Here is a 71,813-nt window from a genome sequence, read left to right on the forward strand (position 1 = left end):
TGATCCTTGTTTTGAGAGAAGAAGGAACAATATATTACTAAGTCAAATGTTGTTACAGAGGGGGACGTATTACAAAAGTGCCCCTAGGGCAGTTTTTATATGTGTCCATTTGACTTCATCCCTGGATAACCTTCTGGTATTAGCAGCGGTCTGATATCTTCTGATGAATTGAGATCGAGCTTGGGTTTTCAGCTCTTGATCCAATTCGGCCTCGTTCTTTGTATACTTCTCAAGCAAACGCTGCTCATTGGTAATTTGATTATCCAGGGTAGACTGTTCTTTCCTTAGCTCCCGCAATTCTGCCTCCTTTTTCTCAATGAATTCATCAACTTGAGCCTTCGTGCTAAGGAGACCGCCCAGCCTTCCAGTAGTCTGCTGAAGGGATTCTCGGGTCTTAGCCAGAGAATTCTCCAGTGTTGTTTGATCGAAGACAGGCTGGGGGGTTTCGGCTGACAGGAGTCCAATAACTAACACTTCAGTCTTGAGCTCCGTAAGTCTTTCCATCAGCCGATGCAGAATGGGGACGGCTGGTGATTCCGTCGGAGTGTAAAAAAGAAGGCCACCAACCGTCTGAATGAGTTTGTCCAATAAGTCGGACCTTAATTCTGAAAGGGGATGGTTAACGGCCTCAGTGAATATAGTTTGGGCCTCCGCTAGAACCGGAACAGTCGATAGGATAGCTAAGTCCGAAGGCCCCTGCAAGTCGTACAGTTTCAATAAGTATTCCAAGGGAGGTGCAAAATTATTCAGATAAGATATGTGTCACCTCTGGGTGAACTGCTGTCAGTGAGGGGGGCAACAATGAGGTCGGTCGAGTAGGGCGGACAGCTGGTATAACAGCAGCCGACTCGTCGGCTGCTGCGAATGGTCGCTGAGGAGCCGACCTGGGTCCCTATGGAAAGTAGTATATAACACAGTTAGTGTTTTGTAGAAAGAAACATTGTGGCATGGATTGGTTTAATCTTACCAAATTTACAGAAGTCTCCGAATCGGACGAAGACACTTCTTCTATTTCTGGAGGTTGGGCTACCACAGGTGGTTCTTCTGCCTGCCACTCGATTGCTGGAGGGAGCGCCGCTGCTGGCTGGGCGGCTGCAGGTTGGGCAGCTGCGTCTAAAGCCACTGCAGCTGGTATCTCAGGAGCAACTGGGATAGCCGCAGCTGTGGCATTTTCGGTTTCCAGCGTGACTGCATCCGATTGGACGATTTCGGGATCAGCAGCATCAGGGATGTCGTCTTGAGGGTCAGCTTCAACAAGGGCAGCTGATTCTTCCTTCGAAATGGATGAGTCTGATGCCATGTATGGCGGTCGACCCATCTGGGAAGTAGTCCCCTCGCTGTCTGAAGAGACCCCTGCTGCTGATGCGATGGGTGAAGGTGTCTGTGAAAAATCATGGAAATGTTGTTGTTAAATATATCAAGGTTGATCATTAGAATCCTAAGTATTGCTGATGAGAGAACTTACTGGTTCTATAGGCACTGCTGGTAAAGATTGCCTCCTGGTCGGGTGCCTGGCCCGACCACTCCTCGGTACGGGAGGAAAAGTTTGCCTCCTCGTCGGGTCCTCCGCCCGACTGCTCATTGGCAAAGTGAGAAGTGGAGTAGGGGTTTGGAGAGGAAATGTCTCAGTCTGGACCAAAGGTACGTTTGAATGGTCGGCTGGGGGTGGCGTCGTTTGTGTGGTCGGTGTTACCAAGGTCGGTTCTGGTGAATGAAATGAGTGAAATCAAAGTTAAGATATAGTGAATTGGTTCACGGTTTTAAGAAAAATTACCTATTCGGGGTCGGGTCCTTGCTGATGTCTTAGTAGTTCCAAGGTCTGCTGGAGCTTGCTGGTCGGCCCCAGAGGTCGGGGGTGTTTGCAGCTGGGAAGCTTTCCTTTTTCGCATTGGAACACTAGATCCGATTCCTGGGGCGGCTGTTTGTTGTTGAGTACTAGTATGTCTAGCCGCCCCTAGAACCAATCCTTGGGGGGGAAGGAGTATGTTCAGCAACCGATCCTCATCAGGGGAAATCAGGGGCCATACAACCGACCACCATTCATTGAATGTATCTACAGTCTCAGGGTTGGAGCGGAAAGGAATATAAGAATTGGAAACTATATACGTGGTGAGCTGGGAGATATAAGAAGGAATTGAATTAGGTAGGACTCGTCGGTCAGGACTTTGAAAAATTATATGAGGACGAGCGACGGGTCCAGGGATACCTTGGCAACAGCCGAACTGACGCGCCATGAATTGAGGTTCATAATTAAAGGTGCAAAAAGTTTTTTGCCCTTTTTTATCAAGTTTTTTGCTGCTAAAAAGAGACCTGGGTTTGAGGGCAACGTCCCATGCAAAAGGATAAGTGGGATGAGGACAAGGCTCAGGAGTCGGAAGCGGATTTGGTGCCGGAAAAGGCCAAAAGTGGTCAGGAGCATAACCCGCATATTTTTTATACATAGAAAATCGAGAGTTACTGCGGGTATCTGTCAAAATTGTGGTTATTATTGGGTCGGAGGATTGGAGTTTATTGCGTCCTGAGCAGAGTCGGTTGAGGGCTAATCCCAAATGTTTTTCGGATGTTGACATAGTGGGCGGAGATCCTAAGTTGAACGCGTTGGGGAAGTAAAGACGGGACCAAAGTTCTAAAAACCAAAAAGGACCCGATGCGGCAGTGTCTAATTTTCTATTATCATTATCTGTTAAACGAAGGCTAACCCTGGTGAGTCCTTCAAACAGATTGGCTAAAAACAGGGTGCCAAGGGAAAAGAACCGACCTGACGCGATATGAATGGCCAGGTCGAGTTGAGAAGAAAGAACGCATTTAGAAGGGGAAACAATGACGTACCTACAAAGCCAAAAAAGAATAAAGGCAGTATGCTCCCGGTCGGTCACGGGGGTCCCTGGAGCCCCTTGCTGGTCGGTTGCGAACTTTGTCCAGCCCCATTCCTTCACGCCTTGTAAAGACCACCCTGGATGGTCTTCTGGTGGCTCCTGCCCATCTAGGGCTCCCATCACAGGGTCTTCACCCACGACTGGGAGATGCGCGATCATCGCCACATCCATGAGAGTCGGACCAAAGGGGCCCGACGGTAGAAGAAAAGTCCCATTTTCCGCATTCCAGAAGGCAGACATGGCTAGGAGCACCTTCTCGTGCAGATTGATCGGCATGGTGGACAATAGTATTGCTTGGTCGATTTTTTGAGATCGCCATTGGGTCTGGAAGTGTTCCGCTACTCGTCGATACCAAGAGCGGTAAGGATCTTTTGGGTCTGTGAGATGGGTTTTGATGCTGTCTCGAATGCGAACTGCTTGGTAGTTAGGGTTGTTGATAGCCAAGGAATTTCGGGATTCCAAAACTTCCCTCATCCGGTTTGAGTCTTCAGGAGTTGTGCAGTATGGGCGGATCGTCGGAGTTAGTACTTTCGAGGCTGAAAACGGGCCCTCTGGGAGGGTTCCGTCGAAGGGAAGGGCAGGAATGTATCGAGTCACCATGGTTAGAGTGGTTGAATTGTGATTCACAAAGGATCGTATTGCAGAGAAGGAAGTTAATCAGGAGTGTTGCAGTAACTGGTGCAGTTGCTAAGGAAATTTTTCAGAGGATAATGATTTATGAACTTCCAAACATCGATTGATAAATGGCGTTTGAAAGTCCCTCGGCGGCGGGCAAGTTGTTATGTATGAAATTTAGAATTAGGTTAAAAAGCCCAAGGTAAAAGAAAAATGGGCCTGACATTAGAGTTGGTTGAACTGGCTCAAGGAAAATAGGTTCATTTCTAAGGAAAGGCCTTCAGGACGGGAAGTCCGCAGGTCGGGAGGCCTTCGGGATGGGAAGTCCGCAGGTCGGGAAGTTCTACAGGTCGGGAGGCCTTCAGGACGGGAAGTCCGCAGGTCGGGAGGCCCTCAGGTTGGGAAGTTCTCAGGTCGGAACTCTGCGGCAGGACCAACAAATTGGATGGTTTGTTAGTCGGGATGTCTGTAGCTAATCCAAACAAGTCAGATGGTTTGCAAGTCGGGAGGATTGGCAGTCGGACCAATACGGTTGTAGATTGGCAGTCGGGCCTAAAGGGCGGAAGGTCTGTGGTCGGCTCAAAGAGTGAAATATAGGGATAATTTCGGTCTGCTGAGGACACGTGTCAGCAGGAGAAGGGTTGGAAGACGGTTGGGAAGGAGACGTTGTAACCGTTCGGGTGGCGGTTTTTCAGTACGGTTTCCCAGAGAATATTTAAGGATTTGGATCATCATTTGGCAAGGCATCTTCAATCAACTTCAACAAAGCAAAGTCAGATTTGGGGATCACCACTTTAAATTTCAGTCTTTTATTTTCCAGTTTATTTTCTGTACCATACAGTGTTTAGAGATTCCTAATATCAGGCACTAATTAATCAAGTTTAAGGATATTTTCTATATCTTTGAATTTTACTTTATTTTTGTTGAAAAATTACATCAACAATAATATATATGTATTACATAAAATAATATTTAATATACGATAACATCTAAATTGAATATATTTCATTCAAAATTCAAAAATTCCTCTAAAACTCAAAAAATCATTCAAGATCCCAAACAAACAACCATGATATATTTTAAACATTTTCATTTAATTTTAATCGATATACTTTAAACAACCATGAAATATTATGTAAAAAAGTATAAAATATACTTAGTACTAGTTTAAGATGAATATTTGATTTTTTCTTTTTCTTTTTTTACTTTTCTAATGATTATTTGATCTATTTTTTTTAATGAATATTTAAAATTTTTTGACTTTTTGACTTTTGTATAAAATATTTATTAATATTGTTTTTTAAGAATTATAATTCAAAATTGATGTTGAGAGAACAAAGTAAATTATTTTTTATAAAAAATAAATAAATTTTATAAAGTAAGAGAATAATGATTTTGATTGACATACAATTTGGTTAAATGATTCTTCTATGTACCATAGAAGCAATTGTAATTATTTCATCATGTGGAATGAAATAAAAAAAAAAAAAACTTTTAGTTTAACTTTTATTATCTTTAAATTTAATTTTTTATACTTTAAGGCTCGATTATTGTTTTATGACGAAATTACCCATTACACATTTGAAGTTTAAAAATTTAAATTTTTTCTTGTGGTTTGAAAATTATGTGATAATTTTTTATTTTTTTTATTTTACCGTTATAACACCATATCACTTTTTGAAAACATCGTAAAATCCTGTCTAGTTGGAGGGTACTAGGATTCCCGCATCATAATAATAATAATAATAATAAAAAAAAAACATCACTAGTCTTATACAAATTATTGGTTCCCAAATTCACAAAGATTTAGGTATGAAAATCCTCTAAAAATCTTGTAGAATTTTTCTCACCCCTAGTTTTTCTAAGGGTGTGTTTGTTTGGAGTTTTTTCTCAAACTTTACTTATTTATTTATATCATATCATGCAAATATAAATTATGAAAAAAATAATTATATCCGTTAATTCCATATTTGACTCCATAATTTACTCAATCAATCAACATAATTTTTTAAGAATCTTTATAATTTTATACAGAAATATATTCATATTTATTTTTAGCAATATCTCTAACACTTACGGAAAACACCCAAAATTCATTTGTCTAAACGGATTCTAATTATATAAATATAAATTTTTAATTTAGTAGGGTTGAGCCTGGTCAAATCCGATTTATTTAAGGTGTGTTTGTTTGAGAGTTTGAATTTTAGATTTAAATTTGAATAGTAAACCATTTGAATTTGAAAAATTGCATAATGTGATATAAATAAATATTAATTTTATATTTTAAATATAAAATTAATTTTTAGAAAGAAAAAATTTGATAAATAGTGAAAATATATATAAATCAATCAAACAAACACACCCTTATTATACTCATTCCACATTTAATCGGATATATACATAAACTGACATGGCCTGAAATAAACGGGCCGATCCGAGTCCAGTATCGGATCTAAATCCATTGGATCCCAATTTAGCCCAAATACCCTAAACCGGCCCATAATCGAATGGGTCGTAGCCCGTGGATATATTCTATGAACATAAAACCCTAATTTTTGAAACTCATATCTTCGCACCCCGCATATTTCTCACTGCTAAAATCATTTATAATTGTGGTTTTGGCTTTTCTATAGCGTAGGATTCGTTCTCCAATTGTATTGTTATTGTCGTTATAAAAACATTTTGAGTATTTGTTTTTGAAGAGTAGCGAACGAGGAAGGCAATGGCGTACGCACCGGTGAAGCCGATGAAGCCCGGGTTGGAGGAGTCCGCAGAGCAGCTTAACAAAATTCGCATCACACTGTCGTCGAAGAACGTCAAGAATCTGGAGAAAGGTATAGCCTCGTAAACTGAATGATTTAATGGTATTTTGTGTTTTATTATGGATAGAATCCACTTACAATGTCGCCGTCGATTCGTGTTTTTATCAATTTTTTTTTCCTGCTTATTTTTGTATCGTCTACCTTCGCTATTGTATTCGTGGATGAATTTCGATTAGATGCCTGAATCGATGGTTATATGCATTTAATTTATTCTCAAGGATTGAATTTGATGGGATGATGTTCTATTCCAATTATGTGAATTATTTTGTGCTGAAGCAATTTATAAGGCACAGGCTGAAACAGGTGAAATCAAAGTGATTTGCCATAGATTGATCAATTAAAGAGTACTGTATAATTGAAGACTGCAGCCTACAGTTGTTTAAGCTTTTCATCTCTGCGTTTTTGCCCCGGGAATTTTGATTTTTTGAACACACTTGATGCAGTTAATGAATCTAGATTCATCCAATTCCAATCTAATATAGTATCTATGGATACATAAGAAATACATTGATAAATCATATTGCAAATTCGAATTTGGAGTTCAAAAGGATCAAATGGTAAAGGATATTCTGAATTATAGAACTATAATGGAATACATTATCAACTTTTTGCGAATTTGTTCTGATCGTTGACGGTCAGTCACTGTTGTTGATGTTCTGTTTGTGCCATGACAGTGTGCTCCGACTTGGTGCGTGGTGCTAAGGACAAAAGGCTCAAAGTGAAGGGCCCGGTGAGGATGCCCACCAAAGTTCTGCACATCACTACCAGGAAGTCTCCGTGTGGTGAAGGTATGTTTTAACATTTTGTTCTATGTAATTGAAAAATTTTTGTTGTCGGTTATGTTGCTATAGGACTAGTTGTTGCTAAGTTATTAGCCGAATCTAGTTAGACCTTGTTTGGGTTAGAAATATTTCAAATGACTCGGTCAAATTCATTACTCACTAGCTTCGTTTGGCAATACTTATAATTTTAAATCTTGAAGATTGGTTGTAAATTTCAAATCCATTATTAATATTTCGAATACTCTTTAGACTGTTTCTTTCAACCATACCTTCGATTTTAGTTATGAAGTAAATCAAATCAAGTCATTTGAAATACACACTCGGATCCAAATGCATCCGACCAAACAAGACCTTAGTCTGTGTTCTTTGTGGATTTCTCACGAGATTTTTACTATTCACTTATTTTTTTTCTTCTGAAATATTAAATCAAATAACTATTTTTCATTTTTGATATTACTCTATATTTTGCATACATATCATTTAGAGTTATATTTCTCTCATTCTGTAAAGTAAGTTTCTTCTTTTTCTTTTAATGTCGTTGTGATTTAATTACGGACTTAATATATACCACATGTTAGGGAAAGTTGTTAATTACAAGCTGCTTGATTTTATATTATTCTAGCGTGTTCTTTTAAGGTTTAGATTTTGTTTTGAGGTTCGAGAATAGTAAAAAGTTGAATTGAAATAGCATTTGATACAATTGTTGAATGAGAAATATATGTTTAATTCTAATGAAACCGGACATTAATTGCTTCCATGAAATTTGAAATAAAATTTTTATTTATTTTTTCGTGTAGGAACAAACACGTGGGATAGGTTTGAGCTGAGGGTTCACAAGCGAGTGATCGATCTTTACAGCACTCCGGATGTTGTGAAGCAGATAACCTCAATCACCATCGAGCCCGGTGTGGAAGTTGAAGTTACAATTGCAGATTAGATTAGTAGACATCATCTGATCATTCTTCTCTAATTTTTATCATGTTTTTTTGACTTTTTTCGGCTATTTCTTGATTTTTAAGTGGCATTGAAGTTTGGACACAATGAACTCAAGTTTTTGACATTGAGATGGTTTATTTACACACATTTCTTTCGATCTCTGAATCAGTATGTTAGAAATTTCACGGCTTACTGAAAATTCTGGTATGGGAATTTGTTGTATTATTATTCCATATACTAAAAACAATTGTATATGTGCTCCTAGTACATATAATTGTACCTTGAATCTTGCTGATCTGCTCTTTCAGTTCAATGCACTGTTTTGAGGGTCCTGATTGGTTGCATTTGAAACGAGGCAGAGAATGCTTTCCGAGAGGCCCTTTAGTAAAAGTTGATCCATTGGGGAGGTGTGCTGCAGTTCTCGTTTATGGTTTGCAGCTGATAGTACTTAAGGCAGCTGAGGTTTGGATTTATGTTGAGTCTATTGTTTGTTAGACCTTTACAAATTCAAAGGCCTCTTTTGTTTCTCAAAAGTTCAGAATATTTATTTTATTTGTTGCATGTTTGTGCATAACTACACCCAGTGCTCTTTCCTAACAATTTTGGGTTTTATTAGAACTTTATATGTGATTGGAAATGATGAGTATTTCCATTTTTGAGTTTTGTGGCTTGACAAATTTCAGCAGGGTCCCTGCCTTCAAGGCTATACCTTTTATCTTTGTGTATTGGTCATGTATGCATATATTGAGTATTGAAATTTTTGGTTAGGCAAGTTCAGGTTTAGTTGGTGAGGACAGCTCTTTAAATGCAGGTCCTGCTACTGCTTCTCGCATTGAATCGTCATACATTGTTGGGCTCCGGGATCTTGACATGAAGCATGTGAAAGATTTTATCTTTTTGAATGGTGAGGATTCTAACTTTATTTCTCTTTATTCTCATTTTATTTTGACATGAATATTCTAGTGTGGCTACATATGTATTTCTGTTGTCTTATATACCCTGGGCAGTCTGTTGTAGGAAACCTCCTTACCATTGCAGTTCTACTATTATTAGTTTGTTGGAATGTATGCTTCAGAAATCAATTGACAGTCCACCCACCAAATTAAGCATGCAACATGCATGCTTGCTGTCCCTTAAGTACTATATGTGTGATTTCTGCATTATGCTCTGATTATTTAGGAGTTTATGAAAGGTGAAGTTACTAAGTTAGGCATGAACTGAATTACAATGTTCGCACAGATCCCCACATCACTACCTTTTTTGTACCCAGATAAATCTCTTTTATGCATGGAAAGGTGTTAGGTTTCAGAAGGGTATTACAGATTTTGTTACTGGTTTGGATCTTTTACAGGTTGGTGTTCTTGATTTTCCTCTAGATTGGGCAATTGATGCTACAAATAACACTTGAACAATTTAATTGGGCTTTAAGGTTTATATAAATGTGATCTACAACTCTTTACAAGTAAAACAATATTATTAGTGTTTATTGTGGGTAACCTAATTGAAAGCATCCATCTGAACCGCTGAATTGCTGGGCATTATTACTTTGCAAGATAAGATTCAGCATGTTTGGAAACACATTTCTAGTTAAAAGTTTTATTTGCAACTCATCCTATAAAAACTATGATGCCAAAGGAGAACACTTGCATGCTAGTCCTTGGAAAATCTTTGAAGCACCTTACCCAGTGCCTATTCTAAGAGTATAGTGTTTAAAGATTTTTATTTTGCTTTTAGATCCAAAACTAAGGTATAGTATAGCTGAAGATGATATCTTTTTGGCAATTTATCAGTCTTTCCATCTTGATTTTTGATTGTGAAATACCTAATATTTTCTGGTTACATTGAGCCTGTTGTAGTAATTCTACATGAACAGGAGCTTACATGGGCCGGTCGTGTCTCATGGAAACATCACACGTGTATGATATCTGCACTCAGCATCAATACAACTCTAAAGCAGCATCCACTCATATGGTCGGCAATCGTAAGTTATATTTGAAACTTGCACTTATTGAAAATTGTATAGTGTGGTATATATTAGTGGAATAAGACTCTACTAAGAGCTGAGGATTATTCTAAAATTAACACTCTCTGCAAAATAACTTATTAGCTGTTCTCATGAGGGGAAGAAATTGATTTCCTCTTCCGCATCTTATGTTTTGATTAGGAATCACAGTTATTGGATCTATTTTCCTCATACCTCACTCATAAAGGTTGCTTTTTATTCAACATTAAAATCTAGCCAGAATAATTTTGAGTTTGTTACTTTCTTCTCTATAGTAGAGTAAACTATCTTTAAACGTACTGAACACTGATCATGTGAAAGTTGTTTGTTTCTATTTTGTTATCAGAATCTTCCTCATGATGCATACAAACTCCTTGTTGTTCCATCTCCCATTGGTGGAGTTCTCGTAATTTGTGCAAATACAATCCATGACCATAGTCAGGTTTGCCACTTTCATATTGCCTTATTTCCTACCCCATTTAATTGCATTTTCTCCCATTTACATGCTTTTTCTTTTTGTCTCATTCTCTCTCACTCTCTCTCTCTCTCTCTAATTAATTGGACAGTCAGCATCATGTGTCTTAGCATTGAACAATTTCGCAGTTCCTGTTGATGGCAGGTGATGCTTAATTCCTTTATTCTGTATTTCCACTCCTTTCTTGTAATTACATTGATTCATGCTTTTGGATACAACTTTTTCAAGTTTTAATTTTCTTTTACTGCAAGTGCATTCTAGGGTTGAGTTGGGTTTTTCTTTTTGAGATATGTACTTTCTTTTCTTTTGTGTGCTTTATTTATTAAAAGGATTTGGGTGTACAGACTATGTTTAGCACAAATTAATGAAATACATCATCAAGAATGTTTGGCTACCGGATTTCAGACTTCAGTTTACCCCATTTTTCAGAATATTTTGATATGACGAGGGTTAGGTATATCAATCAATGAGTCTTAGTAAGGCTGATAATACTGATGCACTGCTTTATTTTCCTACAATGATATTTTTAAAAGGCCACCAAAATCCCAGTGCCAAAAACAAACAAACAAAATTTCAATTCCTTTATTACATGCCAATTTTAAAGAATGATTAAATATTTAAAATTATATAGTGGTTAGCAAAATAAAAGCAAAAATACAATTGGACTCGGTTTAGATATATATATAATATTTGATTTTTATTTTTTTTGAAATTTTATAAAATTTTAAAAATAGTAAACAATTAAATCTTTCAAGTGGTATAAATAGATCTTGAATGTACAAATTTGTATATAAATTCTTTTATATATATATAAAAAAGTATTTATTGTTATGACACATCATATATATTGATAGGTGTCATTTATTTATGTTGATGAATCACCTAATTTTGATGACTAATGATTTTGTAAATTGTCTATAAATAAGTCCAAAATCTTGTGTAATAAAGGTGTGATTTTGATTTCATTTTACTTTGTCTCTCTATCGGCTCTCTCTCTCTCTCTATTCTCATCTCTATAAATTATATACATATACTCATATATATATATATATACATATATTATATATTATTATTATAGTTATATTTTGTTATATATTTTATAACACGTTATCAGCACGAGGCTTTGCCGAGGAAATGCACATAAAAGATAGCGTATTTTTTTTTGTTGTTTTTGTTGTATTACTCGGATGATTGTGGAATTTCTGGTAAGTATTTATTTTCTTTTAATTATGTCTAATATAACAAAGTTTGAATTTTCCCCACTGGCAATTACTGGAAATAATTATATGCCGTGGGTAATGGATGTCGAAATGCACCTCGAATCCATGGGGCTTTCGAAAACAATAATTAGTGAAAATGAATGCACAAATCAAGAACGTGCAAAGGCAATGATTTTCTTGCGTCATCATATTGACGAAGCCCTAAAAATGGAATATTTAATGGTGAAAGATCCATTTGAACTATGGACAAATTTGAAAGATCGATTTGGACACTTGAAATCTGTTATATTACCGAAAGCGAAACATGCATGGCAACACTTGCGTTTGCAAGATTTTAAAACAGTTGCTGATTATAATTCTATGATGTTCAAAATCAAGTCTGATAGGGATATGTTGGAAAAAACATTTACCACGTTTCATGCCTCTAATATAGTTTTACAGCAACAATATCGAGAAAGGGGTTTTAATAAATATTGTGATCTTATTACTTATCTGCTTGTTGCTGAACAAAATAACGAATTATTGTTAAAAAATCACGAATCGAGGCCAACTGGTGCGAGTCCATTCCCTGAAGTGAATGCGACTCAGTGTTTAAATAATATGCCTAGATTCTACCGCGGACGAGGTCGCGGACAAGACAGTGGACGTGGATTTGGTCGTGGACGTGGAATGAGTCGTGGACGTGGAGCCGACCGTGGACGAGGTCGTGGCAGGTTTGTTTATTACCGTCAGGGATATTTTGATGAGCAGGAATCAAATAGGCCTATGAAGCGGCCTCAGAACGATATTGGTCAGAGTTCAAAGAAAAATGAGGATAAGTGTTATCGTTGCGGAATGACAGGGCATTGGTTCAGAAATTGTCGTTCCAATTCTTATTTTGTTGAGCTGTACCAAAATTCCCTGAAACAGAAAGACAAAGTGCCTGAAGAAATTTAAGCACCGGAAAATGTCAATCTCCCAGAAATTAATTTTTCAGAGAATGTTGCCAGTGGAAGTGGGGGTGATAAATGTAATGATAATACGCAACTAGATGTATTTGATTTTTTAGTACACCCTGAAGGTGGGTACTATGAAAATCCCAGAAATGCGATATAAAATGCATATAGATATGTGTATATATTTTTGTAACACATGTAGTTTTTGCTCCCGATATTTTGTAATGATATGACAGCTATGTATTTTCTCCAAATTTTTGATATATTTATTCTTATATTTCTCCCATAAAAAGAAATATGAATGCTGAAATATGAATGCTGAACACGTTATAATGAATAATATGGAAGACAGTTCATGTCTCATTGATAGTGCATCAACACACACCATTTTGAAATATAAGAAATATTTCACCAACCTGAAGTTGAGAAAAATTGAGGTGAATACCATAAGTGGTTGTGCGAAGTTAATTGAGGGCTCTGGAAGAGCGATAATATTTCTCCCCGAAGGAGTAAAACTTGATATCCAAAATGCACTATATTCTAGTAAATCTCAAAGAAATTTGTTGAGTTTTAATGATATTCACAGAAATGGATATCATATTGAGACATCAAGTATGGCAAATAATGAATTTTTGTTGATTACAAAATTCATTGATGGACATAAATATATATTAGAAAAATTGCCTTTATTGTCTTCCGGATTATATTGCACAAAGATTAATGTGGTTGAAACATATATGGTAGACCAGAAGTCTACAGATTTTGTGATTTGGCATGACTGGTTTGGGTATCCTGGTAATACTATGATGAGACGAATTATTGAAAATACCAATGGCCATAACTTGAAAGATCAAAGGATATTAAATACAAATGAGTTTATATGTGTTGCTTGTTCAAAATGGAAGTTAATAACTAGACCATCACCGGCAAAAGTGGAACTGAATCCCCTTCATTTTTAGAACGAATTCAGGGTGATATATGTGGACCTGTAGATCCACCATGCGGACCATTTTGATATTTAATGGTACTTATCGATGCATCTACTAGATGGTCGCATGTGTGTTTATTATCTACCCGCAATTTGGCAATTGCGAGGTTGCTTGCTCAAATAATTAGATTACGAGCTCAGTTTCCAGATCACCCAATAAAGAAAATTCGTCTTGATAATGCTGGTGAATTTTCATCTAAGACTTTTTATGATTATTGCATGTCTATTGGAATTGACATTGAACACCCTGTACTTCATGTACATACTCAAAATGGTAGCTGAATAAAAAAGTTGCAATTAATTGCAAGACCTATGCTAATGAAATCCAAACTTCCTGTCTCTGCTTGGGGATATGCAATTATGCATGCAGCAACACTGATAAAATTAAGACCGACAAGCTATCATAGCTACTCCCCAGTACAATTAGTGTACAATGAAAAGCCCAATATTTCACATTTGAGAACTTTTTGGGTGCGCGGTTTATGTGCCAATTGCACCGCCCCAACGTACAAAAATGGGCCCCAAACGGAGATTGGGGATATATGTCGGGTACGAATCACCATCTATCATTAAATATCTTGAATCATTAACTGGTGATTCATTTACGGCTCGTTTTGCTGATTGTCATTTTGACGAGTCACATTTCCCGATATTAGGGGGATAAACTGATCAACTGAAAAAGGAAATTACTTGAAAAATACCATTCAGTTTTCTTGATCCTCGTACAAGTCAAAGTGAATTAGAGGTACAAAGAATTTTACATTTGCAGCGAATAGCAAATCAGTTGTCTGATGCTTTTTGTGACGCCAGCAGGGTCACTAGATCTTATATAGCTGCTGAAAATGTACCTGCTAAAATTGTTATTCCTGGAGACAAAATACAAAGTGCCAATGAATCAAATGTACACCTAAAGCGTGGCAGACCTGTAGGTTCCAAAGATAAAAATCCTCGAAAGAAAAGAGGAACAAATGAAATAGTTGATGATTTGAATGTTAATCAAAACCCTCAAGAAACAGGTAGTAACATGGATCAGATTTCTAGAGAAATTGATCCTGATAAACTTGATGAAGATGTTAATCCTAATAGAATTTCTTCTGAAGAGAATAAAATTATTGAAAATTCAATAAATTATGTTACTATTGGAAAACATTGGAACCGAAGTGATACAATTATGGATAATGTTTTTGCATATAATGTAGCACTTGATCTAATGGAAAATGACGAGGATCCAGAACCTAGATCAGTTGATGAATGTCGGAAAAGAATAGATTGGCCAAAATGGAAAGATGCGATCCAGTCTGAATTAAATTCACTGGCAAAACGAAAAGTTTTTGGACCCATTGTTCAAACACTTGAAGGTGTTAAGCCTGTTGGCTATAAATGGGTATTTGTTCGAAAGCAAAATGAGAATAATGAAATTGCCAGATATAAAGCAAGACTTGTTGCCCAAGGTTTTTCACAAAGACCTGGAGTTAGATTTTAATGAAACATATTCTCCAGTAATGGATGGAATAACATTTCGATATCTTGTCAGTTTGGCAGTACATGAAAATTTGGATATGCATCTGATGGACGTTGTAACTGCGTATTTATATGGCTCGTTGGATAGTGATATTTACATGAAAATCCCTGAAGGATTTAGTATGTCTGATGCATATAAATCAAAGCCAAAAGAATGTTATTCTATTAAATTACAAAAGTCTTTGTATGGGCTCAAACAATCTGGTCGCATGTGGTATAATCGTCTCAGTGAATCATTATTGAAAGAGGGATATGCCAATGATTCTATTTGTCCGTGTATTTTTATAAAGAAAAATAGGAGAAATTTTATAATAATAGCTGTATATGTGGATGATTTGAATTTAATTGGAACCCCTGAAGAAATTCAAGAAGCTATTGAATATTTGAAAAGGGAGTTTGAAATTAAAGATTTTGGAAAAACGAAATTTTGTCTTGGCCTACAAATTGAACATTTGGAAAATGGGATTTTGATACATCAATCTGCATATACCCAGAAGGTATTGAAATGATTTCCAATGGATAAAGCACATTCATTAAGTACTCCAATGGTCGTTAGAACTCTCGATCCTATTAAAGATCCTTTTAGACCAAAAGAGGAGAATGAGGAAGCACTTGGTCCTGAAGTACCATATTTAAGTGCTATTGGTGCACTAATGTATCTGGCTAACAGTACTAGACCAGATATAGCGTTTGCTATAAATTTATTAGCCAGATTTAGTGCAATGCCAACACAACGACATTGGAAAGGAATCAAACATATTTTTCGTTATCTCCAAGGATCTATTGATCTTGGTCTATTATATCCAAAAGGATCTCGACATGAATTGATTGGATATGCAGATGCTGGGTATCTTTCTGATCCGCATAAAGCCAAGTCTCAGACTGGCTATATGTTTACTTGTGGCGGTACAGTGGTATCTTGGAGATCCACTAAACAAACATTAACCGCCACATTTTCAAATTATGCAGAAATAATATCAATTCATGAAGCCAGTAGAGAGTGTGTTTGGCTAAGATTAATGATTCACCACATTTTACAGAATTGTGGTTTGAAATCTGAAAATGATAATCCTCTTACTATCTTGTACGAAAATAATGCAGCTTGTATAGCGCAACTGAAAGAAGGATATATCAAGGGAGATAGAACGAAACATATTTCACCAAAATTTTTCTTTACTCATGATCTCCAGAAAAATGGTGAAATAAATGTGCAGCAGATTCGATTAGACCAAAATTTAGCAGACTTGTTGACCAAGGCTTTACCGACCGCAACATTCGAGAAATTAGTGAAGATCATCGGGATGCGTCGGTTGCAAGATTTCAAATGATGTCCACATCAGGGGGAGCAATATTTCAAGTGATGTCCACAACAAGGGAAGTATTTTTAATGCATGAATAACGTACTCTTTTTCCTTAACTAGGATTTTTGTCCTGTTGGGTTTTTTCCTAGTAAGGTTTTAACGAGGCGTAGTCATTGCAATTAATGACACCTAAGGGGGAGTGTTATGACACATCATATATATTGATAGATGTCATTTATTTATGTTGATGAATCACCCAATTTTGATGACTAATGATTTTGTAAATTGTTTATAAATAAGCCCAAAATCTTGTGTAATAAAGGTGTGATTTTGATTTCATTTTACTTTGTCTCTCTATCGGCTCTCTCTCTATTCTCATCTCTATAAATTATATACATACACTCATATATATACATATATATTATATATTATTATTATAGTTATATTTTGTTATATATTTTATAACATTTATGTGATTTTATTTGTAATTTTTTTTTTTGGATGTAGGTGGAGATAAGCTTAGTTTATTTTCTCTTTATAACAATCAAAATTATCTCCATAAGTAATATTGTTGATAAAAATTTAGATTTGGAGATATATATATAGATAAATTATATATCATTCCATTCTATAACTAGTAAAAATGCACAAAACACTCCGTATTCTATTTATTGCAGAAAATTCCATTATGTTAATATAGAATTTGTTAGAATATGAAATTAAAATTTTCTAATTTCAATCGTAAAAATACGTACATATTTATAATGATATACAAATCGTCTAAATAAAATAAAAATCCTATAAATATCTTAAATAAGATAACTACCATAAATATAATATATTGTTTCTAAATATATTTTAACACCCCTCCTCAAACTCAATATATGATCGAAGAAATTTGAATTTGTCAGAAGTGACCGGAAAAGATATAGCCGAGATCTTTCATATACAAATTTGAATTAGTCAAGATTGACTGAAGGTAATGTAGTCATCCACTAGATCAAAGTCAAAAGTAGAACTCTCAACACCATTAAAGTTGGAAACAATACTTGTTCGCTCACAACGAACTAGAGTCGAAAACAAGACTTGCTCACTCTATAGAGCTAGAGTCAGAAACAGGACTTGCTCGCTCACAACAGAGTTAGAGTCAGAAACAGACTCGCTCGCTCACAACAGAGCTAGAGTCAGAAACAGGACTCGCTCGCTCACAACAGAGCTAGAGTCAGAAACAGGACTCGCTCGCTCACAACAGAGCTAAAGTCGAAAACAAAACTCCTTCGCTCTCAATAAAGTTAGAGTCGAAAACAGGACTCTCAACGACGTTAAAATCGAGAGTAGGCTATGTCAGTGGAGTAATAGAGATGGAGACAACATGAAAATAATAGCATGACCGAGCATGACTGTGAATAGATAGAGATACATCAATAAAATATAAAATTATATATGAGATATAATGAGTCATAGATGTACCCGGAGAGAGTTTGGCTCTATACCGTGTTAGAATATGAAATTGAAATTCTCTATTTCAATTATAAGAATTCGTATATATTTATAGTGATATATAAATTGTCTAAATAAGACAAAAATCCTACTAATCTCTTAAATTAGACAACTATTATAAATATAATATATTGCTTCTAAATATATTTTATGAAAACTTGTACGAAACACACTTCTTATCTAAATAAATATTTAAATTACATAAATTTTATAGAAATAAAAAGTGTAAAATATCTTAAATTATTTTTTTTAATAAAATAAATAAATAATTAATCAAGCATTCACTTTTATAATTTTTGTAGAAATCATATAACAATTTGTTTCAAAAAAAATTATAACACGAATGATTAATTAATTAATTATTTATTTATTTTATTCAAAAAATTATTTAAAGTATTTTATTTTATTTTATTGTATAAAACTTGCATTATTAGATTCATATTACAATCAAATATTAATTTTGGCCGAAAATATATTTCGTAAAAATTTTACATTAATATAAAAAAATTTCACGCAATATATAAAATAATTATACTTATTAGATATATGGCAAAATAATTATTACTATATTAATTGGTTGCTATAGTTATGTTTTCACTATAATTGCAAATTTCAATAAAATAAAAATAAAATTAAAAATTAAAAATTAATTAATTGTATTAAATTGGTTTGACTAAAATAAATATTGGAGATAGACACAAATAAAATCAAATCTGATTTCACTTACTTAACTATTCATATTTAAGTAAACAAATCAAAATTAATAATTTCAAATTTAAATAAAGAAAGTAACCCCTTTAATTATATATACATACGTATCAATTTAGTCAGGTAAATTATAATTATTTATAATTTCTATTTTTATTAATGTTGATAATCTTTATTAAACTTTAAAAGCAATAACTTAAAAAACACAAGATAAATATTCCAATTTCAATTTTTATTATACATGTATATTAATTACTTTTATCTTTTTTCTTTTTTAATAACGATTTATGATATTCTATATATATATATACATATATATGCACATATAATTACATTAGGGTTTGAGATTTTGATTTAAAATTTAATTTAAATTATATTTTATAAAAAATATTATATTTTTATTGAAAATGAATAATCAATTTTTTGTTTGAAAAAAATAAAAATCCATATATATATTATTATTATTTACTATTAAATTTGATTATTTTTTTGCGTCAACAATTTATTACCTTCCGTAAAACATTGATATGGTTCAAATTGTCTTTTATTTTTGATATATATTTAATTCAACATACTATTTTTGTAGAAAAATTATATTTGATATTTATTGTTGTTAATTATGCTACAATTCATAGTAAGTACAATATTTTTATTTTGTTAGTCATTAATAATTTTAAAATAAAAATATTTCAAAACATATCTAAACACTATTCGTTTATTTTTTTCATATATATATATATATATAAATACATACACACAGAGAAACATAACCATATTTATATTTGTATTCATAATATATGAATAAAATGAAAAACCTTATAATAATATCTTGTATATTACTATTACCTTGTCTTATAAATTATACAGAATTTGCAAAGAAATCAAAATTTAATTATGCCCAAGCATTGTCGAAAAGTATACTGTTTTTCGAAGGCCAACGCTCCGGGAAAATCCCGCCGTCGCAACGCCTCAAATGGCGGAAGGATTCCGGTCTAAATGACGGCAAATACAAGGGCATAAGTCTGTTTTTTTTAACAGATGTTCGATTATCACTTTTATCATATAATTTTATATTGTAAAGCTTTGATCTTATAAATTACTATAATTTATCTAATTTGTTTGATTTTGGCTTGAGTTTGATCATTTTTGTATTTGAATTTTAATTTAAATAATATTTTGATATTATATTTTATTAAAAATTAATATATTTTTATTGAAAGTTATAAGATTGAATAACATTAATTTTGGATTCAGATTATAACCAAATTAACACACTTATTATTACTTGTGATTTTATTTTTTTTTCTCTTAAAAATAAAGAAACTTCACATAAAATCATAAGTTCTAAATTTTAAAATAAAAACAAGTGAAAAAGATAATTTACAATATCTAAATATAGGATCGTGCAAAAAATTATTGTCTATCAAGTTAAAAAGTATACATATTTTTATTTTAGGACGTCCAATTACAAAATAAATATTTTATTACATACCTCATTTTTTTTCACAAATACCTTTACTTTACATCGCATCATTACTTTTACACCAAAACGTAAGGGCAAAAAATATCATTACACTACTTTTAACTATCTACTAGAATTAAAATATTATTATTTCTTAAACTCCGCGCCAAAAATAAATGTTTACTTTGTAAGTGAATGGAGAAAGTATATGATAAAATGATAATCGAACATATATATATATATATATATATAGACACAATAACATGTATTATTTTTTTTTATATAAAAAAATTTATAGATTGCTTAATAAATTGGATGTATTTGCTTTGCTTTTGATTTTTTTTTTTAGAAAAAAGTAAATAAAAATAGATTTTTGATAGTTTATTTTTGATGAAAAATAAATATTAATGTGATATATTCGACAGGTCGACTTGGTCAGTGGATACTACGACGCCGGCGACAACGTAAAATTCCATTTTCCGATGGCGTACACCGGGACAATGTTGGCGTGGTCCATTTTGAAATACGGCGGTGTTATGGGCCGTAATCTTCCACGGGCCATGGAGGCCCTCCGGTGGGCGACGGATTTCTTTATAAAATGCACGGCAAAGCCCGGCGTTGTTTTTGCGCAAGTCGGCGATCCCAAAGCCGACCACAATTGTTGGGAAAGGCCCAAAGACATGGACACTCCTCGGATCGTCTACGCGGTCACGAAAACAAAGCCCGGCTCGGAAGTTTCCGGCAAAATGGTGGCCGCCATGGCCGCCGCCAGTATAGTGTTCAAGAACGCCGGAGATCGCTCATACTTTAGCCTCCTCCGTGATAGGGCCGAGAAGGTTCGGTAACCTAAATATTTTATTAATGTTTTTGAAGATACGATTTTGTTTATACAGGTATTTTTAAAAATTTTAGTACTTTTTTCATCTCAGATGTAGTGTTAGAGTTACCGTTGACACTAGAATTTAAAAGAAATTTGATTAATAAATAATTAAAAATATATTGATAAAATTAATTAAAATACAATACAAATAGTTATAGATTAAGTTAATATAACTAATTAGTTTAATAAAAATTTAAAATATGATTAAAAGGTAATTTTTTTTTTTCTAAAAAAAGTGATATAATATGTGGACGGGACGAAAATAAAAAATATGACATGATACATAGGATGGAGGGAGTACCTTTTATAATTTTTTTTTTAAAAAAAATCATATTAAATTCAATTACATTCTAGCACGTGAATTATTTTATTTTTATTTTTTTATAAAATATAAATAAAAATGAAGATAAAGGGGATTTATTTATGAAATTTAATTTATATTTTATTGTTTATGTTTTGAAAGTTGGTAATCATGAGTACATATAAGTTTTCAAGATAGAAATGAATCTTCTATAAAACAAAATTTATAGATATATTTTGAAAGTGCTTCGAATCAAGTTTTGAAAAGTTTTATAAATGATACAAAATTGAATAAAATTAATATTTAATTTAATATAAATAAATATTAAATATAATATTTTATATAGAATATAAAATTCGCAATGTACTGTAATATTTTAATTGAAAATTAAATATGTAATGTGTATATTTTAGAAATATATTGCTGAAATTGATAAATACTAACAAAAAAGAATAATTTTAAAAATATTAAACATGTATGATTTGAAAATAATTATTTTAAAATATCTCAATATATATATTGATATTTGTAGGTATTCAGATTTGCAGACGCACACAGAGGTTTTTACAACGACAACATCGGCTATGGCGTCTGCCTTTTTTACTGCGATTATAACGGCTATCAAATATTGATTATTATTTTTACTTTGTATTTTTTTTAAAAATATATATATATTATTTTTATAAAATATTTTATAATATATTATTTTAATATCAAATTCAAATCAAATTAATTTGTTTCGAACTTATAAGAAGAAACATATCCTTAGTAATTTTTTTTTTTTTTTTTTTATCTTTTATCTTTTTTTACTTTAACGTTAATTATTAGAAATAAATTGAGTCCAACATTTTTAAATAGAATAATTTTGAGGTGTGGTACAAGAAATTTTGTCAAAAAAAAAAAAATTGTATTATTTTAAGTTAAATTTGATTTTTTGATATTTTATAATAGATCCCTTAATAATTTATCCATTTTGGTCTGTCCCACAGTATTCATTTTTTTTAATAATTGTATTATCTATCTAGCATTACAAATACCCTTCTAATTTACAATATATTACATAAATATTATTACATTTATATCATATAATACTAATATGATTAATTTAATTTTTTTACATTTATATCTATTTTATTCTAACATATATTAATATTTTTAAAAAATAAATATATATATATATATATATATATATGAGATGGGGGAAATATTAGTTTTTTAATTATTATTGCAGGACGAACTGGTGTGGGCAGCAACTTGGCTAAATAAAGCGACGAAGAATTCAATGTACTGGAGTTACATTGTTAAGAACTTTGGGGACTTTAAGCCAAATTATGAACGCCTCCTTCTTCAATTCGGTTGGGATGCAAAACATGGTGGAATCGACATTATTCTTTCCCAGGTAATTTTAATCTTATAACATATTTAAAAAATAATAATAAGGAAATCAATTCAACCAAACAATATTGTAATTATTCAAAATAGTTTTATAGTATTCAATAATTAAAAACAAGAGTCACATCATTCTTAATTTATGTATACACTTTTGGAACTTTGGTGTTATTTACATGCATTAATTTATTTTTCAGTACAAAACTTATACAAAATATAATTATATAAATCTAAAAAGATAATTTAACAAGAGTAAAAATCATTTTTGGTCCCATTCAATATCAAAATTATCAATTTTGATTCCATTCAAAACAAATTATCAATTTTAGTCCAACTCAAATGAAAATTTATCAATTTTAGTTCCAAAATGGTTGACTGGGACTGAACACGGTCGTGTTTGCTTGAACACGGCCGTGTTGGATGACTCAGAAGGTGACTAAGCATCCCAGGCAGTCAACACGGCCGTGTTGATTACCCTGCACTTATGAACACGGCCATGTTCCTGCCCATGTTCTCAACACAGCCATGTTCTAGCCATGTTCCTACCCATGTTCTCAACACAGCCATGTTCCTGCCCATGTTCATGCCCATGTTCTCAACACAGCCATGTTCTAGGCCATGTTCACGACCATATTTTCAATATAATCATATTGTAGGTCATATTTAATATTTTTTTTCACTTTTTGGTTAAAATTATTTGATATATATATTTATAATTTAACAAAAATATTTTTTACAATTATTTTATAATATAAAAAATAATCAATGTTTAATATTTTTAAAATATATAAAAATAATAATATTTTAAAATAATACTCCCTCCATCACACGTTGAATATGGGTTACTGTACACACGAGAATTTAAGATATATATAATTAGTAGATAATTAAAAATGTATTAGTAAAAATAATTATCATATAATATAAATAATTATAATTAAGATTAAAATAACTTATTAGTTTAATTAAAATGTGAGACGGATATAAACGACAATGTGGACATGGTAAGTGGGACGGAGGGATTATCATTAAAAAATATATATTAATATATTATTATTTTTATATATTTTAAAAATATTAAAAATTGATTATTTTTTATATTATAAAATAATTGTAAAAAATATTTTTGTTAAATTATAAATATATATATCAAATAATTTTAACCAAAAAGTGAAAATAATAATAAATATGACCTACAATATGAATATATTGAAAATATGGTCGTGAACATGGCCTAAAACATAGCTGTGTTGAGAACACGAGCAAGAACGTGGCCTAGAACATGGAAACATGGGCAGGAACATGGCTGTATTCAGAAGTGCAGGGCCGTGCTGAGACCAACGCGGCCGTGTTGGCTGCCTGGGACGCCCAGTCACCTTCTGAGTCATCCAACACGGCCGTGTTCAAGAGAACACGGCCGTGTGTTCAGTCCCAGTCAACCATTTTAGGACTAAAATTGATAAATTTTCATTTGAGTGGGACTAAAATTTGATAATTTTTTTTGAATGAGATCAAAATTGATAATTTTGATATTGAATGAAAAAAAAAAGATTTTTACTCCATATATTATTTCTTTATTTGAGAGTTAAATTATTTATTTAGCTGATGAAAAATAAGCGCACCTCAATATCCATATGATCGTGGCGATCCTTTCAGCGGAGGTAATAGCATTTCCCGTCGTCGGCACCGATCTCTGCTCTTCCCTCTTTCCTCCTCTTGAAAATAATACTATTAATTAAAAAAATCCCTGAATTGAACCCTGTACTGGTATTTTTACTGCTGTTTTTACTGATTTGAATACTACATTGGTTATTTTTATTAGGGTTTTGAATTTGCGCCGATTCTATTCAAAGTATATTATATTGTGATTGGGGATATTGGTTTTTTTTTTTTTTTTTTTGTTCCGATTAGGTCTTGGTTATTAGTTTGGTTTGTTGGGCATTGTAACCGAGATTTGTTGCAGGTGATTACATAGCGGTTTCGAACAGAATTAGGGTGAAGGGATGCTAGATTTTTCTATTTGTTTCCTCTTGTTCCCTGTCTCTTATGTTGTAATCGTCATGTTTTAGTCATAGTGGAATTGATTATCACTTCTTCTTGCAGAATTATTTACTTGGAGCTTTTAAGCCAGCATGCAACATTTCAATTGCATTCTTGGATGGGATAACTCGAAAGCAGGTTTGTCTGTCTTCCCCTTTTATAATTGTTAGAACTTTCAAATACATGTTTGGTAGGACTCCAGACATTGTATTAATCGAACATTACAAGAGTAGTCTAATCAGATTAGGAAGAGAATTCTGTGACTGTATGTACGTCTTTGCATTGGTCATAGTAGTATTAATTCTTTGCAACTAGGCTTGAATTCTATGGATGTCTTTTCTTGGTTCTTAATAGCATGTACAATGTAGGGAATGGTGTTACTAAATTATGAACTATTATTTTAATTTATTTAGTTTCGTGGGTTGCATCTGTGATTTCTGTGGCTTAATGATCTCTTACCGGAAAGACAAGTATATTATAGTTCACATTGATGTTACTGAGGCTTACTCATGTAAAAATGTGGATTTAGGTGCAATTGAAAAATGAGAATGGTCAAACAGTAATGGTTCCGAGGAAACGATTTTTGGGATGGTATTTTCTTTTCTTGTTGATTCGGCCTTTATGTAAAGTTAGTGTTTTGGCTTTTACTAATTTATCATAGTGATACCATGTATCATTCTTTAGATTTCTGTCGAACCAATTCCTGGGAAGAAGGTTGACCACGATGGGATTAAAGTTGAGCTTCTTGGTCAGATAGGTGTGTTTCAAGTATATTATTTAGAATTATCTGTTAAATTATCCTTCACGTCATCAGATTTTTAGTCATGTCGTCCTCCCATAGCTATTTGTCTTTACTGTCAGACAACTGTCAATTTTGTAGGCACCTCATCTGAGGTTAATGAATTTTGTATTTCATTTTCATAACTGTTTAATATAATCGTCTGCTTTGCATTGGGTAAAAAAGTTACAGCATCCCATATCTAATTGCACCATTTTTGCAGAAATTTACTTCGACAGGGGCAACTTCTATGACTTCACTTCTCTTGGTAAAGATAAATTAATTGCTTTTGTATTTTATACATAATCTGCTTCCCATGTGCTATGATTTCTGCATTTTTGGATAAATGTGGATTGTCCACTTTTGCCCCAATTCAGAAATCTTCATTTATATCATCTTTCATGCTGTTATATTCCATAAGCCCTGCTTTCATCTTAATGATATTTTTACAACTTATGTTACTATGGCAGTTCGTGAACTGGATGTTCCTGGGGATGCCTCATGAGACATACAATGGGGTAAATGTGCGTCTTAGGTTAGTTATTTGTTCTGTGTCTTTAAACAGCAGGTTTCTCTTGCTTTTATTTGTCTACTTCAGAATGCAAAACATATTTCACATTTCGTTTCTTTTTCAAGAAAGTTGAAAAATGAATAAGGGTGCGAGTTTTACTGTGGGAATTTTAGGCAAAACCTCCAACGACTGGAATACTCGTTTCTGAAACTATTTTATTTGTTTTTGTGCTGATGGTCATGTATCATCATTCATCGCTGCACATATTCTTATTTTAACTGGTAAAGGAATTGCCACCATATAGGGTTCAGATTGTGTGGTTTCGTTCTCATATTAGTTTATTTTGATTAAGGAAGGACAATCAAATAGCTTTCATCTAAGGGCTATGTATCATATAAAGAGCAATGGAAAGACATTCACTTTTGAAAGCTCATATACTTTCGCTGTTGTAGAAAATGGGCTTAAATTAGTGGACAAATACAGGACGATTTAGTCATGATGTCCGCATTTTCTACAGATCCTTGGTCTTGTGTTTTTGTATCTCAACTAATAAGAAATCTGATGTTAATTTAACTCTCTCTCTCTCTCTTAGTAATTGGAAGTTTTATGTTTGTTTCAGATATGTCCTAAGGGTGACAATAAGTCGGGGATATGCTGGTAGCATAGTGCAATTTCAGGACATTGTGGTAAGGATAATCTTTTAGTCTCCAAATGCTTGCTATATTTATCGAATGCCTCCCAAATTGGAGTGCATGTATTATGTCAGCGTTGATTTTGTCGCCTCATTTACCTAAATCATTAGTTGTAGATGGGTTCAGTGGGCGACAATGATTTATATCTCATCTTATTTTGTTTACAAAGTGTGACATCATTAATCATTCATCGGCATCATCTTATTTAGTCGATGATTGCGGACCAATGTAGCAAGAAAGTAGTTCCCCTTTTCTATTTATCATGTAGTGATGTTGAAGTGTGTTTGCTGGCAGAAGCTTTAATCTGCACAATGCATAGTATTCATATCCATTTTTATGTATCAGGTACGGAATCACAGCCCTCATCCCTAACTAAATAACAGCATTAAGGTATTATTATTTCTCATATGTATGAAATCTTTTGCATGATATTATATACACATTTTTTCTTTGTTGTTCTTGTTGTAGATGGAAGTAGGAATTGAGGACTGCCTCCATATCGAGTTCGAGTACAATAAGAACAAGTAAGCTACTTCAGAAATTTTAGCATTAGCTCTGGACAGTTTGTTTGGTTGATTGAAATTTGAATGTGGATGATGATGGATGCAGGTATCACCTGAAAGATGTAATTATTGGGAAAATATATTTTATGCTGGTGAGAATAAAGCTCAAGAATATGGATCTTGAGATTGGGAGGAGAGAATCGACAGGGTCCGGGCCAAACACACGTGGAGACGGAGGCACTTGCCAAGTTTGAGCTCATGGATGGCACTCCCGTCAGAGGTAACTATGGCTTCCCATCTCTTCTCTTTCTCTCATGTCGTCGGCTACACATCCATTGATTGATTTAAGAGCTGCATTGCAGGTGAATGGATTCCGATCAGATTGTTTCTAAGTCCGATTGAACTGACTCCAACTTATCACAACATCAACAACAAATTCAGTGTTAAGTACTTGGTGAACCTCGTGCTTGTTGATGAAGAGGACCGTCGATACTTCAAGCAGCAGGAAATCACAGTGTACCGCCTCCGATCCCCAGAAACAGCCACGAACTGAGAGATCGAGAGAGAGAGAGAAGACAATAATCATAAATAAATATTTATGCCATTTATTTTTCATTCATTATTTTTTTTTTAATAACATGAAAATTGACCGTTGAATTTATGGATCTATTTTCACACGGTTAATTAGAACCGATCATTGCGTTTCATCTCTTTATCTTATTTTATATAGTGATTGTTATTATATTGAATTTTATAATTTGTTTATCATTTGTTCTTATTGTTACGTTGTTTTTTTGTTTTTAAAATATGATTATGGGCCAACTTTATATAAAATCAGACATAGCTCTTCCTACAGCGTCTGTGTGACGACAAATTGCAAATACAACGTCGCTCGAGACAGAGGGACAACATGGACGGAATGGATTGCACGAGGCCCGACCCGGCCCGGCCCGAACTGAAACTACAGCACCTTGAAGGGGAAAATGGAAGGCCCCACATTCAAATCGACAGACAATCCGTCCATGAATAAATAGTGCTCCAAGACATGGGGGATTGATAATTTGATATCGTTGCAATTCACAGCCACATTGTACGTACCCCCGCTCACGCTCCTTTCTTTGTTTATACCAAAATAATATGCGCTTTCGTTTCCTGTCTCTGAGTCGATAGACGATTGACATACGAGATCGATTTTTCAGTGTTATATATATATATATTTCTCCTTGTTTCTCATATATGTGGAATAATTGTTTGTTGGTCTAGGGATCAATGGAATTGTTTTTCTACATTGTCTTCGGGGCGTTGGCTGCGGTGGTGACAGCATTGGAGCTGAGTAAATCTAACAAGGATCGGATTAGTACTTCTTCATCTTTCAATTCGTTCAAGAACAATTACCTGCTTGTTTACTCGCTCATGATGGGTAGGTATAGCTGCGATTCAGAGTACGATCCGCCTTACATTAGCGATAACAATCGTTGCCAATTTGAATTGATCAAAAAGTTATATATGATGAGCGCCCGGGCAATTGCTATTTACTGTGATTATTTTTATGTGAGTAGATTCTAGATACAAATGCCACGGTGCTGCATGAGTACCAAATAGCTGGACTGGTCTAAATGGGAGTGCTTGTGTGATCTGACGACATAATTAAATTTGAATATGATGTTGGAAATTAGATATAGGTTTATAAGATTGGTTGAAGTTTCTACATTGAGAACTTAGTTTATGAAAAGTTAAGAATTGAAAGGTGTTTCCTTCCTAGATTTGCACTTGTTTTCTTCTGATGACATAGAACTTGAATCCATCGATCTGTTATCTTCATTAATTTCAGAATTATGCAACATGCATTTAGATGTAGTTTGTTGCCTTAAACTCTATATTCACACCATTGGGAGTCTTTTGTAGTATTTCTCCAACAGAAGATAGCTTGATCGATCTGTGTAATTTTATGTTGCTCAAATTTATTTTCCATGTGGCATGCAGCTGGTGACTGGTTGCAAGGTCCGTATGTCTATTACCTTTACAGTACATATGGCTTTGGGAAAGGAGAAATTGGACAGCTATTTATTGCTGGGTTTGGATCTTCTATGTTGTTTGGAACCATTGTTGGATCCCTAGCAGATAAGCAGTGAGTTGCCCTCATACTATTTATTTAAATTCAAATTTTGCTACTACGACATTCTCTTACACTGCTTTTATGAACTTGTAGGGGCCGGAAGAGAGCATGCGTTACTTACTGCATAACATATATACTGAGCTGCTTTACCAAGCATTCTCCTCAGTACAAAGTTCTGATGATTGGACGTGTTTTGGGTGGTATTGCCACATCCCTCTTGTTTTCTGCATTTGAATCATGGCTTGTGGCGGAACATTTTAAGGCAAGATTTTCCTGCATGAAATTGCTACTAACTTTTGTTAACTAACTAACCTGGTATTATCCTGAAATTATTTTTAGTTTTGAACTGTCACTGTCAAGGACCTCCCTATGGACGTTCATTGACTGATTAAATAATGAATGGTGTTGGAATATGCATTTAACATGCTCTTGGAATTTTATCATACTGTGATATAAAATTCTTATTTTTTCAATGAATTTTGGGACACAATCCTAAAATTTTCTGTGCCATTTTCTTGCTCTTATGAAACATCTATTCTCTGGTGTGTCAATGCATATATGCAACTTGCTAATAAATGAGAGAGCGAAGCTTCCGAGATGCAATTTTGGTTTTCAATACCAAGAGTACTGTTAATTAATTGCAATCTTGAATATGTACTTGTATTTGCAGAGGAGTTTTGATCCTCAATGGCTCTCGTTGACTTTCTCCAAGGCAATATTCCTCGGAAATGGTCTTGTGGCTATTCTATCAGGATTGTTTGGAAATCTGTTGGTTGATACCTTCAATCTTGGGCCTGTTTCACCCTTCGATGCTGCTTCCATATTTCTAGCTGTTGGGATGGCCATAATATTATCATCCTGGTCAGAAAACTATGGAGATCCTTCAGAGAACAAGGATTTGCTCACTCAATTCAAGGGTGCAGCTGTAGCTATTGCTTCAGGTATTCCTGAATCTCTTAATTATAGCTCCTGTCATTCCATTTAATTAACTAGGAATGTAAGTGAGAGATGCTGCCTCATGCTGGGAGGTGGTGAAGTGTTGGCATCTTGATGAGTTCACTAAGTTATTTTCTGCATCTTTTAAAACTAGTGCAAGCTTAAAGATGTCTGTCTCCTGCTGGTTCCCGATTGATGAGTTGATTTCCTGATTAATTGATCAGATGAGAGGATTGCATTGCTTGGTGCCATTCAATCTCTCTTTGAAGGTTCAATGTATACATTTGTCTTCCTCTGGACTCCTGCCCTGAGTCCAAATGATGAAGAGATTCCTCATGGATTTATTTTCGCAACTTTCATGTTGGCCTCAATGTTGGGAAGCTCAATAGCTGCGCGTTTATTGGCTCGCAACACACTTAGAGTGGAGAGCTACATGCAAATAGTATTTGTTATTTCTTCTGCAGCGCTTCTGCTTCCTATCTTAACAAGTGTATGCCCAGTCACTCTTTGCTATTTCCCTGTGATTTTACGATTTTATCTAGCTGAGCTATTTCTAATTTGAATAAACTATGGCAGTTCTTGGTAGCTCCGTCCAAGGAGAAAGGAGGTGGCATCTCATATTCAGGCTGTCTCCAACTTCTGGGCTTCTGCACATTTGAAGCTTGTGTGGGAATTTTCTGGCCATCCATAATGAAGATGAGATCCCAATACATCCCTGAGGAGGCTCGAAGCACCATCATGAACTTCTTCCGTATCCCCCTAAACATCTTTGTTTGCATCGTGCTTTACAACGTACACCCGTCTCATGTCTGACTCGTGCTTGCTCGTAATCTTTGCTTGAATGGATGTTTCTTAAGTCACATGGAAGCTAACCTACGGTTTTGTGCATAACTTGTTCGGTTTCATTCATACCATCCTCTCTGTCCACAATTTTCACACATAAGTGCCTTTGGAACCATGTTAGAATCCATAGAAAGTAGGTCTTACACTTTTTAGTCAACAAGTATTCCAAGATGAAGTGATGTCCATTATGTCGAACGGATAAGATAGCATAAATGTTCCTGTATTTAGTGGGGCTGAGCTTGGGAAATAACTAACTCATTTTCGGGTGGTTGCAGGTTAATGCTTTCCCCATTACCGTTATGTTTGGTATGTGTTCCATCTTCCTCTTTGTGGCATCCCTCCTCCAAAGAAGGTTATCAGCAATTGGAGAGAAGCCAAGTGCGTATTGTATTGTATTGTATTGTTTTGTGTTATTTCTGCACTAGTACAATCTTGTTGTTAAGAGTATATCGAATCATCTAACTTGTATTAGCATTGTTGGCCGTAAGGAATGCAACTAGCGCAACTAACATGCCCTCTCCTTGTTTCAGAGTCGGAAGAAGAATGGACTATGTTGAAGGAGAGAAACGTGGAGGTCGAAGCCTAGATGTTACTACTACTACTACTACTCCATAGATTGGACTGGTTCAAGTGAATGGATGGGACTTCTCTCGGAAGGTGGTTGTTTGTTTCCAGATAAGCTTTTTCAATAACCATATATAGTAGCAAAAATTGCCAGCAATAAAGGGGAGGGATAGAAGTAATTAATGTTGGAATTGAAGTAAGGAAGAAAGGAGAGACAATGGCTGCTGCTGCTGCTGCTGCTAGCAAAAGGTGAGTATTATTCATTCATAAGACATATTTAGCACGCATAAATACGGGGGTTAGAGAGTTGATCAGTTGATTCGATCTGTTAGTTAGGTCATCTGTGAGCATTGCGTTTTGTTGTTTTTGTTTAATTCAACTTGGTCTTCATTATCTTGTGTTTTTTAGCATTCATATTAATTAGTAAGCAAGCAAACATGCAGTGGTTTTATATCCATGCTCTTCATATTCATTTTGTTGTTGTTATTAATTATTCTTATATATTGCCGTATGAATCCCTAGTCGTTATTTATTTTTCTGAGTGCGAGTTGAATCTAATTGTAGGTTGTAATAGTTGTTTGTTGTTTAATGTTGTGTCCCTAATAATATGTTTTGAATGAATAGCACTGATCAACAACTAATGCAATGCATATTGTCGTAAAAGTAACAGGGTTGAATATTGTTATGTTCATATTCAAACTACAATCAACTTAACTAGCACGTTAGTTTGTTTAAGTAGGGCTCTCTCTGCAAATATCAAAATTATTTATATGAACACAGCTTTATTATCTAATTGAGAGTGCAATGAAACTTGTGAAGCCATCATGGACATTGATCGAGGGCACGCAGCTGCAGAATGGCTGCAAAGTGCGTGCAGGAGGAAGCCAATGCAGTGGCTGCAATAAAAAAAAGATGCTGAATTCGCATTCGACAGAGGTGCAGGAGAAGGCAGATTTGTCGAATACAAAAACAAGTATGGGAAATCAGTCCAGATGGTGCTGGTTGATATAACACAGAGAGGGAGCAGCCGGACGAAGCCTTGGGCTGCTCTGCTAAAATACTGGCTCAGCTCAATGTGTTGAATCAACAATCGACTTTCTTTGATGGAAATAGTTAGTTAGATCATGACTCTGATAGCTAACTAATGCAGTCGTAAATTAAGGACTCTATGTATGTATAACACTGCTATATAGGATAGTGAGATTCTTCGAGTCCCAGTATCATATATGCAATCAATTCCTCGATTTCTCAATGCACATAAAATACAAGAGATAGCAAAAAAGTGTGTAAATTGGCAAATATGAAAAAACAACCAAAACAAACCTTAAATCAGTAAATATGCTGCTGCACAAGTATAAAATCAGCCAAGCTATCTCGTATCACATCCATTATCATTCACTAGTTTCGACTCCCAACATCTCACAACACGAATTTCATATATATTCTTAGAGACATGAAGCTAGTACTCCCGACAACAGCAACATTACTGTAACGGCAAATAAAAAGCAGAAAAAATTGATAACAATGGTATGGAACAACGATGTTAACCTCCATCCACATGAAGCTTTGAGCAAACACACAAGCAGGTTCCAGCAGTGACCTCAAAATGGTCAATAAAGACAGCATCATCTACCTGCTCAGTTTGAAATTCCATGAGTCCAAGACTCTAAGCCTCAGGGAATTATCAATTACTGATTCCTAATATCTGAAAAGTGATTAACACAATGCCATGACTTCATGTAAGGTACCAAGCATCCAAATAGTGCCACAATCTAATCTGAGAATCATGTCACAAACGGAGTACCCCATTCACAACTGCCAAAACCAAAATACTGAGAAACTAGTTTAGAAGAAACTATCATAACAATATATAACATGTAGCTTCTCTTGAAAAATAGCTGTGCCAAGAAGATGTCAGTCGCTTTATATGAATCACGAAAGAAAGATTAGGTCCACACTTACAACGGTCAGTTGAATCACAGTGCATCTTCTAAAGCCTAAATATCATTAGTACGATGGAATGAAAACCCAGATCACAAGGGAGATAAAAGCACCAACTCATTTCATATCATAACATGGCTTCATATTGGGGGCATTTATAATTCACAAACCTTCCGCATAACATTGTATTCAGACATTTCATCTTCCCTTGCTGTGAAGCACATGAGCAAAATGACATCCATAGTGAGTATTTATGCCGGAAATTACTTTCAATGAAGAACGTTGGAAACAAGCCACAATTAATTGAATAAAATAAGATTCATAAGACACATCACGGGTATGCAGCACACGGAATGGCATCTGTGCCGCCATGTTTAGCTACACCATGATGGGAGAGATGAGATGTAATTACAACCATCATCAGAAAAGCAAGGTATCTGTGATGCACGCACAATATTCTTACACTGATGGACACTAGAAAACAGCGGTCCTAAGAGGAAGCCACGAAATTACTAGCAATTATTACAAAGGAGTTGTAAATATGGGACAACAGGCAAGTATATATGGGAGAAAATAAACTAACGAGAAATGAAAGGTGGCGGCAGGAATCAATAAACCCGTGTCTGATAGACGTAAAACCCCCCGCTGAGTCCTAAGCATCAGCAAAATATCATGAAACGCCAAGGTTGTGATTCACGACTCGTATTCTTGTCACACAAAGGATCCTACACAGAACCGTTGTTTCACGTTCAGAGCGATTTATTGACCATCTTCAATTTCGTAAAAACCTATATGACCACACTTTAATGGCCAAACGTGAATAGATAACAATCGTCACCTGTTGAACCATAATCTCATCGTTTCCCTCGATGCCCGCCCCCTGACCTTGCACCAGGATATCGAGCAAACTGGAGCCTTAAGTTGGAAGAATCGCGGTCATGCTCATCAAATTTATAACCTGCAAGATTCAGCTTGACGTTTATGCTTCCGACTGGCGTTGCTTTGAATCAAGAGGATTAGTTCGATGTTCCCACCCTCATTTCACTATTGTTTCTTCTTAAACTGGACGTTCGCGCAATCAAAACAAAAAGAGCATCGAGTATATCGGATAGAAAGAATGTATCTTTTCGTAAAGGATTAGTTAGAAGTAACATTTGATAGACGGAGTAGGCACATCGCAGAGTAAAAAACGAGGCAATGTAAAGTTCATAATTTATGCAGCTCTTAATTACATTTTATATTTTACATCATTTAATCCTCAAACAGAGATGTCACTAAAATTTTAAGATTGAACGACAATCAGATGATGTTTGAGCAAATATGAATGCTTTATGCAACATAGTTAAATAATTTTGATAAACAATCAGCAATTAGTAAAAAGAGTATGTTTCTTCAAGCTTATTCTAAAGGCAGAGGCATAGCAATATTAATATTGCATCAATAACGCGTGAATAGTGAATCACCGAGAAATGAAAGGCTGATTATCGAAAGTTGTCTGGTAAACAAACATTGATGCACTAACACTGTTGAGTTGAGACGAAAATATACAAAAACTGCAACGGATCGTTATTGGTTTGATGTTCGATTTAGGTAATAAGCCAACCAAATTTGCATCAACAGGTCCACCAAACCATTCTAACTCCAAGAATCTTGAAGACTTGAACACTGTATTCCAATAAATAATCTTCTTGAGAACCAAACGAGGAAAACGGCACGAGGCATATGCATAGTCAAAAGGTAGTTGTGTCGAAATAATCATATGAAATGAATGAAACTACCATAGTAAGAATAAACTTCATATAGATTGTGAAAATAGGTGTTCGGTGTTCAGGCTCACTCAGAAGGCATTAGAGTCATAATCGAACACAAAGGTGGAGGCATCAATGGCATTCCTCTTACAAAAGAACCAGACAATTAAGGAAGATATTATAAACCAAACAGGCCCTAAGTTTATGGTGCTTAGTAGCTGACCGTCCTCACTATTTTCTCAATAACGGTCCTAACTTGAGGTCATATGAATTATATAATAAATAGAACAATTTAATCAAGATACTTATACTCTCCTTTAAAAATTAAACTTCACAACAGTTAGACCTGCAACTCCTAATAAATTAGAAACATACTAAAAAATATTATGCCACTGGGCAACATCTAGAGAAGAAACATTTGATATTTCTATTTTTCCCACCAAGCTCTTAAGAACATTAGGCTGAAAAGAGTTCATAGTTCAACCAACATTGTAGTCAATAGAATCACGCCAAGAATTGATGGGACAACCTTCAATACATTGCAGACCCTAAGCCAAGTCATGGAAAAAGAGGCAGCAGCCTATTTCCCAGAAAAATTGCAAAACAAGGGCCGGTGGAGGTCAGAAATAAGTCGGCTAGGATCAGGCATTTCAAGAATGTAATGGAAGAAGGGTGATGAATCATGTAACAACGTCAGCCCAAACATAAGTATTAAATGGGTAAATAGGCACCCATGCCCAATAGTTTTTAAGGGTAAGAAGAGAAACTCTTAGACCAGATGAAGTTTATTCAATCATAAGATATGAAGAACCTTTTTGTTCTTGGAGATGTCTTGAACACTCGTGTAATAGAAAACTGAAAACGGGGACAATTTTACATTTTACACATTCACAGGACAATAACACTCCTAACCATCTTAAGGAAACAAAGAAGACTAACCCAATGTGCATCTCAGTCACAGCATATAAATATCTAAAGTAAAAATGTGCATTACCCTGCAAAGCATCCATTGCTGTGGCTGCATGCGCTGGACTTTGAAAATCAACAAAGCAAAGCACCAATGGATCACCCCCAGGCTGCAAAAGTTGATTTCAAAGTTCAAACAGTATTCACTTGATTAAAAACAACCATCAAAACATATGGCATTAAACCAAACAAGTGCTTACATGTCTTGATTCTTTAGTCACAAGCCTTACTTCCTTGTAGCCCACAAAAGGGCGAAATATATCTGCACACTTAAGTTAAAGAACAAAACCAGTATAGAACAATGCAAGAACTTAGTGACCAAGGGCACAGCTGGTGCATGGTATGTAACAGAGATAGTTTAGAGACACGAGCCTCCATCTTCTATACTATGAATTTAGCTTTACTAAGCACCCTTGTGGTGCATGCTTTGAGCACCTAATATTTGTAGTTAAATAATCATAACTTGAGAATTGTTTTTATTAGTTATTACTATATAAAATTTGTGTATATTGTTACAGGACTAACTATAACACACAATCCTGTTCTGATCTTTGATATGATGCACATCTTTCCATGCATCAAGCATCATGGCTCTAAGGTCTTTGCACCATGGCATGCCATATGCCATTAGCAACTATGTGAAAGAAAAAATTATAATACCGAAAGGATACGAGAAACATCCCTGCGAGTGCAGTTTGCAGGCAAGCCTTCCACAAATAGTGTGCTGCTGGCATCAGGAGGCAGTGGACGTTCAGGAGGGAGTGATCATATTCTTACAAGTCGAGGCAGTACTACAACCGATTAGGTCGCGTATGGAAGAGAAGCTACTTGCTATACGGTCCCCCAGGCACCGGCAAATCAACCTTCATATCTGCCATGGCCAAGCTTCTCGGCTACGACATCTACGAAATCAACCTGCACAAAGTGCAGAGCGACGCCGACCTCGAGTACCTCCTCCTCCAAACCACAACCAAATCGGTGCTAGTAATCGAGGATCTAGACCGTTACCTGGACGCAAAATCCACAACAACGACAGTGAGCACATCAGGAATCCTCAACTTTATGGACGGAATCTTCTCCTGCTGCGGAGAAGAGCGGGTGACGGTATTCACCATGAACAGCAAAGAAAACGTGTGCGCGTCGGTGCTCCGGCCGGGGAGAATCGACGTCCACATCAACTTCCCACTCTGCGATTTCAGCGCCTTCAAAACCCTCGCCGGCAGCCATCTCGGCGTGAAGGAGCACAAACTGTTCCCCCAAGTGGAAGAAATGTTCCAAACCGGGGCGACCCTAAGCCCCGCCGAGATTTGGGAGATAATGATATCGAATCGGGCCTCCCCGACCCGCGCCCTGAAAACGGTAATCACCGGGATGCAGGGTAACCTCGCCTCCCGGGTGGGTCGGAGGCTGCTAAGTGGATCCGGGTCGGGTCGAGGCTCAGGCGATGAGGAGCCGCCGGAGGAACCGCACGCCGGCACCGGCAATGGAATTCATCCCATGACAGCGATAAAGAATCTGTACGGACTGTTCAGTGCAAGGAGCGGGAGGAAGGCATCAATGGACAAATTCGACGTCGTCGTCGTCGACCCCAGCGAGAAAGAGAATAGTAGTAATCATAATAATAGTAATTCAGCCTCAAACCATTGATAGTGATGATGACAGATCAAGATTCGATTCAATTCCATTCTTCTTCTTCTTCTTCTTCTTATCCATGCAATGCAAGACAAGACGAGATCATTTGAATTGTACTATATATTACCTTACATACGATATATTTTTATATAGTATTTGGCTACCTCTAAATTTGTATTGTCCTCTAAATTTGTATTGCATCTACTTCAACATAATATAAGGATAGATTTTGTGTACATTTTCCTTTTTTTTCTTTTTGAGATTTTCCATATATATATATATATATATTTCTTTATTTGAGAGTTAAATTATACGCACCGCAATATCTATTTGATCGTGGCGATCCTTTCAGCGGAGGTAATCGCATTTTCCGTCGCCGGCACCGATCTCTGCTCTTCCCTCTCTCTTTATCTTGAAAATAATACTATTAATTAAAAAAAATCCCTGAATTGAACCTTGTACTGATATTTTTACTGCTGTTTTTACTGATTTGAATACTACGGAGTTATTTTTATTAGGGTTTTGAATTTGCGCCGAGTCTATTCGAAGTAAATTATATTGTGATTGGGGATACTGGGTTTTTTTTTTTTTTGTTCCGATTAGGTCTTTGTTATTAGTTTGGTTTGTTGGGGATTGTAACCGAGATTTGTTGCAGGTGATTACATAGCGGTTTCGGACAGAATTAGGGTGAAGGGATGGTAGATTTTTCTATTTGTTTCCTCTTGTTCCCTGTCTCTTCTGTTTTAATCGTCATGTTTTAGTCAGAGTGGAGTTGATTGTCACTTCTTCTTGCAGAATTATTTACTTGGAGCTTTTAAGCCGACATGCAACATTTCAATTGCATTCTTGGATGGGAAAACTCGAAAGCAGGTTTGTCTGTCTTCCCCTTTTATAATTGTTAGAACTTTCAAATACATGTTTGGTAGGACTCCAACGTAATGTATTTATGTCTATTTTTTATTTTAACATTTTTATATATGGCTTATTATTATAATATATTAATTTTATTGAAAGGATTCAAGTATGAATTTTATTGAAGCAATAGCATAAATCCACGCGCCCAACACTCTACTTTTTCTTCGGGACTATCATTATCGATTTGAAACTCAGCACTCTTCAAATGATCTTCTAAAGTATAGTGCAAAATCCATGTCCATGCTTGAAATATTATGGGTCAAAAGACAATTGTAACAAATTCATACAAATCTTTGAAGAGTGCTCTATGATCTGTTAAGATGTGGCATCACTGACAATAGGTTTACCATCGAGGGATAACTGATATATCATAGCAACATCTTATAATGTAATTGTTGCCTCGCCAAATGTGAAATGAAATGCGTGTGTTTCAGGACGCCATCGCTCAACTAATGTTGTCAAAAGACCAGGATCATGTCTAACATGTCCAACTTATATACGCCATAAAATTCAATACGATTTAATATCTCGAGGACCCTAGGATGACATAATTTAGATATACTAGTCCAATATCTTTCCGGACAAACAAGACTAAACTTATGATCGGTTAATTCAGCATTCCAAATATGCTCAGAATGGTGTGTAGATTGAAGATGAAGTAGACAATCGTCACTGGGGCCAGACAATCCCTCCCGATATGAAAACATCACAAAACACTGACGACATTCCAAATTAAACATATATGTTAAAAATATGAGTGGTTTTAATTTAGTATATATATAAATATGAATAATGCTTATATTGAAATCCATAGCCTATTATGTTAAAACAAATAAAGCCCTTGAACACAAATATAAATTCCTACAACTTATATTAACTCTATCAGAACACTTCCAAACTATATTCAAACATAACACTTCCAAACTACATTCAAATATAACACTTGAATCTTATTTTCTAGTTTTGTTGTTTAGCTTAAAGCCTATGATTCTCTTTTTTAAATGCTTCTGAACTACTGCAGTGAACTTGAAATTTTCCTCCATTGTCATCTGTTTTGATCTTTCTTTCAAATCGAAATATATTTTCCCTCACTTGTATAATGCTCATTCATAAGCAAGCAACTATATGAGTTTTTCACACACATCCTATTCATACCAAAAACTAATGAAATCAAAGGCTTATGTATCCCTGTACCAACTGATGCACTAACCTTTGGATATCTGTAGATGCCCAGTAGATGCCAATAGATGTCCACTCTTGAATATCTATAAATCATCAAAAATTAATTACAAAAAACTAATTATAAATCATGAATAAAAGAACTGCCATAAACTCGAGCAAATTCATTCACATAAGATGGTATAAACATAAATATGACAATAGAATATGCAATATTACAAAAATTAGAAAAAATATATATGCCATAAAAAAATTAAATATGATAAATAAAAATTCTGAAAATTATATGATTATAGAATAAGAAATAGTAAAAAATAAAAAATAAATAAAAATAATAAGATAATACCTTATGAATCTGGATTGAAGCAACTTTCAAACTTTTCCAAAAATCCAATAGGAAATTAGGGATATAAAAAGATGTGCTGATTTTAAAGAAAAGAGAAGTGCGACTCGACAAATTTATATGTTAACAAACAAAATACAAAAATTACAATATCTGCCAACCAATATTTTCCAAACCAACAATCAAACAAAATAGAATGAAAGAGAAATTTTTTTGAAAATCAATTACCATAGAAGAGCGGCACCAGCGGCAATAGTAGAGATTGGCAAAAGAAAATCGCAGAAAACCCCTAAAGCATCGCACAGAAGAAAACGTCGAAGGAGATTTAGGGTTTAATGATATTTATTCTTATTTTTAATAAAAATATTTGTAGTAGTTTTTAAAAATACTATATTTAATAATTTAAAAGTTTTAAAAACTTCTAAACTTAAAAATTTAGAAGTTTTGAAAACTACTACAATATATAAATATAGTAGTTTTGAAAACTCGTTTGAAAGCTATAATTTTAAGTAGCAGTTTGACTTAGGCCATTTTTTGAAAAAGCCCCTGTACCAGCACAATAGGCAAAACTGCTTATATCTCCCATGTTGATTTGGAAAGTCGGTGCCGTTTCCCCCTGTACTTAAAAAACGGCGTAGTACCCCTTTGTGTTTTCAAAAACCTTGCGTCTAACCCCCCAACAACAAAAGTTAACGGAAGGTAGAATACACGCGTGGAGTAAGCGAGTAGACTTGCTGTTGCTTATCTTAAACTACCCAAATTCCCTAATTTACCCTTCCACTCCCATTAAGTACAACCATTCTCTATCAATCGATCTAACACAACCAAAGCAAACCCAAAACACCCCAAATCCCCTCCTCGACGTTGGTCAACCACTGATTTCCGATTTCCAGGTAGGTGTTTGCAAAATAGATGTGATGTTTTCGTTTCCACCTTCTTCCTTGGCTTCGTTTCCCTTAATTTTTTTTTCATGTATTTTTTTACATTAGAATATGTCCACCCCACCCTCAAACACTATCTAACAGCAATTAGACAAAAAAAAAAAAAAATCAATTAACATAATCAATTAATTTCGTAATTGGACGTAATATGAGAAAAACGCCAAAAAGCCCTAGCCCTAACACAAAAGTCATACAAAATCGATCGAACTCGGTGACTTACAAGAATTTGGGTTCGTTGCTACCCTTTTCTATGAAAAATCGATGAACTTTTTTATGAGAACCCCGCCGTTGGATCAGTGTTCAAACCTGTAATCGATTTTCTCGTGGGTGGAAGAAGAACTTCGAGTCGGGCATAGCGATGGTGGAGAGGTGTGGGTGGAGAGGGATAGGAGAGAAGCGAGGGAGAGAGAAGCGATGAAGGAGTGTTAAGTGAGTTATTTAAAGGAATGGTATAACGGTCCATTACAAAAGATATTTAACGTCGTTAGGTCAAACTGATCAAACTGATCCTTACTAGCCCGCCAACCAATCAATTGCATTTGTCCAATTTTAATTATGTAGTTGTTATAGTAATTTTTTTTCAATCATAACTCTATTTTTCACTATTATTCTTTAAATATTTATTTTTTCTATTATTTTAAATAATTTTATATTTTTATAATTTAAAATAATTTTTTTTAAAATTTAGAAAAATAAAAAATAAATTTAAAAATTAAAATTTAAAATTTAATAATTATATATAAAAACAGAAGCAACGCCAAAATTGCACTGTAGCAACGCAAAAAAATGACGAACGAACCAACGCCAAATCTATCAACCCAGCGCCAGGGTTGAAGATGGCTTAAGTACACAATATATACTAGTGTTTGTCTTGGGGTTTGTATTTTTAATTGAAATTTAAGTAAAAATGTTAAACTGAAATAATAGAACAATGTCATATAAATATGTGTTTATTTAGTAATTTTGGAAGAGAATTACAGGGGAACACACCCTATAATAATAGTGTGTTTGTTTGGAAGTTTGAATTTTGAATTGAGGTTTGAATAGTAAAAATTTTGAATATGAATAATTGTATGATGCGATATAAATATGTGAAAAAAAAATTAATTGAATAGTAAAGTTTGGGAAAATCACCTGAACAAACACACCCTTACAAGAAAAATGGCAGGCATGCCCTCACATTGAAAATTGTTGTGATAATAGTATAGGATTAGCCAATAGAAATATTAATTACTTCTACCGCTAACCACTATTTTATATATTGTATATAATATTATATAATATTATGTAGAATATATATATATATATAGAAGTGTGTGGCTTGTATATATAATAATACATATATATAGTATATTTTGTGTGTATATATTATGTATGTATTAAGTATCCAATATGTTAAGCATATGAGAGAGTGAATAGAGATGAGGGACGTTGATTAGGTGGAGTGAATGAAAGTAGCATTTGATTTCATCCATTCACCCTATATTTATATTACAAGTTAGAGTAAGAAAAAGGATTTCCTTGAGCCACGTAGCATCCACGATTTGTACACAAAAATACTACGTGTACAACACTCTCCATTTGATGTTTTTATACAAAGAATGTGCATCGTTAAAACCTTAGTAGGAAAAAAATCCAGTGGGACAAAAAAAATCTTAGCGAAGAAAAAAGAGTACAACATTCTTATATCAGTTTGCTCCCCCTGATCTGAGCATTATTTGAGATCCCTTAACCGATGCATCCCAATTTTCTTCATAAATTTTTTAAATGTTGCCGTCGGCAATGCCTTGGTTAATATATCCATCAATTATTATTGGATCGAATTTGCTGCACATCAATTTCACTATTTTGCTGAAGATCATGAGTAAAAAAGAATTTTGGTGAAATGAGTTTCGTTCTATCTCCTTTAATGTAACCCCCTTTCAATTGGGCTATACAAGCCGTATTATCTTCATACAATGTAGTTGGGGAAATTTTATCGTCGGGTATTAACCCACAATTTTTTAGAATATGTTGAGTCATTGACCTCAACTAAACACATTCTCGACTAGCCTCATGTATTTTCAATATTTCAACATGATTTGAAGAAGTGACAGTTAACGTTTGTTTCATTGATCTCCAAAAGATCACTGTTTCGCCACAAGTAAATATATAGTCAGTTTGAGACTTGGCTTTATGAGGATCCGATAAATATCCTGCATCGGCAAATCCAATCAATTCATGTCGAGAATCTTTCAAGTAAAATAACCCGAGAGCAATTGTTCATTGGAGATAGCAAAAAATATGCTTGATCTCATTCCAATGTCGTCGAGTAGGCGATGAGCTGAATCTTGCCAATAAGTTTACAACAAATGATATATCAGGTCGGGTGTCGTTAGCAAGATACATCAATGCGCCTATAGCACTCATATATGGCACTTCAGGGCCAAGTGTTTCTTCGTTTTCCTTTTTTGGTCTAAAAGGGTCCTTTGCTGGATCGAATGCTCTGAAGATCATTGGGGTACTTAGCGGATGTGACTTATCCATCAGAAATTGTTTTAGTACCCTTTTAGTATAATTTGATTGGGGGATAAAGATTCCACTTTTCAGGTGTTCAATTTGCAAACCAAGGAAAAATTTGATTTTTCCAAAATCTTTAATGTCAAACTCCTTTTTCAAATATTCAATAGCTTTCTGAATTTCATCAAGAGTTCCAATCAAATTGAGATCATCGACATATACAGCGATGATTACAAATTATGACCCATTTTTCTTTATGAAAACGCATGGACAAATAGGGTCATTTACGTAACCTTCTTTTGTTAAGCTTTCACGGAGACGATTGTACCACATTCGGCCTGATTGCTTGAGCCCATACAAAGATTTTTGTAATTTGATGGAACATAATTCTTTTGGCTTTGATTTGAATGATTCAGGTATGTTAATCCCTTCTGGGATTTTCATGTAGACATCATTGTCTAAAGAGCCATAAAGATTGACAGTAACCACATCTATTAATCGCATATCAAGATTATTGTGTACTGCCGGGCTCACTAGATACCTGAATGTTATTTCATCCATGACCGGCGAATATGTTTTTTCAAAATCAATGCCCGGTCTCTGGGAAAAACCCTGGGCTACAAGTCTTGTGATATTATTATTTTCATTTCTTTTTCTCACAAACACCCATCTGTAGCCAACAAGTTTTACATTTACAGGTGTTTAACTATGGGGCCGAATACTTGTCGTTTATTCAATGAGTCCAATTCACACTTAATTGCGTCTTTCCATTTTGCCCAATCATCTCTTTGCCGACATTCATCAACTGATTTTGGTTCATAATCCTTGTCATCTTTCATTATATCGAGTGCTACATAATATGCAAATGCATTATCAATATTTGTTTTCTTTCTGTTCCAATATTTTCCACTGGTGGTATAGTTAATGGAAGTTTCAATAACTTCAGCATCACTTTCATCTAAATTTTTACTTTCAATCTTTTCCGGGGTCGTACTGACCTTTTCAGGTATCTGATCATTGTTGATCTCTTCACCAGTATTTACAATTTTCTTCTTTTGTGGATTCTTATCCTTGGAACCCAACAGTCTGCCACGTTTTACGCGGGCAGTATGCTCATTAGCACTCGACATTTTTCCTTCTGGGATATTTATTTTAGCTGGTGCATTTGCTGCTGCAATATATGATTTCGTAACTCTGGCAGCATCATTAAAAGCATCAGGTAATTGATTTGCAATTTTCTACAAATGCACAAGTCTTTGAAGTTCAAGTTCACTATGTTTCGTACGAGGATCAAATTCAAGTGGTATTTTCCACGAAATTTCTTTTTTCAGTTGATTATTGTCTCTCCCTAATGTCGGGAAATGAGATTCATTAAAATGACAGTCTGCAAACCTTGCAGTAAATAAATCACCGGTTGTTGGTTCAAAATATTTCGCAATCGAGGGTGATTCTTACCCGACGTATATACCCAACCTTCTTTGAGGTCTCATTTTCATACGTTGAGGTGGCGCAATTGGCACATAAACAACACACCCAAAAATCCGTTGGTGATATATATTTGGTACTTTTCTAGAAACCAATTGAGTAGGGGAATAACAGTGATAACTTGTCGGCCTTATTTTCAACAATTCGCCTCAGCATTACATTGCCAGGATGCCCAAGTCGATCATGCCAAGTTTTGAATTCACTAGTTGCCATTTGGTCTACTAGGTGATATGTTTCAATAGCACTGATTTTTTAGTAAAAATGATGGCAATTTTTCTTTCACAATTCTGTTGTCATTCACAATCTGAATAATCAGGAGATACTCATTTTCTGTCTCATTTAATGTTTCAATGTGATACCCATTTTTCTGAATATCACTAAAGCTCAGGAAATTCCTTCGAGCTTTGCTCGAGAACAAGGCATTTTCAATTGCCATTTTTGTCCATTTTGGGAGATATACAGTAGCTTTCCCTGAGCCTTAGATCATTTTCGATGCACCACTGATAGTAACAATAGTGGTTTTTCCCATATTTATGTGGGAGAAATAACTTTTTTTTTTCAAAATGTTGTGAGTCGTAGCACTGTCAATAAGACATATATTGTCATCGGCTCCAAAATATTTGGCATCCATATCTTTGCAAGATGGTATAAATAATAAAAGACATGTATTAGTACCATAATCAAAATAGACTTATATTATATGGGGTAATACAATAAAAGGGGCAGAAAACATCAAAATAACAAAAGAGATACAACAACATTTTATCATTTAACATTATCAGCTATATCAAGCAGATCATCGGCATCTAGGTGCGTGATATTTTCATCATCACATCATCAAATGTGTCATCGTGGGCAACGTAATTTGTTTCGGGGGCAATTCATCCTTGCCTTTCTTTTGAGGCCCGATACAATTTAGCTAAGTAACTGGCTATGCGACAAATATGGGCCCAATGGCCTTTGATTCCACACCGGGTGCATTCCTAATCATTGTTTCTATTTCTCCCGGTGTTGAACCTTTGTTAAGGTCTGTACGGCCTTCTGTCATTATAAAGCCGATTTGGCACATATCGGGGCCTGTTCTGATAATTATTGTGACTGTATGCGTTTGTCCGGCCCCATCCGCGATTCTGATTTCGATCGCGATCAATTCAATAATTTCTTACTTGCCCACGGCCACGCACCGGATTTGCCGGTTGTATTGCATTTTCCTTTGGAAATGAGTTTGCACCTGTAGGCCGAAATTCATGATTTTTCAACAACAATTCGTTATTTTGTTCGGCCAGTAAAAGACAGGTGATCAGCTCAGAATATTTCTGGAAGCCTCTTTCGCGATACTGCTGCTGCAAAACCATGTTAGAGGCATGAAAAGTGGAGAAAGTTTTCTCCATCATACCGGATTCAGATATATTTTCGCCACAATGGCGCAGCTGTGATGTTATATTAAACATTTCGGAGTTATATTCTTGGACTGTTTTAAAGTCCTGAAAGCCGTAGGCTTTGTCATTCGCTTCGTGCCCTTGGCAACAATGTCAGCCTCAAGTGATCATATATTTCTTTCAATCTCTCCCACAATTCAAGTGGGGATTACAGCGTGACATACTGCATGTTCAGTGCCTCATCGATATGATGTCACAAAAAGATCATGGCCTTTGCACGATCTTGGCTCGGGGAATTTTTATCCCGGGCAATGGTATTTTCCAAGCCCATTGATGCTAAATGCATTTTCACGTCATGAGCCCATGCCATATAATTTTGGCCAAAAACGAGGAGAGAGAGAAATTCATGTTTGGCAATGTTAGACATAATAAACAGATAAAATATAAAATATTACCTTGCAGAAAATAAAATATATAATCGTGTTGATAACGTGTTGTGATATTAGTATAGGATTAGCCAATAGAAATATTACTTACTTCTACCACTAACCACTATTTTATATATTGTATATAATATTATATAGATATACATATAGAAGTGTGTGGCTTGTATATATAATAATATATATATAGTATATTGTGTGTGTATATATTATGTATGTATTAAATATCTAATATGTTATGCATATGAGAGAGTGAATAGAGAGAAGGTACGTTGATTAGGTGGATTGATTTCATCCATTCACCCTATATTTATATTACAAGTTAGAGTAAGTAAAAGGATTTGCTTGAGCCACATAGCATCCACGATTTGTACACAAAAAGACTACGTGTATAACAAAAACAACGGCTCAAAAACCAAAAATACCAAATCGCGTGTGTGGGGTTTTTTTATTTTTTTTAAATAAAATAATTATTAAATAATCTCTGTCTCAATATTCTTGACATTTTTTTTATAATTAGAAATATTTAAGATTAGTGAAACTTAATGAGATTTAATAAATTAATGATAATATTTTATAATATTAATTTAATTTTTTTTTATAGAAATAGTGTCATTGATAATTTAAAAATATTATTTAAATTTTATAATGATTAATAAATTTAATTTATATTTAAATTTAATGAATTTAAATATTTAGTAGTAATAAACAATTCTACTAGTGAAAAATTTATCTTCTGATAAAATTTTGTCTCATAATTTTAGTGATAATAGTTTTTGGAAATAGTAAAATATTTATATTGTGTTATGAATAAAGACCAAATAAATTAATTTTTGTATTATAATTATATACGGTGATAGTAAATAATAGTAACGACAAATGAAAACAATATAAAGATATAACATTAACATATAACTAGCACACAATATCCGACAGTAAAAACAAATAAAAAGAAATACACAAAAATAATCTAAATATTCAAGTCAAACACAGGGATTATAAAACGAGTAAAGTGAGCGGTTGGTGGAAGTTGTAGTGAGGGCGGTGGTGAGCGAGGGCGAGCGGGTGTAAGGTAAGCGGAATATAGATATATGAGTAATAATCGGCAAGTGATGAGGATGATCAAATAATATTGTGTGTGACTAGTGCATTCCTTAATGACTAGAATTTAACAGATGTAATGAACGAGTGGTGCTAGTGAGTAAGCGAAACATATACGTATAACACGTAATGGCAGAAGAAGTGAATATAATTGCACATATTGATTAACACAGAAACTTGGATCGCTGATAGTTGACCTTAAAGGATTTACAATAAGACTTCAGTGGGGCCCAGACTCAGAATATTATAAGTAAGAAATGTTATTGTCACTAGACATTCATATGGCCTAATAGACAAGCGTCTGTGTTCATTTAATTATTTTAAATTATGTCTCATTAGTGGTTTTACCCTTATGTTACCTCTCTTTAATCAGAATTGAATTCGGAACAGCAGCTAAGCAGATCGACTAGGCTCCCGCGTACTTAACTACATTGAACGGCCTAAATTCTGTTAATGAATATGACGCGAATCTAGGTTTAGTTAGTCGATTCTTCTTTGTTCTTTCTCAACAACCTAGAATTCTAAGTTCATCACTAAATGCACAAATATGAACCGAGGATGAAGATAAGTAGGAAGAAATCGTGATATATCATTTAAACAAATGAAAACAGTACAGAACTGTATCATGAAAGCAGTAACAAAACTATAATTTAAAGTAGTAATCTAGACTAAAAAGTAGTAAGGTGAACGGCCAGAGGAGGAAATGATCTCGACTCCTCTGGTCATTCCTATCTAAAGAACTCCCTTACAGGGTTGGAGCTCTCGGAAAGTACAAAAATCTTCAGAAAAGTAAGAACACAAGTATAGTGTATGTTGCAAATGAAATTTGTCCCTATTTATAGATCTTTGGAATTGGCAGTTGCATAGTGGTTGAGCGGCAGTTGAAACCGCTGGATAGTTAAACGGTTGAAGGCGGTTAATCTGTTGGAGCAGTCGCACCGGCCATAACTTTCAAAGTGGTCATTTTTCTTGCCTCAAAATGTAGGGGCACAGATCTTCCTCACTTGCTTGGCTGGCTGAAGGGCATCAATGCTGCTCAAGTGATGCTATCATTGCTTACTGGTAATTGAATGATTTGACCGCTGGGAGATGAACTCTTAGTCAAATTTTGGAGTGGTCCAATCTCACTTCCGCAGCGGCGGATGTCTAGTCACAAGCTCAAGCGGTAAAAACGTTGCTTGCCGAGCCAGAAACGCCTTACTTGACTTTCAACATTTAGCTTTTTTGGGCCAGAAACATCGCTTAAAAAGGTAACAACATCAATAATCTCAACAGACAGGATCTGGATTGTGTCAAGCGAAACAAAATAAGAAAGTATGTCATAAATCAGATATTGTAATGGTTTTTACATAAAAATTCAAGTAATACACAATTTTGTCAAATGGAAAATATGCTATTATTTGGAGTTACCAATAATCATTAAAAAATCATCACAAACAACAAATATATTTTGTTAGTAATGCAGTAAAAAACACTGAGTCAATTCTGGAGTTGCTTTGCATAGGTAAAATTACTATAGTAATTTATCTCTCAATTATTCACTATGTAAAAAAAATAAAAAAAGTCTTTTTAACTTTTTACAATCTCTCAAATTGTAGTTTCTTCGTGATCAATCCAACACAAGCTTTTCTTTGACATCAAGTCTACAATGAAAATGAGAAAAGACCGGTTGATAATGAACGTAATACCATAGTTAAATTTTTATTGATGAATCTTAAGAATGACAAACCTGTTTTCAAAAAAATGACAGAAGTACAAAAACTTTTTTCATGCTCTAAGAATATTGTCAAAGGTATTAGAAGGATGCAAAAAAAAGTGTATAATGGAGAAGTGGTTCACTCAAGCAGTAAAAAGAAAAATATTTTCAAGCTAAAGAAGGTACTTCCAAATTATGAATTGATTGCTAGTATTCCCCTAAAAAAAGAGGATATGTTCGAAATATAGCTACATCAATCAAGTGTTCTAAAACCACTGTTTGGAGGTGAATTTCAAGTGGAGCCTTAAAAGCGCACACAAGTGCTCTTAAACCAAATTTGACAGCACCAAACAAGTTGTTCAGGCTATAGTTTGCACTTGAACAACTTGTTTACACTTCAATTGAAGAAACTATTCACGTTAAATGTATGAATAATGTCATACACATTATGAGAAGTGGTTTCATATCACTAAAGGTTCTTATAGATTCTATATGACTTCGGAGGAGAAAGATCCATATAAAATGTGTCAAAACAAGGCATTTATTCCAAGATCATGTTCATATGTGCAGTCTAAAGACCAATGTATGGAGTGATGGTTCGTTGATTTTTTTATGAAAAAATTGGCATATTCCCTTTCACATACAAGAAAACAACAAAAAAGGATAGTAAAAACCGTGCAACGGGCACACTAGTCACTAAACCCATTCAATAAATTATAAATAATGTTTTTAAGACTTGCTTAATCTACAATATAAGTATACAACTGTTTGAATTTGTTGAATGTTAGAATAAATAATGTTAGATTGTTTTAGTGTGCATTCAAACTAGTACAATCCAACTTGTTCTATTTCACCATATATATTGACTAACTTTGAAAGGTTGAATGTGTCAATTATTTATATTATGATGTCTTGATAGATCATCCAACCATAAAAGAAGAAATGGCCAGCCAATATAACAAAGAGAATTTATAGACAACAAGATAATGCAAGAAAGACCACACATAAAAAATGATAATGCTGATTTCATAAAGGCTACCACAAGTGATGGATTTAATATTATTTTAGTGCAACATGCCCCAAACTCTCCAGACTTGAATGTCAATGATCTTGGATGGTTTCGGGCTATACAGAGTATTCAAATTGAGAAGGTTAACACAAATGTAGATGAGCTAGTGAATACAATAGTATTATCTTTATAAGAATTGACTACCGAAAAACTAAACAATTTATTCTTGAGCTTACAAGGGTGCATGATTGAAATAATGAAAAGTAGAGGACACAACGAATACAACATTCCTCACATGAAAAATGATGCACTAATTTGACGCGATGTTCTACCTAGACACTTGAATATGACTAAGGATTTAGTTCTTAATTGTCTCACATACCTAATGGATGAAGGAAAAGAATATTACGCCATACTTTTGCTTTTCGCATTGGAAATTGAGGTACAAGATGCAATAATCTCTCCCTTCTCAATATTAACTCTTGTTCGAGTAAAAAAAAAAATAATTTTTACGTGAAAAACTCAGAAGCATGCATAGATATTACATGAATGGTTGCGTTTTAGACACATTTTGTAAATTTCATACCATGCACACATGGTACGTAGATATGCATGTAACTAAGACTTTATTTTTGTAATGCAGTATTCGGTAAAAATATATAGTTTTAATTAATGTACATCACAGTAACATAAAAAGACAACTGACATTATATTATTATCGAAAAGCCACCACAAAATTATGTAAGGGCTACTATCGTCTTGATTAGAACATAACCTTTTTTAACATTTTGTATATTTCAATAAATTGCATAGTAGCCTACCAACATATTCATCAAATGTGACAATTAGTTGTCCCATGGAGGATGACCTAGTGGTGCGGCTATATTAAAATTAGAAATTTTACTAAAAATAGAAATATATGAAGTAAGTTGGGATAGATGAAAATAAAAATAATATAAAAAATGTTGGGATGGGAGAGTATAATATTTTATATAAATAATACTCATTCCGTCCCATATAAATTATCTATATTATTGTAAATATTAGAATTTAGGTAAAATATAATTGGGAAACAATTAAAAAGTGTATTAACAAAATTAATTATTATATAATTAAAATAATTAAATATTTTAATTAAAATTAAAAAATTAAAAAATAATTAAAATATATAATTGTTTTTAAAAAATAAAAAATCATGGAACGAGCCAAAAAAAAAATATTTCATGTGAGTCGAAGGAAAACTACTATATATTTAAGGGTGTGTGTCTATTGCAGCTGAATTTTAAATTTAAATTTTAAATAATAAAATTTAAATTTTAAAATTTAAATTATTGTTAGTTATAAGGTAAACAAATATTGACTTGATATTTTTAAATATAAAAACAAAGCATAAATATTGTAAAAAATATTTTTATTTGTTTTTAGAAAAAAATATAAGAGTAGTATTTTTTAATTTTTTAATTATAAAAGATAAAAAAAATAATTATTATTATTCACTTTTTGTTAAAATTCTTATCCAAAATATGTGAACAAACAATTGAAAACATGGGGAGTAGTATTGTTTAAAATTAGTTTTAATTAAAAATAAAATTTTGTATTGATATATTTTTATTTTAGATAGATTTATTAAATAAAAAAATATATTTAAAAAATATAAATCAAGTTAATTAGCTATATAACATAATATCACACTCTCTCAAAACCTTTTTTATTTCTATGGCTCTTCTAAAAAAAAATTAATATTTTTATCTACATTTAAAATTTCACCTTGTTACGTACGAAATTTAGAATTAGGTTAAAAGCCCAAGGTAAAAAGAAGAATGGGCCTGGCAATAGAGTTGATTGAACTGACTGAAGGGTACCATGAGGAAATCAAGGAAAATAGGTTTCTTACTAAGGAAAGTCCTCAGGTCGGAAGGTCTTCAGGTCGGTAGGTCCTCAAGACGGAAAGTCATTAGGACGGAAGGACCTCAGGTCGGTAGGTCCTCAAGACGGACGGGCCTCAGGTCGGAAGGTCTTCAGGTCGGTAAGTCCTCAAGACGGAAAGACCTCAAGTCGGAAGGTTTTCAGGTCGGGAAGTCCTCAAGGCGGAAAGACCTCAAGTCGGAAGGTTTTCAGGTCGGGAGGTCCTCAAGACGGAAAGACCTCAAGTCGGAAGGTTTTCAGGTCGGGAAGTCCTCAAGGCGGAAAGACCTCAAATCGGAAGGTTTTCAGGTCGGGAAGTCCTCAAGGCGGAAAGACCTCAGGCCAGATGGTTCGCAAGTCGGGAGGATTGGCGGTCGGACCCATACTATTGTAGATTGGCAGTCGGGCCAAAAGAGCGGAAGGTCTGTGGTCGGCTCAAAGAGTGAAATATAGGGATAATTTTGGTCTGCTGGGGACGCGTGTCAGCATGAGAAGGGTTGGAAGACGGTTGGGAAGGAGTCGTTGTAACCGTTCGGGTGACGGTTTTCGGTACGGTTTCCAGAGAATATTTAAAGGCTTGGATAATCATTTGGCAAGGCATCTTCAATCAACTTCAACAAAGTAAAGTCAGATTTGGGGATCACCACTTTAAATTTCAGTCTTTTATTTTCCAGTTTATTTTCTGTACCGTACAGTGTTTAGAGATTCCTAATCTCAGGCACTAATTAATCAAGTTTAAGGATATTTTCTATATCTTTGAATTTTACTTTATTTTTGTTGAAAAATTACATCAACACACCTCTTTTATAAAATAAATTTACTTTAATTATAAATAAATAAACGTGTTTTTTTATTTACTTGTATTATAAGAAATCTACAAAATGATATCCTTATTGCATATATTTTTTATTGCGATATAACTTTTAAAATATTTAAATACATATTTTAATTTTTTTAATCATATATATTAAATTTATTTTAAAACTTAATATAATTAATTATATAAAATTAATAAAATAATATTATAACTAATTATTATTAACTAATTAAATATTATTACTCAAATACCGTATTGGAAATGAAATAAGTCAATTATCAATGAAATATTATATAAAAAATATTGTTTTCTTGTCTAAGCATGCACTTGATTAGTAACATGATATATTTATTTTTTTAAAACATATGATATAGTTTAATGAGTCAATAGATTATGATATTGACTTATATTTTTATGTGATTGGTAATGCTTGATATGTTTAAAATAAAAATTAATATATATAATTAAAAAAAGTTGAAATATGTATTTAAATATTTTAAATACTATTATTTCAATAAAATATATAAAATGTGATATTATTTTTTAAATAATAAAATTTTATATAATAAAATTAAATAAAATAATTATTTATTTATTTATTATTAACATAAACTAGTATTTTATGTTCTAACTCAAAATACTATTTTTATCATTTTCGTCTGTTTCACTCAAAAATATAGTTTTTTTATTTTAGTAAATTTAATCATAAATTAATATCAAAATATTTTTACCTTTTACTTAAATTATAAATATACAATTACACATATAATTGCTTTATACATATATCAAAATTTTTTACACACTTCCACTAATTAATAAAATACTATTATTTTTTAATACTACAAATTCTAAGGGGTACATTCAAATGTGACGGAGAAAGTATTACAAAAATAGAAAATTTTAAAATATGGATAAAAATATTTATTTATGATAAAAAGGAATAAAAAAATAAAAAACAAATTGAATGGATCTACGGATAAAAAATTATAAATTTAATTTAATTAATTTATATTTATTAAATATTTTTAACATTGATAATTTTATATTTATTAAATTATAAATTTTTAAAATTATAAATTTACTAAAAATAAAACCTTATCTTATGAAACAATCTAAAATGGAAAACACTGTTATGGATGGAGGAAGTACTACTATTATTTTAGGAATTATAGTCTAAATAAAATTTAAATTTGACAATTTGATTTTCTTATTACAGCCATCTGTTATAGTTGTCTTTACCCAATTATCTTTTTTATCTTTCTCATTAGCATCATATTAATCTCAATATTTATATTATTCCATTTTATAATAAATTACTTCCAACACATTATCTTTACTATTTTATAAGACCCACAATATTTATTTATTTCTATATATTTTTATTACATAATATATATAAATTATTTATTTATTTATACATATTTTTATATATTTTATTGTCTAATAATATTTTTATATAATATTATATTTTAACTTTTAAATATTAATCTATATATTTAAGAACTGATTGAAAAAATTAGCATTTCACTAGCCATTTCGTTGAATTGGATATGAAAAGATAGATAATTGGTTAATAAAATTTAAATATATTTATAGATAATTATGTTAAATTTAAATTTTAAAATGTTGGATATAATTTTTAATTTATTTTTATTTATTTTTGTTGAAGATGAGTTCTTCGTCAAGGTAATAAATTTTGATAACTGTATTTCTTATTAAAGATAATGATTTTTGTTATAATAAAAACCGAAAAAGATGACGGTAAGGGATGCTCTTATATTGTTTATGGTTTTTATTATTATTATTATTATTATTATTATTATAATTATGACCATGCATGTTTTAGGATACATTTCTTTTGTTAAAGTTTTATTATTTGAATTTTACTATTTTTTAGAAAAAAATATTTTTTTCTCATAAATTATTATATCAAATATTATTTTAATATCAAATTCAAACTAATTTTTTCTCAAATCCATTCAAAAAAAAAAAAAAATCTTAAATTATGAACTTATGGCCATTTATTTCTATAATGATATTATTGAATGACAATTATTATATGGCTATATATTCTCTCCCTCCCAGCTAAATTGTTATATTTAGCTTAAGCACAGAGTTTTAGGTATTATGTAATTAGTAAGTAATTAAAAAGTATATTAGTAAAAATAATTATAATTTAATAAAAATAATTATAAATTAAAATTAAAATGACTAAATAGTTTAATTAAAATAAAAAATTATAAATTATAAATTTTAAAATGTGATTAAAGTATATAATTATAATTTTAAAAAAAGAAAAGCAAATTACATATGAACGAAAATAAAAATATAAAACATATTAAGTGAGACAGAAGTAGTATTAAATATAACTCAAATATAACTCAATATATAAATATATAGATGTATTTGTATAAAATTGTGTATGAAGCGTATATTATGTATATATATATACATGTATATATCTTGATATAGCTTAAAAAGAGATGGAGACCCGAGGGCAACAAAGTTTGGGTGCAAAACAAGGTTTCATATCTTCAACTCGACACTCCATTTTTTCAGTTGCTATTGTATATAGTTGATCTACAATATTTTTACTTCAACCATAAATTTTAATTTTTATTCTAAAGATATATTTCCTATATATTTTTCTTTTATATTCCTTTCGTCTGCTTACAAAGTTTACATGTTTCTATTTTGGGACGTCCAATTACAAAGTTTACATTTCATTAAATACCCTATTTTTTTCCACAAATACCCTTACTTTACATCACATCATTACTTTTACACAAAAAAGTAAAGGCAAAAATGTCATTACACTACTTTTAACTACTCACTATAATTAAAATACTATTATTTCTTAAACACCGCGCCAAAAGTAAATGTAACCCTTGTAAATGGATGGAGGGAGTATTATTTTATATCATTTTTAATATTGATAAATTACACCCCAACTTTAATTATTTTTACATTATAATCCATACACATATAATTTATATTTTATTTAAAAATTACATATATAAGGATTAGCATTTATAATTAATAACTATTACAAATAAAATAATTTTAAAAAGATAAAATTACATACCACTTTTTAAAAAAAAATAGAATTATCACTTATAAAAAATAAAATTACACATCATTTTAAAAAAAATAAAATTCTACTATCACTTTTCGCAAAGTAAAATTATATATCAAGTTTTAAAAATAAAATTATATATTATTTTTTTTAAAAATAAAATTATATATCACTTTCCAAAAATAAATTATATATAACTTTTTAAAATATAAAATTATATAACTTTCTAAAAAAATAAAATTCCACAATACACCCCAAAAAATAATAAAAATATAAGAAACACTACGTAATACCATAATCCAAAAATGGAATAGAGGTACAATGTTACTCTATAAATGGGAGGGGGGATTTGGGGGTCGGTTGGAGCCCCTCCCCCATTTTTTGCAGAACCCAATGCCTCTCCCTAGAGCTGTAAAACAAACGAACAGTTCACGAGCTCGGCTTGATTCGGCTCATTTGAACTCGCTAAGAGTTCGTTCGTTAAGCTAAATGAGCCAAACACGAACATAAATTTTGGCTCCTTATATTCACGAACGAGCTCAAGCTTGTTCGCGAACGTTCGAGGGTATTTATTAAAAAAATTAAAATTAATGATTTTATATTTAATAAGTATGTATATCTTTATAATATTATATTGCATTCTATTTTTTATTTAAATCTATTAATAAAAATTATAATTATATTTAATATTTTTTTAAAAAAAATTAAATAAATAAAAAAAAATTCTCTTAACAAGCCGAGTCAAGCCGAAAACGAACAAAAAAATTGCTAAACGAGCCGAATTCAAACAAAAATTTCAGCTTGTATCTCTTAACGAACGAACACGAACCGAGTTCGAGCTCAAATACGGAATGAGTTGACGTAGCTATAACGGACGTTGATGTAGCAAGTGACTTTAAACAAACACAGCTATGTTAACTATAACACGGGCGCGTTGTTTTAATTCAACAACATATCACAATATTTATATCAACACGGACCAACACGGACGTACGTGTTCAAATTATACCGAAAATTAAAAAAATAATTTGACTGCTAACAGAGATCTGTGACCCCACACTCATTTATAATGCATTTTATAATATACCATAAGATTTAATTTTTAATTTAATATATTTAATTATATAGTACATTAAATTTATGTATTTAGTAATTCGTAAAAGTTATATCATTTTTATTTTTATTTTTTTGTCACAAATATTATAATATTTCAGGTTTGTTCATATTGTATTTTTTTGTCCGGGACAATTGATCCTCAGAGCCCCCCAATTTTTTTTTTAGTTTAAAATAAATAAAATTTCTATAAATATATTATTTTACCCCCTTAATATAATAATTTTAATTATAGTTTATTTATATAAAAATATAATTACAAGTATCTCTTTGCATTATTTTCTCGCATTAAGAGAAATTGAAAAAAATAAAATTGAAGTGGTATATAAGACAACCTGACCGACATATTTTTATAAATTTTAAAAATTTCCATTAAAAAAAAAGATTAAACTGTTTATTTGAATTTAAAAAAAATCGACGATTCACAATTTCAAATATATTAAAATCAAAATCAAACTATAAAAACTCAATACTTACTAGACAACACCGCTCCCCCATAATTCCGGAAGCTAGTTCCGTCCCTGCCTGCTAGGGACACTTGCAACGGCCCATCTTAGCATTTTTTAAAAAAACAAGAGAATATGAGATATCATTTTTCAAGCATTTTTGCAAAGATATTTGGACGATATTTATTTTTTGTTATATGTCTCATTTGAATTAGGACACATGATATGCACATGACATATATTATATATGTATATAAATTGTTTTGTTAATTTATATATTTAATTTTGTAATATTTTTATAATTTACAAAAAATAAATTATTTTACAAAATAATATCAATATTGAATATATCTTATTAATTTAAATTTTAAAATATATAAATACATATTATTTAATTTTATTAAACAAATCAATATTAACAAAATAATTTCATATAAACTTAAAAATAAATTAAAACTAAACTTAATTAATTAATAAATAATACCCCTTTTTGTTGTAAATATAAATAGAAGAAAATATCTCAATTAATGTGATAGAGAAAAAGTGACATAAAGGGTGAAGTAATGAAAATATCAAAATTTAGGTATTTCCATAACGGATGCTCTAAGATAACATTAGTTTAAAACGAAAATTCTCTCGTTCATAGAGAATAGCCCATACATTTTCTAAATAAAACTAAGTACTATTATTACAAACAAAATGAATATATATTTTGAAGATGATTAGAGTAAATAATATTATTTTATTTATCATAATTAAATGCTTACTATTATTGATTAAAATAAAGTTTAAATTTCGATATACAAATATACTAATTAAAGATAATTAATCCTACTTATACGATATGATTACATTTATCTAAATAATATATTGAAATAATTATACAAATTATAATACTCCCACTATCCCGCAAGAAGGTTGTCATTTGATTTTTGTATAATTGTACTTAACATTAAAAATATCCTTATATTTGAATAATTTACTTGAAAAATATCATTGTATTTGTATTATAAGAGACTAATAAACGTATTTTTGCTTTTTTTCTCTTGATTTCTACGGCGTATTGATATAATAATTAATATTCAAATATCAACATGCAGAAAAGTCATGACAACCTTCTTGCGGGACGGAGGGAGTATCATAAGGTGCCTGAATATATGAAATGACAGTTTCTACCAAAAAATATAAGTAAAAATAGGTTAAATTGCACAAAACTTACATATAGTTTCATAAAATTGCAGTATGCGTCTAACCCCTTCGGCAGTCCTTATTTAAGGGTATTTGATATAAATACACCAAAACTACGAATATATTTTAGAATCGTAATTTCTAAACCACTGAAATTACAAATATATTTATTTTTCTTATATTTATCTTCAAAAAATAATAAATATATTAGGGCTCTAAAATTTATTTGCAATTTTGACGCATCAAATACAGTTAAATAAGGACCGCCGACTCGCCGAAAAGTTAGACGCAGAGTTTATATAAGGGAATTTGACATAGTTATATAAATATAGAAATTTGAGACAATTTCGTAAAATCGCAGGTGGATTTGGTATAATTTAGCCATAAATATAAAAACCTTGTTAAACTATGTAAGAAATGAACATAAATACTAAATATTGTATTCTGTTTTAATATAAAAGGAAAGTTGATAAAACATAAAGTATAAATATTATAAAAAAATCATTAAAGAATTGATAAAAATGTAAGTGATAAATAGAAAAAATAATAACAAATTAATTATTATTTATTAAAATATAAATAATAAAATTATAAATATATAATGGATAAATTTGACGAACAACTAAAAAAAACTAACATAATCACTGCGGACAGAAGAAGTAACTTGAAACAAAATCCAAATTGATCAAATAATTACGTACTCGCACCCCATTTCTATACCAAAATGAAATATAGATATAACATAATTTCGACTCAAGCTCCATTAGAAATATATGTATGCTTTATGATTCCCAAATCCCAGAAGTAACAAGCAATTGTGATCAGATAACGTTTCATGCTTTCTGTAAACCTCTCTAAAAATAATTTTTAAAATAAATAATCACCAACAGAATGAGTACAAAGCATATATGTATTGAAAGCAATATGAATTGGGATTGAGCAGTGCAAGAAAATAAGGGGATGGGTGGAGAAAGAAACTCACATTAATGAAATTTGCATTCCATTCAATCAGATCAGCTCTCTGAAAGCAATATGAATAGCTCCTCATCAGTAATTGCGCCCATCTCCATGGCCCTTTCTAAAGCAGTAAGTCCCCCAGCATCCCTTATCGAAGCCCATGCACCTCTGTACATAAGAACAGGAAAAAAAATAATTGAGCAGCCCGATTTATTTTTTTTTTTTGAAAGTTCAAAACAGATTTAGCACATTTGTCGACTGTAGGAGATGCTAGCAAATAAATACATGTCACCAATGAATATGGTAAATAAGTGTTACTGTGATCACATGCCTAATTAGACAAGTTACCAATATGTAAATTTATTGTTTAGGGATTTGTTAACTAACGGTAATGATGCTCGGCAGTGAATTTTTACCTTCTAAGCAAAAACTTGGCTATCTCATTGTTTTCTTTCAAGATGCAATGTTGAAGAGGAGTTCTGCCATGAAAGTCGCGTTTGTTTATATCAGCACCCAATTGCAACAACAGCTCCAGCATCACCATATCTCCTTTTTGGCAAGCCAAATGTAATAAGGAACAGCCCCGCAAACATTTTCCTGGATCGCAGGAAGATCTGCCTGTCTCACAGCTTGTCTGATCAAGCTTTTCCTCTTGGTCGTCATTAACATTTTGTTGAGATTCCCTTTCAATATCACACAGACTACAATTGCTTATTCCATCATAGGTTGAGTTGACTAGGTTCGCATCTGATGTTACGACGATTCGATATACTTCCTGCAGATTGTTAGATCTAACTGCCTTCCAGATGGTAGAAATGGATTCATCCCGGAGTGCTGTGGCTTCTTTATTTACAAGCAGTTTTCTGGCATACTGGATTAAAACTTGTAAGTTTCAATATCCAAATTATGACTAGCAATTAATGTATAAAACAAAACCTATTAAAATTAAAGGATTACAAAGAAAAACAAGAAAGGATATCAAATGTTGGGTCTTGTTAACAGGATCACATTTTCATTTGATATTACAAATATCATATTAGAGGTTCAAATCAATAGAAAATAATAATTGAAATTATAGAAAAATACTTGCAGCCAATCATCATAGAAAAATAGTTAACGCTTCATAGAACAGATCAGAAACACAGGTCGTTAACACTTCATGACCATCTTTTCCATAGAAAACAGCTAAATTACAAAAGTTAATACAAGGAAAATTTCTTCAGAAAGTATACCTTTGCTTGAATGAACTTTTCTTTTTCATGAATTCCATCCTTAGGGCTCGGTTTGGCAATGGATGAGCCATCAAACTCAATTTTTCTGGATGATATTATTCAAATATAGAGACAATATTACCTTAAAAAGAGTATTAAATAAATGAGCAATAGCTTAAAAATAAAAAATTCACCTAAAAGATATGTAGAGAACCACACAGAAATCCTATCACAACACTTCAGCAGATGCCTATACTTGACTAAATTTCCAACTATCCAAAACTTTACCATTTTTGGTAGCAAGGAAAATAACAGCAACCTCACAAATTAAGAAAGACGATGGCAGTATGAGTCTATGACATTTGGACAATGAAAGCAAAATACATAACACGCAATGGTATAGCATCAACTTGTTCTGCATTCTGTACCCCCAGTTCCAAATATATATTATCCAAATAATGTTGTATTTTATTTTATTATTTATCAAATGGCAATCTTTAGCAATGTAACTTAAACGAATGGATATGACATGGCTAAATACAGTTTCCATGGTAACAACATAGCGCTGTGGAACATAAATCTAATGTTAAATAAAACTAAAATACAGGCTGTGTTCTTTTGTATATTTTTCACAAGATGTTTACTATTCATTTTTTTTTTTCAAAAAATATCAAATCAAATAATTATTTTTATTTTCTATATTATACTGAAAATTAATTTTATATTCAAAACATTACATCAATATCTATTAGATCACATCAAACAACCATTCGAATTCAAATTTTTACTATTAAAATATTCAAACCTAAAAATCAAATCCACAAACAAACACAGACAAAGCATTGTCCAAGAATATCTTGATTGGTTGTCTCTATTTGGTGGTTTATACACAGGCTCTAATTTCAGTGATAAAACTAGAAAACAGAAAAAGTTGTACCAAAGCCTATCCATCATTGCTATAGGTTCATGCATTGGTATTGCAGAGCAGCAGAGGACTAGTTTGATTTTATACCTGGTTCTAAATCAGAGATTTCAAATATTCTATATTAGTATTTAGTAATTCTCATTGGCTAGGTAAAATTTCAAGGAGCTTACGAGTCTTTATTTAGTAGAAGCAACTCTTCCCAGACAGAATTGCAGTAGGAATTGCCCAGAGCTCGAAACAAGTCTAACACCACAGGCTCCCAAACTCTCACATCCAAGTTGAGTGACCTGACCTGTAATTTAGTGGGACAGGAAAAGTTAACTCAAGGTCAGCATAATTCCAAGAACCTGCGCATCTTCAAAAACTCATTCACGTAAGAGTTCAGTGTGATAATTATTGAGACCACATCAGCTAAAACCAGCATCTTTTTAACAAAATCGAAGATATAACGATTTTGTAATTTAGGTGCAAGTTATATTACTTTATCTAATTCCAGAAAAAGAAAAAAAGATTATTAGTAAGCGGAAGAAAGAGAGAAAAAAAAAGGATGTCTAAAAATTGTTGGTATTCTAACATTAAACTGATTTGAAGAATAGCTAGCTTTGCTGGACTTCCAGGTTAACTGAAAGTTGAAACTTGTAAGGGTAGTATGTTCCAACGGAATATACCTTGGATATGTGAACACCAAGATTACGGTGAATGCCTGAGCACTCAATGCACATTAAGACGCCAAGATTCAGAGATGCCCAATCAGGATCAGGGGCACAGCATTCAGCACATTGGTCATTCCCAGGAACTTCTCTCAAAATCTTGGAAACAGATTCAGGTCTGACTCGGATATCATCCGTTGAACTTTCATTGTAATCGAGCGGTCGTCTTAAAGATGCCCCATGAGAATCATAATTTCTATCAGAATCACTTTTGCCAAAGTCTAACTGCCAAAAGTATATACAATCCCATTGTTATAAGGATTGGACTGATCTCAGTTCTCAAAACGATTGGTTCAAATAGTCACGGGAAGGATAAATCACCTGGTGCAGATGGGAATTCAAGAGGGATGTAATAACTCCTGTAATTTTGTTCATCCAGTCAATTCTATCAGCTTCAGTTTCAGCCTATCCAAACCGATACAGAATAGTTGATAAATTTAGCACTTCCAGACTCTGGAATTTTTGTTGTGTTTGCTCTTTAGAAAAAGCAAAATCTTAATACATGAAGTAATATTAAAATTGAAGCACAAGCTAGAAATAAATACATATAAACTAGAAACAAAGTACATAGCGGCTACAAATACAGCCTTATGCTGAACATGACTTTTAACAAAATTAGCTACTAGTCTTTTACCTTATGCTGGTCGATTGCAGATGAGAAAGCTGAGCACTCTCAATTGTATAACTGCTTTTGGAATAAGCCAAGTATGCAATGTAAATATGCTTGAGATTTGACATATAATCTAAGCACAAGAACCATTTACTTGGAAATTCACACTAACTACATGGCAATCACCAACTATCTGAGGAGTTGAACATATACAAAATTACAAATCCATTTCACTGCACTAATCCTTTTGTTTTTGTTACAATTATAGCATAACCACTTCAACTAAGAGTTTAAAACTTTCAAGAGAAAGGCATTACTTTCATAATTATTTAATGTATAGTTGTTGCAACATGTCTCTTCATACACACAATGGCGTATTTTTTTTTTTTATATATTTGCATGTATATAGAACACGCCTCTTTATAAAAAGGTGGCAATTGAGATTTAGCACAAACCTCCCCTCCCTAGTATCATGAAATAATGGACTTATGGTATTACAATAGGGTGGTTTAGTGTTTGCATCTCTATCGTCACCCATTTTAAGACATCCTACACGTGAAGATATGTTGGAGCAACTATAATATAAGCTAAATGTAAAAAACACAATACATGACTTAAGTGGCTTAAAATTTAAGGTGCAGTGATAATTCAAGAATTCTATCACTTTTGAAAGAATCAAGAACACAGTCAAGTCTTGCACCAGAGTACAGCAAAGAAGAGAAAACTCAGGGAACAATTAGCCAAAAATATAAGTAAAACGAGACTGGCTATCAGAGTGGCGGTCACAGGTAGACTACAGTACTATTTTTTAAAGATATTAAACCACGCTTTCCACAACTTAGATGTAAGCATTTAAAACACATATTCAACCAAAAGATATATATACACACACAAATAAAACGTTTAACAATAAGAAGACAACATATCAAAAAGAAATTGTACAGCACTAGAAAAAATGCATGACAACATTAATTGAACTATAAGAGAACTTTGTGAAACATGAAATAAATAATTACAATTAACTGATTAAGCATTTTGTAGGAAAAAAATCGCATTACCTGCAATGTATAAGTTTTTAATGGTGAAATTATTCTGAAGCATAGTCGCAAATCAGTATCCTCAGCATCAATCTTAATTGTTGACGTGCGTAGATCAACAGTGCTACAGCCCAAATTATCTTCACCCCCAAGTGATGCTTCACGATGTAGCCTTGACCGAAATCTACCAAATACACGATGATTATGCTCCACTGAGTGAGAAGACTGAAATGTTGAGCCCTGGTAAACTAGATGAAATTAGCCTCTCATATATTCCAAATATTTAAACAGAGTGACAAATTACAAATTTAAATGGCATACCATCGGTTTTGAACCTTTATCTCTGTAATAATATAAAGTCCCATGACTGTCAAGTACAAAGAATCTCCTTTTCCAATCTGCTCTCAGGCTGGTAGATCTTTTCAAAAGGTAACCCTGTTTGATGGTCTGGACCTAAAGATGGATGTTGATTATTACAAACTTAATTGCTTTCCTTGAAGAACATAATCAAGAAACAGTAAACTTTCTGATATCTTACACATTATGACATTATGCAATGACCGTTTAGGACATAGTTCCATCTACAAGCACCAATTCATTAAACTAATTTGTCAATGACACATTAGGCCACAGTTTTATCTACAAACACCACAATAGGATAACATATAATTCAAGAACCATCATTTCTGAAATATTTCGAGTACAAGCTTTCATTCAATGAAAGAATATTTATTGGTGTTTGTATCGAGATGACTATTCATGATGTGTCAGACACAGAGAAGGCAGAAACTAGACAAGCCATGCTCAGGTACAACAAACCGAAGTCAAGCTAAACCAATTTTTATAAAATGAGGCTAAACACTTCGGTGTTAAACCTTGTTCATTCATGCACTAATTTACAAATAGTAGGAAAATCTTTTCAATCCAATAAAAGGATTTTTGTTGCCTGGCTTTAGTCTTAACATCAATGCAAATACCCTTACTACCTCGAGTTTGTTCCTGCTTACCTCTAAGCTATCGTAAGTATCATGCACCATGCTTTATAATAAATAATCTACTGCTACTTCTCAAAAATATGAAAGATAAGAAAATAACTGAACAGGAACCATATGAACGAAAATCCACCTCGCCTTTTGCAGTGGCCAGCATAATGTCCTCCATTGTTTTATAAGCATTCATGCCATATCCCTTCAAGGCAATAGCATTTGATGATGCTTCCAATCTATTAGATGCCTGCAACTGTGTCAGCTGTGATTGCGTCCTGTATTCTTGGATCCTTTTTGCAAGTTTATCTTGTTCTATATTTGCCTGCTCCTTTGATTGTTGTGCAAATGTCAAGACCTGAAATCGTAGGTAAACAAATATATCAACTAGATCTAGATTGTGAGGGAGCCAACTTTTCTCCACAATTATGTCTTAACAGTATCACAATGTAAATTCAACAAGGAAATGCACAAATTACACGACTCTATCTTACTCATCACCAAAGAAGGCATCTCTTGAATGCTAAGAGTGATCGCCATGACAGGAACATCAATCACACAATGACTTCTAATGTAGAGTACAAAGTCAGGTGAAGCCAAATGTATGTCATAATTAAAATATTGGAGGACCATGTGCCTATTAGCAAGTGCTATAAAACCAATTGAGGTGTGCTTATTGACATATTCCTTCTTTGTGGATGTTAGAATATAACTATAGGTTAACTATTAGGGTGTGTTTGTTTGGAGGATTGGATTTTGAATTTGGATTTATAAAGATTTTGAAGTAAGAATTTTCAAGTTGTGCTTGTTTGGAAGTTTGAATTTTGTAATGATTAGATTAATAAAAATATTATTTTATTTGAAAAATTGATGTATTGATGTGATTGTGTGAATTAATTGAAATTTAAATATTATAAGATATTACGTGTAATAACTAAAAATATAATTTTTTTTTTTATTTTATTTTTCAAAAAGTACACCACCAGCCGACCTCCCCCACCCATCTTACCTCACCTGTCATCACCCTGCAGGTTCTCAGTACACGCTAGTAACTAGACAAAGCAGTAGACTGTCACTATCATTTAGACTAGAGTTTAGATTAGGTTTGGCAGAAAACTTCTTTCTACAGTAAATATAAAGTAAAAATTATCACAAATCAGCGAGACGAACACACCCTTACTATACTTCAGAACTTTAGGAGAAAACCAACACTCTCATACATGTATGTAAGAAGATAAGCGATTGAGGTGAATGCCAAAGCCTTCCATAATTTGCAAACTATTTAGAAATAATAATAGGTTAAATTCCTATTTTATTGCTAATTAAATTATGTTTTAATTAGTTTTTATTTCTATTCTATAGCTAGTCAATTTCCTGTAATTTAGGTAACTAATTTATTGTATCTTTTCTATTTAAACCTGCATGGTTCAGAAATAATATACAAGTGAGAATTGTATTATTTGAATCTACATAAGCAATTCATTGTAACCAGTTTTGATTAACTAAGGCTTCATGAGGTTCTAGGGCGACTGAACTGTAATTCCAATCATACAGGCATACATATATATATATATATATATATATATATAAACAACAACAAAATCAGAATGAGGCCATATTGTAACAATTTCAATCCAATGGTGAAATTCATAAACCTGCATAACATCAAATATCTATTTCTGTCTGATTAAATTTCAATCAAATTTAATGGCAATAGACTAAAATTGCGACAGTGCAACAGCAAACTAAAAACTTTTGTAAATAGTGGATAAAATTAGAAGTGTAGTTGAACTAACGTTAAAATTAATCCTTACGAGACCAAATATTTCATGCTGCCTCTCCTAGTCTCCCCTATGGAAATGAAATGCTTGCTTGAATTTTATTAATGAAAATTCATCCATCACCACCAATTGTAGTCATGCTCTTCAACAAATTAATTCAACATATATAATTGAAACTTAATATTCAATTCTAGCCAAAATTAATCAATATTTCATCTTCACTCAGAATACAATTGCACGAGGTTTTAACAATATACCTGATGAATAAAAGGCTCCATTTGCTTTAATAGCTCATACCCCTGAAATATATATGGGCTCAGCGATGAAGAGGAAGCAAAAGTGATGGCCAACTCGTAAGTTCAAAGCTCACCAGTTTAAAATAACGCAAGTTGGCATCCATAAGTGCACTAAAAGATTCCATGAACTCGAATTTCTTTTTTGATTCAATATTCATGAGAGCATTTACCTGAAATTCTTAAAATCAAAGTACGTAGTTAAAATTAAAGATGAATGAATAAACTCATTACATGATTATACAATTAAGATAATCTGGGCATACTATACCAAATTGAAGCGGCTTTTCTCAAATGCAGACTTTGAATTATGTAAATCCTGCACGGTGTGGCAAGATAAGTTTCCAAAATATACAAATTTCAAGTAATAAACTGTAACAAAAGTTTATTCAACATTTCATTAAGAAATAGGTTAGAGAGAGAATTTTTAATTTTTAAAACAGAGCAAATATACAGTTGACTGATGGCTGCATCCAGTTAATAGCTTGAGAAAAACATGATGAAAGACACCAACCATAACTTCTAGAATGAAAAACTGTTGAGAAAGCAAAGGATGAAAACACTAAAGAATGTGCAAGAACATTTTATAATCATGTTTAAGACAATAATTCACTGCATGGAAGTTTAGGATGTTTTGTTTTCCTTGTGATGACACTACATATCAATGCCTGCGTGAGAAACAATACATTTTCTCTCCATACTCCATTTTTAACATTTTGAGTGCCAACATCTTTATAACTCAATGAAAATAGATTTGTTTTTACCAAATAGCTAGTTTTGAAGCTTAAAAGCAATAATTCCTTTGAACTTACAGCCATCCAAAACATAGATAACTAAAATCGAATTGAACATGAAACAAGCCTTCCCAAAAAGCCAGATGCACGATCCATTTCATTCTTTCTGTATGATACCCAGAAAACTTCATGAAAAATGTTACAATCTGAAACTTGAGGTTGAAGTCCAGAAGGTATACAATTTAGTTAGATGCTATAGCTCCTCAATTATATGGCGAATTTTGTTGCACTAAGCATATTGTAAACATGTCATAAAATATTATATATATATATATATATATATATATATATAAAACTCCATTCAAAGAGAACATTTCTCTTTAAGAAACATGCTCAGTCCAGTAAAGTACATATTTAACAGGAATCCATTAGGCAACCTCTTGATAGACACTTTGTGATAAGCACATCCCAAAAATGTAAATAGCAATGCAAAGAACACATAAAACAATAAAAGTAACACAGTCCAGCTGACAGTGAACAAAGGCCCAACTACGTCAAATTCTTAATATTATTATAAAATTAAGATGAAATGATGGGCATTTAGGTAGACATTGTGAAGACAAAGATAAAGATAATAGCAGTCTTGTAGCATTTATCAATGCATAGTTACTCAACCGGAACAATATATTACATCTGCTTAACCAGAAATAAAATGATAAGGCAATAGATAAGGAGGTACAAACTATACTTCTTCTAATTCAGCAACAATGTCCTCCCGTGTTGTCTTCTTTAGAGAAGCAAACTTTTCTCGTGCCTGACACATAAACCTGTGTATTAAGGCTTAAAATATATAAACAAATATAACGAAAATGTTTTGGCATTTTTTAGATCAAGGAAGAACTTGCTGGGAAGCTAACAGCATGTTTTGACTAGTGCATATAAACTGTCAGTTCCCCCAACTTGATAACTTTTGAAGTAGAATAACTCAAAAGGACATGTCAAATGGAAACAAAATCACAAGGTACACTTTTTGGTTGAAACAATATACAAAATTGATAGTATTGCAGAATAAGACTCTTCCATGAAACAAGGTTAATCGAGCACAAAGGTAGCATTAATGGGTATAGGTTGAAATGCTTGGAGTACCATCAACCTATAGGGTGCAGAACTTGAATTCCAAATCCTAGATGTAGGTTTCTAATTCGTTTCTTAGTTCAACAGCAAGATTTTCAAGTAGAGTTCCTTTAAGCTCATTAGTGAAACCCACCAGCCATTAGCTCATAGTCCATGGTTAGTGGCTCCAAGGTCCATGAGAAATCCAAATGGGTAGCTATAAAGGATAAAAATAGTCGTGCATGGATTTAAAGTCCACCAATAAATTAAGAAAGTAATGAGTTCATTTTCCCAAAATATCACTGTGGCAAATAAGAGCGAGAATATGAATTAATTTAGTTGCAAGTTGGCCCTCTCTAGTCCATATGGGCTAAAATTAATAGTTATCTTTCTTTCTTTTGTCTTCTTTTCCTTTTCTTTTGTTCTTTTTTTTAGATATATATTTTTTATATGCATTGTTTTAAAAATAAAAAAGGCGAGCAAAAGAATTTCTATGCAATTTCTTAAGTAGCAATAGAATAATTCTATCGAAAGATTTTCCTTACCTGATCATATGCATATATGGCCTTGTCAAAACGCCGACGGGATTCCTGCAGTTGATTTGATAAACATCATCTAAAATCAATAAATTCACTAAATCTCTGTATTAAAGGCAGAGAGAAATGTTAAAACCCAACATTCTTGAAATTATGTACAGAAAAAGGAGACAATATAGTGCGTAAAAAATTAGAGAAACAATATTAGCTGGAAAAGGAAATGTTAACTCCTTAAAACAGCCATCTTCTCCTCAAGTTACAAAAATCATTATCTAAGCATATGATCTGATTTTTTTATCATATGCCCTTCACAAGGCTTTAACCGGAGTGTGAAAGCTACAGTCAGTTTCCTCAATTTTAAGTCAATTTCTGTTTTATTGTACTATTATATAAATTGCCCAAGTAATCTTTTTCAACTTTAAAAGTGAAAAGTACATTAGACTTCAACAATTTACCGTGATCACAAGTACCTTCAAACAAATGCTTGATCATATTAAATACTTTCCCTAAAATGTTTCAATAGAACAAAATAATGCTACACGGTACTCCCAGGGCACCAGTTTAATGCAACGAGAAATATAAGTATATAACATGTAAAGAAGGGCGAGTATCATTGTTCAGTATTTCAGAGAAAAATATCAAGCGGAGGACGATGATACAATCCTATCCCCAATTGGTTTTAAAAATTACAGCAATGTTCCACAGATATTTGTCCACATCCCTAAGTTTCCACTCAATATCATGATGTCTTTTCTTGGTGGATTTACCCCATGACTAGATAGTAGAGGAAATATAACTATAACTTTTAAAAAGGAGCAAAGCCAAAATGGACTGACCAATAATATCAACAAGAAAGAGAAAACAAAACCAAAGGGCACAGAGAGGAAAATCTAGAGCCTAATTTCACATTAATCATCTAGAGAAATACTTGAATAGGAGATTGAATTAAAACTTTCAGCAAGAATGAACAAAAGAAAGACATAAGAAATATTCTACAAAAGGGATTCAGCGCTTTTGACTCAGAAAATATATCAATCCATAGACCACCGTTATTCCGCAGCGTATAATTGATATGACTAATGGTGGCCTACCTTTGCTTCTTGCAAATCAACAGACAAAAACTGAGACAAACGATCCACAAGAACGTGTTCAACCTGCAGTTTAAGATAATTGTCGTGTATCAGAGAACAAGAGGCCTCCGCTGATTCTATACACGAAAAATGTAAGGCAGCACAAGAATAGAATTTTACATTAATAAAAAGTATAATGCGGTATTGCAGAAAGCTCAGCGCCCCATATTTCCAATCTAATAAATGAATGAAACCATGAAACAACAAGATGGTTTGGTCCTATACTGCTTTTATTCATTGAGTACATATTTTATATGTAGAAATATAGTGAATAG

The 71,813-nt window shown here is 32.9% G+C and overlaps 6 protein-coding genes and 1 pseudogene across 23 annotated transcripts in view; 5 read left to right on the forward strand and 2 right to left on the reverse strand.

Annotated features, from left to right (window-relative positions):
* The first annotated feature begins 6,061 nt into the window (after positions 1–6,061).
* LOC127245128 (40S ribosomal protein S20-2-like) lies at positions 6,062–10,902 on the forward strand. 9 transcript variants are annotated; one of them, XM_051265844.1, is made up of 7 exons: positions 6,062–6,325; positions 6,988–7,101; positions 7,893–8,493; positions 8,843–8,935; positions 9,905–10,012; positions 10,380–10,475; positions 10,600–10,902. In XM_051265844.1, the coding sequence occupies exons 1-3, from the start codon at positions 6,214–6,216 to the stop codon at positions 8,030–8,032; spliced, it is 366 nt and encodes a 121-aa protein (XP_051121801.1). In that variant the 5' UTR covers positions 6,062–6,213; the 3' UTR covers positions 8,033–8,493; positions 8,843–8,935; positions 9,905–10,012; positions 10,380–10,475; positions 10,600–10,902. The 9 variants fall into 9 exon arrangements, with proteins under 9 accessions (XP_051121801.1, XP_051121795.1, XP_051121797.1 ...); XM_051265838.1 differs by lacking the exons at positions 6,062–6,325; positions 6,988–7,101 and adding an exon at positions 10,196–10,241 and having other exon boundaries at positions 8,047–8,493; positions 8,800–8,935; positions 9,888–10,012; XM_051265840.1 differs by lacking the exons at positions 6,062–6,325; positions 6,988–7,101 and adding an exon at positions 10,196–10,241 and having other exon boundaries at positions 8,047–8,493; positions 8,800–8,935.
* A 904-nt stretch (positions 10,903–11,806) lies between these two features.
* Positions 11,807–12,664, forward strand: LOC127245020 (uncharacterized). Its single transcript, XM_051265664.1, has one exon. The coding sequence runs from the start codon at positions 11,807–11,809 to the stop codon at positions 12,662–12,664; it is 858 nt and encodes a 285-aa protein (XP_051121621.1).
* A 7,013-nt stretch (positions 12,665–19,677) lies between these two features.
* Positions 19,678–22,741, forward strand: LOC127245021 (endoglucanase 8-like). The gene is made up of 4 exons (XM_051265666.1): positions 19,678–19,683; positions 20,569–20,979; positions 21,857–21,946; positions 22,553–22,741. Exons 1-4 carry the CDS (start codon positions 19,678–19,680, stop codon positions 22,739–22,741), a joined length of 696 nt encoding a protein of 231 aa, XP_051121623.1.
* A 1,588-nt stretch (positions 22,742–24,329) lies between these two features.
* LOC127244719 (vacuolar protein sorting-associated protein 26B-like) lies at positions 24,330–27,957 on the forward strand (annotated as a pseudogene).
* Positions 27,958–28,191: 234 nt separating this feature from the next.
* On the forward strand, positions 28,192–32,907 carry LOC127244753 (uncharacterized). 4 transcript variants are annotated; one of them, XR_007837327.1, is made up of 10 exons: positions 28,192–28,327; positions 28,501–28,657; positions 29,221–29,365; positions 29,447–29,615; positions 30,024–30,294; positions 30,514–30,779; positions 30,866–31,081; positions 31,408–31,510; positions 31,663–31,945; positions 32,516–32,907. XR_007837327.1 is itself a non-coding variant. In XM_051265236.1 (9 exons), the coding sequence occupies exons 2-9, from the start codon at positions 28,507–28,509 to the stop codon at positions 31,716–31,718; spliced, it is 1,377 nt and encodes a 458-aa protein (XP_051121193.1). In that variant the 5' UTR covers positions 28,192–28,327; positions 28,501–28,506; the 3' UTR covers positions 31,719–32,168. The 4 variants fall into 4 exon arrangements, 2 of the variants coding, with proteins under 2 accessions (XP_051121193.1, XP_051121194.1); XM_051265236.1 differs by lacking the exon at positions 32,516–32,907 and having other exon boundaries at positions 31,663–32,168; XR_007837328.1 differs by lacking the exon at positions 28,192–28,327 and having other exon boundaries at positions 28,363–28,657.
* Positions 32,908–33,051: 144 nt separating this feature from the next.
* On the reverse strand, positions 33,052–38,094 carry LOC127245135 (protein MATERNALLY EXPRESSED GENE 5-like). Of its 4 annotated transcripts, XM_051265856.1 has the most exons (6): positions 37,360–38,080; positions 37,023–37,075; positions 36,552–36,613; positions 36,380–36,461; positions 34,476–34,595; positions 33,941–34,362 (listed from the first exon to the last, which is right to left on the reverse strand). In XM_051265856.1, exons 1-5 carry the CDS (start codon positions 37,524–37,526, stop codon positions 34,492–34,494), a joined length of 468 nt encoding a protein of 155 aa, XP_051121813.1. In that variant the 5' UTR covers positions 37,527–38,080; the 3' UTR covers positions 33,941–34,362; positions 34,476–34,491. The 4 variants fall into 4 exon arrangements, with proteins under 4 accessions (XP_051121814.1, XP_051121813.1, XP_051121812.1 ...); XM_051265857.1 differs by lacking the exons at positions 33,941–34,362; positions 34,476–34,595 and adding an exon at positions 33,052–33,329 and having other exon boundaries at positions 37,360–38,089; XM_051265855.1 differs by lacking the exons at positions 33,941–34,362; positions 34,476–34,595 and adding an exon at positions 34,602–35,302 and having other exon boundaries at positions 37,360–38,094.
* Positions 38,095–60,277: 22,183 nt separating this feature from the next.
* LOC127244878 (ADP-ribosylation factor GTPase-activating protein AGD2-like) overlaps positions 60,278–71,813 on the reverse strand; it is a 12,723-nt gene continuing 1,187 nt past the window's right edge. Inside the window, exons 4-19 of one of the 4 annotated variants that reach the window (XM_051265455.1) lie at positions 71,659–71,714; positions 71,500–71,562; positions 70,418–70,462; positions 69,508–69,586; positions 68,297–68,344; positions 68,103–68,198; positions 67,990–68,031; positions 66,094–66,309; positions 65,290–65,421; positions 64,990–65,208; positions 63,643–63,726; positions 63,280–63,546; positions 62,782–62,903; positions 61,708–61,792; positions 60,892–61,346; positions 60,278–60,643 (exon numbers count right to left, since the gene is read on the reverse strand). In XM_051265455.1, coding sequence (XP_051121412.1) covers positions 60,532–60,643; positions 60,892–61,346; positions 61,708–61,792; positions 62,782–62,903; positions 63,280–63,546; positions 63,643–63,726; positions 64,990–65,208; positions 65,290–65,421; positions 66,094–66,309; positions 67,990–68,031; positions 68,103–68,198; positions 68,297–68,344; positions 69,508–69,586; positions 70,418–70,462; positions 71,500–71,562; positions 71,659–71,660 — 2,067 coding nt within the window. In that variant the 5' untranslated portion in view covers positions 71,661–71,714 and the 3' untranslated portion in view covers positions 60,278–60,531. The remainder of the gene's footprint in view (positions 60,644–60,891; positions 61,347–61,707; positions 61,793–62,781; positions 62,904–63,279; positions 63,547–63,642; positions 63,727–64,989; positions 65,209–65,289; positions 65,422–66,093; positions 66,310–67,989; positions 68,032–68,102; positions 68,199–68,296; positions 68,345–69,507; positions 69,587–70,417; positions 70,463–71,499; positions 71,563–71,658; positions 71,715–71,813) is intronic. The other 3 variants (XM_051265453.1, XM_051265456.1, XM_051265454.1) reach the window with 3 other exon arrangements.

The sequence above is a fragment of the Andrographis paniculata genome, unplaced genomic scaffold (genome assembly GCF_009805555.1).
Source record: "Andrographis paniculata isolate CXL003 unplaced genomic scaffold, ASM980555v1 Contig21END, whole genome shotgun sequence".
Classification (NCBI taxonomy): domain Eukaryota; kingdom Viridiplantae; phylum Streptophyta; class Magnoliopsida; order Lamiales; family Acanthaceae; genus Andrographis; species Andrographis paniculata.

Coding starts and splice junctions, on each gene's coding strand:
- LOC127245021 (XM_051265666.1), top strand. Junction 20,980..21,856: donor TCCGTGATAGGGCCGAGAAG/GTTCGGTAACCT, acceptor TGATATTTGTAG/GTATTCAGATTTGCAGACGC. Junction 21,947..22,552: donor ACTGCGATTATAACGGCTAT/CAAATATTGATT, acceptor TAATTATTATTG/CAGGACGAACTGGTGTGGGC.
- LOC127244753 (XM_051265236.1), top strand. CDS start 28,507: ATGGAATTGTTTTTCTACATTGTCTTCGGGGCGTTGGCTGCGGTGGTG. Junction 28,658..29,220: donor TGTTTACTCGCTCATGATGG/GTAGGTATAGCT, acceptor TGTGGCATGCAG/CTGGTGACTGGTTGCAAGGT. Junction 29,366..29,446: donor GGATCCCTAGCAGATAAGCA/GTGAGTTGCCCT, acceptor ATGAACTTGTAG/GGGCCGGAAGAGAGCATGCG.
- LOC127245128 (XM_051265836.1), top strand. CDS start 8,344: ATGCACTGTTTTGAGGGTCCTGATTGGTTGCATTTGAAACGAGGCAGA. Junction 8,936..9,887: donor AGATTTTATCTTTTTGAATG/GTGAGGATTCTA, acceptor AGCCTGTTGTAG/TAATTCTACATGAACAGGAG. Junction 10,013..10,379: donor CACTCATATGGTCGGCAATC/GTAAGTTATATT, acceptor TTTTGTTATCAG/AATCTTCCTCATGATGCATA.
- LOC127245135 (XM_051265854.1), bottom strand. CDS start 37,526: ATGTGGACGTCGATTCTCCCCGGCCGGAGCACCGACGCGCACACGTTT. Junction 37,076..37,359: donor GTTGTGGATTTTGCGTCCAG/GTAACGGTCTAG, acceptor TGATGCCAGCAG/CACACTATTTGTGGAAGGCT. Junction 36,614..37,022: donor CACTCGCAGGGATGTTTCTC/GTATCCTTTCGG, acceptor TTAAGTGTGCAG/ATATATTTCGCCCTTTTGTG.
- LOC127245020 (XM_051265664.1), top strand. CDS start 11,807: ATGGATGTCGAAATGCACCTCGAATCCATGGGGCTTTCGAAAACAATA.